This window comes from Mobula hypostoma, chromosome 18 (assembly GCF_963921235.1).
Source record: "Mobula hypostoma chromosome 18, sMobHyp1.1, whole genome shotgun sequence".
NCBI lineage: Eukaryota > Metazoa > Chordata > Chondrichthyes > Myliobatiformes > Myliobatidae > Mobula > Mobula hypostoma.
In genome coordinates this window covers 52,104,564-52,176,652 of record NC_086114.1, presented here as the reverse complement: position 1 = coordinate 52,176,652, position 72,089 = coordinate 52,104,564, and the positions used below count along the sequence as shown (strand labels likewise).

At 45.2% G+C, this 72,089-nt stretch overlaps 1 long non-coding RNA gene across 1 annotated transcript; it reads right to left on the bottom strand.

The window, feature by feature from the left end:
• Positions 1-42,696: 42,696 nt before the first annotated feature.
• Positions 42,697-55,971, bottom strand: LOC134358221 (uncharacterized). Its single transcript, XR_010020835.1, has 3 exons — positions 55,877-55,971; positions 43,928-44,244; positions 42,697-42,879 (listed from the first exon to the last, which is right to left on the bottom strand). It is a non-coding gene; the product is annotated as an uncharacterized LOC134358221 (long non-coding RNA).
• Between the last annotated feature and the right edge of the window lie 16,118 nt (positions 55,972-72,089).

Genomic DNA, 72,089 nt, shown 5'->3' with positions numbered 1-72,089 from the left:
CTTGCCAACAACTGGACAGGTTATTTATATTCAGGGTGAAGGAGGGAAAACAGTGAAAGCAGAAAGAAGCGAGTCACAAATACTCAAAATCGGGAGAGTGCAGCTTCCAGTGTATTTCTGGGTATATCCAAATAATGAGGGCACCATCCTTGGAACAGACATCCTAAGGGAAGCAGGAGCTGTTACAGATTCCGGAAAGGGAGATATAATATGGGGCAGCGAACATACACAACCTGGCTAGCGTAGTGGCAGCTGCCCCGATCATTAGAGACTGGAGCCAGCAGGTCCCAACTGTGTGGGGTAGACACAAGCAAGATTGTGGCCGAGTAAAGATAAACCCAGTTAAAATATAGGAGAGCCTGTTTAAATTCCATAAGCCATACCTTTATAAAAACTGACACACTGAACGCTGTTCAGGGTATAATAACAGAACTAAAACACCCAGGGATACCCAGAGAGACTGCGGCAACTACTAACTCACCTATATGGCCAGTAAAGCCCAGTGGATCATTCCATCAACAACAGATATGATGAGATTGCATCCCATACTGGTGGGCCCTGCAACAATCCTGAATGGCCTGTCTTCAGAACATAATGTTTCTCCAGTTGTGGACATTGCTGATGGATTTGGGGGCTCCCTTTAGCACCTGAGACCCATGACAAATTCGCCTTCACCTTGGGTAGGCAGCAATATACATAGGTCAGATTCCCCTCAGGGATTCCACAATCGTCCAGCCATTTTTCATAAAGTCGTGGTGCAGACTTTGGAAAAACTCAAGGTAATGCCCTCCTGGTCATCACGCTTACAACAATACGCAGATGATCTACTAATTGTTTTGGAAGATGAAGCAGGTAATTTAGGGGCCATAGCCAGTGTTTAAGAGATACTGCGAGATGAGATGGCAGTAATTAAGGTAAAAGCTTACCAGAAAGGGGAGAATAAGGAGCAGAAAGGAATGAGTGGGGGCAGATATTACTGCGCAGAAGGCAGCAGAGGAACAAGAGGCAATTGAAATTGCAAGTGTGCAGGAAGAAATGACTGAAGCCAGTTTAGTAAAATTATACGAAGGGGTGGGGGCAGAAGAGAAGCAGAAATAGCAAAGAAAGGAGGGACCAGATGGGAGCTGGACACACGGGGAGGAAGGAGTCGTGGCACCACTATGCATTAGGTAGATACTACTGAAGTTATATCATAGGGTGATGTATCAGGGGAGGCAGAACATATTCACAACCCTCCAGCAGGACTGGTGGCGGCCAGGTATGGGCGGGGATACTGAGAAATACTGCCGCCGTTGTATCATTTGTGCCAAGCATAATCCTGGTAAGGGCAGAGAGCTACAGCTGGCAGATCAGCCACGGTCGTGGGGATCCCGGGAAAATATCCGAATGGACTTCACGGGGCCCCTCCCCAAAAGCAGGGGGGAAAGCTACAGCCTAGTAATTGTGGATCATTTGACGGGGTGGGTAGAGGCTTTCCCAGCAAGGGACTGCACTGCCAGCACCGCTGAACAGATTCTCGTTCAGGAATTCCTCCCAGTGTGGGGAACCCCAGTTCAGGTGGACTCGAATCAGGGAGCACATTTCACAGGGAAAGCGATGAAGGAAATGTGCCGACTGTTAGGGATTCGACATCGGTTCCACGTACCCTCCCACCCCCAGAGTTCAGGAATGGTAGAAAGGATCAACCGAACAATCAAGAATAGCTTAGGCAAAACTATAGCTGAGACAGGAAAGACATGGGTTGATGTATTACCAGGAATCCTGAGATTGTGAGCAGCCCCAAACGCAGGTGCGGTTTCAGCCCCTACGAGTTATTGATGGAGTGAGCAATACAATTCCCTTATGGGGTAATTACGGGTTGTGGTGGGCCTGGGGCTTACAGGGATAGAATGATACAGTATGTGGAAGACGTTTGTGACCCACTTAAACTGTTGAAGAACCGAACAAAACCATAGCAGCACATTGCTGATCAGAGAGAGACGGAGGGAAAGGAGTTAGTCCTCCCACACCCGGGCGACCAAGTCATGGTGAGGGTGCTGCCTGAGGGGCTGAAGGACAGGGTTTGCTCCCTGATGGATAGGACCACAAGCGGTAATTTTACAAGTGACACTTGTGTCTGGGTGCAGACTTGATGAGGCAGCCAGTGGAAACACTGGACTCAGGTTAGACCACACCACTCACCTTCTTGTTGCTCCTACAGACAGAGCAGGAGATCAAGTGTCCCCAGTAACCGTGTAATTACAGAGAACCTAGAAGATGAACACCAGCCGGCCACGCCAGATCTGACCACAGCTGAGGGAAACACACCAGCAGGAAACGCAAAGGCAGAAGGCACTGAGAGTGTGACAGAAACCCGTGAATAACATACTAAAGTGTGATGGTGATGGTACTCTGTAGTGTAGGCTGGTTGCTGAAGCTAGAAGCAAGAGTCTCACATGCAACAACTCTCGTTGGGATATTAGTCTTCCTCCAGTTCAGGTGCAAACTGTCCCCTCTGTACAGTTTCCACCTTCCCGGGAAGAGAGCCCAGTGATCCAAAAATCTTATACCCTCCCTCCTACAAACATTGCAAATAAAAAAAATACCAAGAACATGAATTGTAGAGTCCTTGAAAGTGAGTCTGTAGGTTGTGGAATCAGTTTGGGGTTGTGGTGAGTGAAGTTACCCACACCAGTTCAGGAGCCTGATGGTTGTAGGGTAACTGTTACGAGATGCTCCCGACCATACCTGCTTCCAAGATTTAAATGGTCAAACTCTCTCGAGTATGGATAGCTGGCAAGGTTTCTTTAAGGGCTTAGGATGTTCCTGTTAATTGATAACCATGTTTTGGGCGACAAGAAATGAGTATTTAAGGAACATCTGATCATAGGTTCAGTACTCAATTGTAAGCCTGCCAGTGATATTGTCTAGCGTTTGTTTTGTGCTCTGATTCAGTTTGATACAATATCTTGAACCTTGCTTTGGATACCCTGTATTTGGGTCCAAACCGTCCTTGTCAAGGTCTTTCGTCACAGTACGATTGAGCCAACATAGAGTCGGTGGGGTGTCAGAGTCTTTTGTCTGCTGTGGCTGGCCACAGTGAGAGAATTTCCAGACAGAGCCTGGAGATACACAACCTCCAGGTCACCATGTGCCAACTATTGCAGGAGGGAAGCCAAAGTCGCTCAGCTGAGGCTGTTGGTCACTCTGCGTAGCCAGTCTATCTTCCAACCCCATGACTCGAGTTCTTGCCACGACTTCCTTGTCCAACGTTCATTAGTGTTTGAACTCCAGCTGTCGCGGTTCCCTACGGAACGTGGAAATTTGGCCTTCATTATCTCTCTTTTGACTGGAAAAGCCTAGCCTGGGCCATTGCGCTTTGGGAACATAGGTCAGAGATTTGCTTGGATTTGGAGGAGTTCAGGGCCACAATGAGAAAGATGCTCCATCAGCCTGCCAGAGCCAGCCAAGTCTCGGACGGTCTGATGAAGATTCCACAGGGGGGATGGAGAGTGGCCACTACGCAATCGAAATCCAGACCTTGGCCCAGTAGAGTGGATGGAACAGGAAGGCTTTGGCCATGCTATACCACAACGGACTCTGAGATGATCTAAAGGATGCCCTCACCTTGGGAGAACCGGCAGAAAACTTAGAGGTTCTGACTGACCATTCCATCCACCTTGATAACTGTCTGACAGAGCGAAAGTGGGACAGCTTCAGGAGGTCCAGTCCGAGCCCGGCCCCTATGCACTGCAGTTCCACTCCCCAGCCTTTGACCATAACCAGCCCATCGACTGTTCAAGATCCAGCTGAAACCGTGTAGGTTGATTGCACTGGGCTCTCCACCAGTGAGGGGTCCCGGCACTGGAGTCAAGGTTTCTGTTTTTACTGAGGGGAAGCAGGTCATCTGCAGGCCAAAGGTCCGAAGCTACAGCCTTCATCCAATATCAAACATGTCCAACAACTCCTGAGGTTTGCTTACTTCTACCAGAATTTCATTAGGAACTTTGGCTTGGTGGCATCTCCACTAACAGCCCCAACTAAGAAATCTTTTGTCTGGACTACTGAAGTGATGGCTGCTTTTGCAGAGGTTAAACACTAGTTTACTACAGCTCCCATCTTGGTTTCTCCTAACCCAGACTTTCCCTTCATCGTGGAGGTGGATGCCTCAGACATCGAAGTAGTTGCTGTCTTATCTCAATGATAACATTCGGACAGGAAACTGCTCCCGTGTGCATTCTTCTCCATGTGGCTACTCCCAACAGAGAGGAACTATCTGGAATTAGGAGCTTCTTGCAGTTAAGTTCGCTTTGGAGGAATGGAGTCACTGGCTGGAGGGGGTCAAGAAACCTTTTATCCTTTGGACTGACCATAAGAACCTGACTATATTCAGGAGGCCAAGATACTGAATTCCAGGCAGCTTTTGACAACCAAGTCCAGCTCTTGGCCTTCACTACATGGGCAGCAAAGTGGCTCGCTTCTGATTGACCTCAAGTTGTACCAAAGGCCCAGACATGCTCAGGATGGAGTTTCTTGGCATCTTCTGTGGTTAAAGGTTTGGGCAATCAGTTCCGTTCTTGTCCAGGATCTCCACTCCCCCGGCATAGGTCACAAAGGTACAGCAAGCTAGCCAGAAAGGAATTTCTCCTGGTGCTGAATGAGCCACAGACTGAGTCCTCTCTACAACGGGAATGCGAGCCGCTCAGACCAGCATTTCTTACAGCTGCCAGGCGCAGCTGTGGTGTGCTAGTTGTCCGCCCACCAATTAGCAGTGGGGCCTCAATCAGATGCAGCCCTTGACAGGCAATGCCCTTCGGCAGAGGGGCCTGAATTTTAACCTGTCCCACTGTTAGTTGTAGGATGGACCAGTGGTACAGCAGGTAGTACTGCTGCCTCACGGCTCCAGGGACTCGGGCTCAGTCCTGACTTCAGGTGCTGTCTGTGTGGAGTTTGCACGTTCTCCCTGTGGCTGTGTGGATTTCCTCTCACATCCTTGGGTTGCGCTGGGTCGTAGGACAATCAGCCAGCGTAAACCAGCCCATGTGCGGTTGCGCTGTGGGAGAGTTGATGGGAATATGAGAGACTGGAGTACAGGAAAATGAGAAGGGGAATGAGATTGATTGGAGCTTTACTCCCAGCATAGACTCAATGGCCCCAATGGCCTCTACTCTTTTTGATATTAGAGAATCCGAAACTTAATTGTAACAGGGTTTGCAGCTGAGGAATGGGGATTAGGCTGCCTTCTATTTATTCCAGCTGGGAGTGTGGTCATGACTGCGAAGGTCAGTTTATATTACCCATCTCTGAGGTGGCGGGGGTGGGGCGTGGTTCACCTTCTTGTACCTCTGCAGTTTATGCGGTGAAGGAGCCCCCACAGTGGGTGAAGGGTGGGATTCTGATCCCGTGTCCAGGCTGGAATGATGTGTGACTTTAATGCATTGTACACTGTGAAAATACACCTTTCAGCCCATCAGTCTACGCATCCATTGACACTTCTCCCATTTCAATTTCCTTCACTCTCTTCAACACCCCCAGATTCTATCACTCACCTATACACTGGGGCCAATCTACAGTGACCTGTTAATGTAGCACAATGCTGTTCCTATTCACTCTCCCCTTAACACTCAGTACTGTGAAGAGAGCAATCCAAGATTGGCTAATCTCACCATTCAGTTTGAACGTATCTAACTCTAACCACTATCCACAAAACCTCCATAGCACCCTTTCCGCAATGCTCCTGTTGCTGTGCCGGGAGCCTGACTCTGTTCTCCAGCACCATCACTGCATCAGTTGGTTGACTCAATGTCTTCTCCAGTGTGATGTGGGTCACACACTTTGAGAAGTAGCTTCGCTTCAATGAACCCTTGTGTTTGCCAAGTGAAGGTGCCTTGGCATCTGACATGCCCTGGTTGTGACACGTCAGAGAGGATGCCAAACCTGGGAAAAAGTCTTAGGGCCAGTAGCTCAGGAATCTCCACTTTCCAAAGAATCAATTAGTGCTAACTAAACTTTGAACCTCTGCAACTTGTGAATCAACACTGTACAGACTGTTATGGGTGAGGCAGCATTTTGACAAGGTTGTACTTAGCAAGATTAAAGGTTATTTGGTTGTCTCCTTGGCAGATCCCTAGTCAGCATTATGACAGTGAGCCTTGAACTCTGGTCAGTAAGGTATGTGGCAAATGTGAAAGAAAACAGCTGAGATTTACTGCTACAATTAATAGGCAGTCTAGGCAGAGAATACACATCATTCTTAAAGTTAGCAAGTGAAGGAAAGGCATTTCATAAACCAAAGTGTGATGGGAGTGGATGAAATGAGGCTAGAATCTCACAATGGATGGTGGGAGCTGGAATTGGAATTGATTTATTATGGAATTGGTTTTGATTGCCACATGTACTGAGTTACTATGAAAATTATTGATTTACAGCTATATACCTATACAGATTATTTTATTAAAGCAGTGCAGTCAGGTGGTAAAGGGAAAACAACAAAATGCAAAATAAAGTGTTACAGTTATTTACAAAAAATTGCAGTGCAGGTGGAATATAAGGTGCAAGACCAAAGCAAAGTAGATTATGAGGTGGAGAGTCTGTTTTATTGTACTAGACAACCATTCAATTGTCTTATTACAGCAGATTGACATCATGCATGAACCTGGTGATACATGTATCTTCTGCCTGAATGGAGGGGGGAGAAAGGGCATGTCTGGGATGGGAAGGATGTAGATAGAGTTATAGAGGAGAGGCTGCCTTCTGTGATGTGCTGAGTTGTGTCTGCAACTCTCTGCGTTTTTTTTGCGCTCAGGTAGAGCAGTTGCCGTGCCAAGCTGTCATGCGTCAAGCTTTCTATAATGCACCCATTAACACTGAAGACGGTCAAAGAGGACATGCCACCAGAGAATTATGAATCTGTGAGAAACAGAGGGGAATTTACTCCTATCCCAGCGTGCCATTCACTGTCTGTGGCGAAGTTTTGAAGCCAGCTGTAAGCTGCTTAAGCAATTCTGACAGTAATTTTTTCCTGCAAGGCTAACCGTTTCTTCTGCATGCCTGATCCGTGACATGGGAATAGCGCAGGATTATTGTAAATGGGTGGTTGATGGCTGTATCTGTCTTTCTGACTCTATGTCACCTCAGTATCAAGTCAACACCTAAATAACAAGATGGACTTTGAGCATCAGTCTCAGTCCTTAACATGCATTTAAGTATGTGAAGATTAGGAGCAATGATCATGATCTAATCTTAGACTGCAGAGAAATTCCTGCAGAATTTCAGGCATTGGAAGAATGAGACATACTGGGGCAACGTCTTGTCCAGTTCCGGGACTCGTCAAAACTGGCAGGGGAATGGAGTCACCTTTTTATGAGTTGTTAGGGAATAGCATTGACAGAGAGCAGAAAATGCATGTGGATTTGTAGTCATTAATACAAACAAGACCAGCCTCCAATTCTCTTTCAAATGCAGCTCACAGGCAGCCTGCTAACCAAATCATGTTGAAACCCCGGGCTCAATTCTTCTACAGATGAATGTCTGGGGAAAGGAATCACCTTCCGGTCAGCTTGAACCAGATTGCTCTTACATGGAAGGCCGGACCAGCAGGGGTGTGGGGGTGAGGAGACTTTCCTGGTGAGTTGTGAGGTTGGGGTGGATATGAGGGAAACACTCCTGTTCCGCAGAGCCGCACGTTATTACAGCCACATTGTGTCTTAGCAAGGAACAAGGTGCACAGAGTCCAGAGCTGTGGTGCAGTTTTTTGTTCAGAGATACAGTACAGAAAAAGGCCCTTCTGGCCCAATGACCCCGTGTCGCCCAATTACACCCAAGTGACCAATTAGACTACTAACCCATACGTCTTTGGAATGTGGGAGGAAACTGAAGCATGTGGAGGAAACTCACACAGTCATGTGGAGAACGTACAATCTCCTTACTGACAGTGGCAGAATTGAGAATTGGTCCGTGGTGCTGCCAAACAGTTGCGCTAACCGCTACACTATCTTGCCGGCCCCTGGAATGGGGTCCTGGAGGGAGATTCTTTGAGTAAATCACATTATTATACTTTGTAGGTACAAAATGCACAAGATTGTAAGAGGCTTCATGACAATAATAAACTAATTTACTAAATTATCAATTAATATACAAGTTTGCAATGGGAGATCAATAGCCAAAAGGACTAACTCCAAACATTCAACCACCTTTGTTGAGACAAGGCAGGTCACATCGATAATCTAAAAACTTTTGTGGACAAGGATCTCAGACTCTCAAAATATTCTCCTTTTACTATGGCATTGTGGCTGGTGGCTCTCGGGATACATATTCACAGAACAAAACACGACAATGGGCATGTTTGATGAGGTAAGTGGCAAATTAGTCAGTCTGGAACCTCCCCTGATCTGAGTCTGGGGATGGACAAACAGGGCCCTCTTTGTCCATGTGACAATGGGGCAAAATACTCAGGCATTTCACAATGTCTAATGCTTGATCCTAATACCTAGCCCTTCTTCTATTGTATAATCGAGGAGGGTGTTTTGATGTAGACGTTCCTATTCTGTACATGTTTAGAATAGAAGGATACTACGTGTCATGTCAGTTTCCAAAGCATACAGTACTGAGCAACTGTCTTAGGCACATAGACGTATATAGCTAGGGTGCCTAAGACTTTTGCACAGTACTGTACTTGTCAACGTGGAGAGGAGAGCGAGCTTGTAAATCTGGCCAGAGCAAAGGACGTTGAGAATGGCAAGGGTGCAGTGATGCAGAAAGGGTGTGGGACAGTTGGCAGAGAAGGAGTACCAGGGGCAGGGGTTTGTGTGAGTGCAGACACATCCAGCCCTGAGACACCATGCACGGTCATTTCTTTTAAACAATTGGTTTATTACAGAATGTCTCTCTGGTGTTCCCTGCTCCCTCCCCTCTCCCCATCCCCTTCCCACTCTCAGTTCATAGTAAAGACCCATATCAGAATCAGGTTTATCATTACTCATATATGTCATGAATTTTTTTTTTTGCTGCAGCAGCAGTACAGCGCAATAGATAAAATTACTCCAGTACTGTACAAAAGTCTGTGGCACCCTAGCTAGTGCTATATATATATATGTTTGTGTGTGTGTGTGTGTGTGTGTGCGCGCGCGCCTGACTTTTGCACAGTACTGAATCTCTTAAGTGCTCCCTGTTATGAACTATTAATTCATTTCCTACCTAGAGTGCTAAGTTTGTTTATGGTGTTGTCCTTGTATTTCGAAAACTGACTACAGGTTGTGAGTTAGGTTTGAAAAGGGTTTGGAGACTGTTTCTTGTTTGTATCAATGGCTACTATACCTTACATTTTAGTAACTGCAACTCTTGGTATCCTCAGTTCCATTCCCATTTTTCCTCCGGATCCCACTGGACCTCGACTTCCTATCTCTTCCCTCCGTCGCCACCCTCTCCATCTGCCCATCACCCACACCTTTCTCTCCCTGGTCCCTCCCCTTTGCCTCCTTCCTTTTGATTCCATGATCCACTGTCCTCTCCTATGATATTCCATCTTCGAAAGTCCCTTATCATTTCCACCGCCCAGTTGCATATATAATCCCACTCTCCTCCCTCCGTTATCTGCCTACTAAACCATCCACCCTTCACCTGGATACATCTTTGACCCATCCATCCTACTCTATCTCTTCCCCCCACTATTTCATCTCCCCTACCTCCCCTCTACCTTTCCTGTCTTTCTCACTCTCTTTCCCTCCCTCTCTATCCCTCACTCACTCTCACCCTCTCCAGGTGAAAAATTGGGTTTGCGGTTCCCTTGTAAGTGGTCTCTTAACTCTAGCTTTCACTTTTCCCTTAACTCCAGATGATTTTACATAGACCTCTTCCTGCAACCACTCAGAACATTTTGCCAATGACTCCTTTTGTTTTTAAGAGCTGCTGTCCCTGTCAAGATCGTGGCTGAGATTTAGTTGTTTTTTTAAATTAGTAGAGATGGTTTTTTGGGACAGAGAGGGGAGCTAGAGGTCAGGTTAGGGCTTAGGGACAGGGATGTGGAGGAGTTAGAGGTCAGGTTAGGGTTTCGGGACAGGGATGTGGAGGAGTTAGAGGTCAGGTTAGGGTTTCGGGACAGGGATGTGGAGGAGTTAGAGGTCAGGTTAGGGTTTAGGGACAGGGATGTGGAGGAGTTAGAGGACAGATTAGGGTTCAGGGACAGGGATGTGGCGGAGTTAGAGGAAAGGTTAGGGTTTAGGGACAGGGATGTGGAGGAGTTAGAGGTCATGTTAGGGTTTAGGGACAGGGTTTTGGAGGGTTAGGGTTTAGGGTCAGGGATGTGGAGGATACGAGTATGCGGGCATTGGCAAAATATCCCCCTAGTGTTTGTGGATCTCGGACTGGAGATGCAGTATCACTTCACCTTTCCACTTTGTTTTTGGCCCACGTTGTCATCATCTCGGTCCCCGACTTTCCTTTATTGGAATCTTCCTCCTCTTAACCTCCATTCCGGAGCTTAAGTTAAAATGGTGGAGTTATTGCCTATGGATAGTGTTTTGGATTTGGGGTCTTTTTTATAGGGACTGGGTGCTGTGATCTGGAGGTTGTGTGGTAGCTAATTGTGGGGTGTTGTGGGGAGGGACATGCCCGGGGGTAGAGTTAGGTAATGAGGGTTGAGGATTCACAGTGAAGGGAGGTGGGATGGGGTGGCAAATGGCATTGCGGGGGGGGGGTGTGTGTTTGGCCCTTGCAGTAGGAGGGAGGGCTGAAATAGGAGCCTAACTGCTGGTGATATTGGGTGCATTTGGCCCCTTGATGGGGTGAGGGCTTGGGTTTATGGGGGTGTGTAGCAGGGTTGGAAATGTTAGGTTTAGGGGTAGGAGAAAGGACTGTTACATAAGCCCTTTTGTGTGGAGTGGTTTGGGTTATTTGGGGTGCTGTTGGGGTGCGCGGTCCATTGAAAGTTGGGGTTAGGGTGAAGGGTAGGGTTGGGGATGTTTGTGGGATGGCGTGGTACTGGTGATGTGGGGTGAACTTGGCTCCCTGGTGGGGAGAGGGTTCTGGTTTATGGGGGAGTATAGGAGGGTTAGAGGTGTTAGGATTAGGGGTATGGCTGGGAGGTAGGGGGTAGTGAGGCCATGGGACCATGCAGTGGTGGGAGGGTTAGGGTTAGGGTTAGAGCACCCCAACTGATGGTGTATTGGGGTGAACTTGGCCCCCTGGTGGAGAGAGGGCTCAGGTTTATGGGGGTGCGTAGGATGGGTGAAGTCATTACGTTTAGGGACACGGCCGAGGAATGTGCACGCAGGCCTACCCACGGGGGGTTGGGAAGAAAAGGAGCATGGGGTCCAGCGTTAAGTAGGCCCCTTTGTGGGGGTGTGGCCAGGGTCCACCGGGGCGCCCTCTGGTTTAGTTGGGGTGTGTGGTCCTTTGGATGTTAGGATTAGGTTGAGGGGGGGTCCGCTGGGTGGCGGGAGGTATAACTGGTGGTGTGGGGTGAGTTTTGCCCTCTGGTGAGAAGAGGACCTGTGTTTATGGGGTGTGAAGATGTTAGGTTTCAGGGCAGGGCCATGTGCTGGGGATGCGTTCTTCCCCATGGGGGGAAGCTGGGAGGTTGGGGTGAGTGCTGTGTCTGGATCAAACTGTTCGTTATGAGTCTACTCTTCCTAGTGGTTATCCCTTGTAGAGTGAGAATTTCTAACTTTATCCTTCTCTATTTGGGGAATTAGGCTCTGTTCTGGGGCCTAGTTGTTAGGCTCTATTTCCAAAGTAAGACGTACCTTTCCTATTTAATGGTCACCTGTCTTAATTTTGTTTCAGGGTGGGTGACTGAAGAGGATCCTCCTCTTCCTCCCTACTTTAATTTTCTCAATTTTTTAAAATATTGGGTGCAGTGTTGGCCCTCTAGTGGGTATATTTTATTTTGCTGGCCTAGCTTTTTAGGCCTCGTTTAGGCCGTTAGGGGAATATGTCTGTAGTGTTTCAATCCATCTCCTCTCTGCTCTTTTTCTTTGGAGGTTTGTGGTAAACCATGTATATATGTTGTAACTCGGTTACCTGTCTGGACACACACCTCTGCTGACTGCCCCTGTGGCTCCTCCCACAGAATCCTGTATAAAGGTGTTCGCCTTGCCCCTCCCCCTCAGTCCGGGGGCAGACACTCACTGTGGAGGTCGTATTGTACAGCAAATAAAAGCCTTTCAGTATTTTACCAAACCTCAGTCTTTTGGAGTAATTGAAGGTGCTTCAAGGTTTGACCAGTTTATGTTAGTTTCCAGGCCCAGGATTGCTAAGGAGTAGATTCCATGCTCCAGGAAGTGCCTACTAACTGGTCTTTTTTGGTTTCCTCTTGTGATATTACTGAGGTGTCCTGTGAGTCTGGTTCTCAAGCTGTTGCCTGTCTCCCCTATGTATATAATATGGCATTGTTTACACTGGATTGCATATACCACATTCTTTTGTTCCCAAGTTATCTTCTGCTCTATCTTGGCCCACTTTCCTGTAGCTCTGTTGTGTATGCTTTTTGAAATTCTTAGGTATATGCATGCCCTGCAGTTTCCCACCTCGCAGATTGGCGCTGCTTGTACTTTGGTACTGACTAGTATGTCTTTTAAGTTTCTACCCCTTTTGAAGGCTGAAACTATGGTGTATTGTCCCAGTGGTGCCCCTTCTGCTTTTAGTTCTTCAAAGTGTGTTTTGACCACCCTGTGGATATTCACTGCCATCCCACTGTATCCTGTTATCAAGGGTAGTTTTCATGTTGTCTTGTCCTGTGGTCGGGGATTTGTAATACTTTTTGAAAGGTCAGATTTGATGTGTCTGAGTCTCCGTCTGCTGTAGCCCCTGTGTCTAAGTGCAGAGAAGAGGATAGTAGTGGCCTGGTGGAAGTCCTCCGCCCTGGTGCAAATGCGGTGAAACCGGGTCAGCTGTCCTTTGACAATGCCTCTGAAGGTGTGTTTGGGATGGTGGTTCCCTGCGTGTAGGAGGGTGTGTGTGTCTGTGGTTTTAAAGAATACTTTGGTGGCTAGTTTCTGGCTGCCGTTTTCTGGTGCCAGTTTAAATACCGTAGTGTCCTGGAAGTCAATTTTCTCCCTATTTATTGTGGCCTTAACCTTAATGGATGGATGATGAGTGTTTAGGATTTGCATAAATTCCTTTAATTCTACCTCCGAGTGTGTCCACACTCCCTAGATGTCATCCAGGTATCTATAGAGACCCATGGGTTTTTTGGGGCACTTTGAATAAACTGTTTCCTCCCACTTTGCCATGTATATATTGGCATAGGCTGGAGCAAACTTCTTTCCCATCGCTGTGCCCTTGACTTGTAAGTAGAATTCATTATTGAATTCAAAGTCATTTTAGTCAGGCTGAGGTGAAGGAGTTCTATCAAGGCCTCGTCTGGTCTCTCTAGCTGGGGGTTCTTCTGTAGGATATCCCTCACTGCTTCTATACCCTTGTCTATTTCTGTATTGGTGTACAGGCTTTCAAAGTCCATGGTGAAGAGTATGGCCGCAGGGGGCACTGACATGGAATTGACTATCCGGACGAAGTGGTACGTGTCCTTGATGTAGCTGGAATGTTTCTGCGATAGTGGGTTAAGGAAGGCATCAATGTACTCTGCTATCCTGTATGACTCACTGCTGCAGTCTGACACGATGGGCCTGCCGGGTGATATTTCTCCCGGAGCAGTCCATGAGTCTGGGTTCTTGTGTATTTTGGGGAGGGTATAGTACTTTCTTGCTCGTGCTGTATCCTTGTCAGGTACTCCACCTGCTTCTTCTCAAGGTATCAAGTCATTTCTAGCTCTCGCAAAATATTCCTAATTTCTGTGTGTGTTTCCCAATATATGGGTTCCTTTAGCTTAGTGCAGTGTTCCGTGTTGTTTAATTATCTGTGTGCCTCAAATAGATATTGCAGTTTATCCATGATAACTATGCTGCTCCCTTTATCTGCTGGTTTGATAACAATAACTATATTTTCCCTCGGCTCTTTCAGGGCTGCTCTCTCCTTCCTCGTTAGATTGGGCTTATCCTGTACTTCTCTCTCCCTCTCTATTATCTCATCCAGTGTGCTCTCAAATTGTAGGACCGCTTCTGGCCTGTACCTCCTCTTGGGCATCCAGTCTGAGGAAGGGGTGAAAGGGGTCTTTCTACGTTCTTACTCCCCCAAAAAGTCGCCGAGTACCAATCTCCTATAGAACTTATCCATGTCTCCCTCAATCTGCTCCTTATGGAGCTTTGCAGTCAGTACAAAAGTGAGGCCCCTGTTCAGAACTTTTGCTGGGTTTCTGTGGGGATGAATGTACAGGAGAGGTTCACGATGGTCTCTCCCAGTCATGGACCCTGCCTCTCTCGGCTTTGTCTCCACTCTAGTTTAAAGACTGCATCCTCCTCTTGACTTTGGTCAGGGCTGTGTTCTCTGTCCAATGGATGTGGTCTGTGTCTACCTTAAACTGCCTCGCCGGGATTGCAGGGATATAATTCTTAGTTTTAATAACCTCATTTAATTGGCCCAGGGTTGCTTGTTCTGCCTCTGTCAAACTGTTGCTAAAGTTTAACTCTGGCACCCAGATACTGGCATGGGGAAATTTAATACTGGTCATTCTTAGTAGTGGCTGAAGCTGTTTAGTCGCTGTTGCTGGTTTATGTGACCTGTTGTTTATTCCAAAGGAAAGGATAACCTTCTTAGTTTCTAGCTGTGGCTCTAACTTTTCCAGGATAACAGTGGCATGGATGAATTTGGCTCCCGGAAAGCTGTCCAATTGAACATCCTTATTAGGGCATCTTTTGACCCCGGAATTGTTAGTCTCTTGTAATTAGTATAGGTTTAAGGGGCCTTAGTTCTCAAGTTACATTTTTCTGTTTAGAGTTAGGATGCCTGGTTATTTGACCCTCCTGACAGTTGCAAATGGGGGTTACCTGTCCTCTTGTTTGTCCCCTGTCCTGCGACTCTTGGGCTGCGTGGTTTCCTGGGGTGGAAGATTGGCTTGGTCCTTGTGTACTGGCTCCCCTTGCCTGTCTGCCCATCCACACTGATGTGGGGTGGGGTGCTGATTCCCCGGAGTCCTGGGTCGGGGAAGCCGTGGGGGTGGCGGGCTGGGGCTCCCCTGCTTCTAGGTTGGATTGCGTCTTCTCCGAGGGGCTCGTGGGTGGGGAGGGGCACACCCAGCGTCTTCTCTGTCCCTGTGGCAGGGGGCAATGGGGCCGCATCGGTGTCGAGAGGGTTAACGAGCTCCAGCGCCCTCTCGTGGACGGTGCCGGAACTCCCACTGCACGTGTTGGTCTCGGGGCCTGCTGGTCTGAGACAGTCTCGCAGCGCAATTACCGGACACTGGTTCATTTCACTCGGTGCCAACGGACGAGGTGCAGCGTAGGCGGTCTTTTTCCGGGGCTTGGGTTAGGGTTAGGGTTGTGGAGATGTAGATGTGGAGGAGTTAGAGGTCAGGCCTCCGCTCTACACTCACGAAGTCCAGCGATGAGGATGGCTGATGAAGGCCTCTGCTCCACGTTAGAAGGCCAGTGACCAATAAGAAGGCATGAGGCCCGGTCAGCTTATGTGTCCATAACTTGAGCGTAAGACTTTGGGGTCCCTTCATCGGCTGATAGTAAAGATCGGAGCCTGAGGGTCAATCAGTAGTGCGGAATTCAAAACTCAGTGGATGAGGCCTGGATACTGAAGGCTGAAGGCCTGCCCTGGAGTTGGGGGACTGTGTGGGTGGGTGGGGTGGGGGAAAATGGGGTTTATTGTGTTTTATTTATGTGTTCTTCTGTGTTGCTCTGCTGAGCACCGTGGGCATGCTATGTTTGGTGCCAGAATGCATAGGGACACAAGCGGCCTGCCCAGCACATCCTTCAGATGTTGGTTCCTTACACAAATGGCACCTTTTGCTGCATATTTCAGTAAATAAATCTGAATCTTGCAAGTCCTCCTCTCCTCTCCTCTCCTCTCCTCTCCTCTCCTCTCCTCTCCTCTCCTCTCCTCTCCTCTCCTCTCCTCTCCTCTCCTCTCCTCTCCTCTCCTCTCCTCTCCTCTCCTCTCCTCCCCTCCCCTCCCCTCCCCTCCCCTCCCCTCCCCAACCTTTACTAAAACTTCAAGTGACATGCCCTTCCCTTCAGTTTGCAGCAGCTCCTGTTTGTTTGGTACAAGGACATTTGATGTCCCACCATTACGACCACAGAGTGGCAGAGGGAGGTACAGAGTTTGGTGATTGGTGCCGAGGGGACGATGGCATTGAACGCTGAGCTGTAATCAATAAGCAGCAGACTGATGTATGATTTGCGTTTGTCTTGGTGCTCCAGAGGAGAGTGGAGAGACAATGAGACTGCGTTCACTGTAGACCTGTTGTGGAGGCAGGAGGACGTCGGAGTCCAGGTCCTTGCTGAGGCAGGAGTTCAGTCTAACCATATCATAAAAATGCAACACCCTGAGAAAGGTTTCACTGCTAGAGAGAGTGGACAGCCAGCATCTTAACCCTGGGGAAGCAAAGACTAATTCAAGAGGACGTAGTCTGATGGTGATGGGAGGAAGGTATAGGGGGAATGTCAGAGATAGGTTCATTACAGAGAGAGTTGTAAGTGCATTGAACGCACTCAAGGATGGTGGTACAAGCAAATATATTCGGGACATTTAAGAGGCTCTTACATAGGCATATGGATAAGAATGAAGGGCTATTTAGGAGGGAGAACCGGCTGGTGGCGTAGTGGCATCAGTGCTGGACTTCGGGATGTAAAGCTCCTGAGTTCGAATCCAGCTGGCTCCCCTGCATGCTTTCCATCCGTGCTGGGTTACGAACTGGTGATCTCTTTGGAAACTCACCCGGCAGAAGGCAATGGCAAACCACTGCTGTAACTTGCCTCGTACGCGGTTCCCCACTACGTCAGAGAGGCGTGGAGGGAAATCGTCCGCTAACTGGAGAAACTCCAGATGCAACGTATCTTTCCTTTTCTATTTAGGAGGGGGAAGGGTCAGGTTGATCTTGGTCTAGGTTAAAAGGTCTGCACAGCCTTGTGGGCCAAAGGGCCTGTACTATGTTGTACTATCTTATGATAAAAATCAGCCGGGATACTGGACGTACTCCCTTCTCCTCCTTCTGTTCTGTGGAATTGCCGGAGTATTCTGTCCAATGTCTAATCAGACAGACTCATAGGAAGGTAAAATCCTTCCAAAACAGAGGGGACTCTTGAAAAATAACACAGTTCATTGAACAATAACTATTCAATTGACCCAGTGAAAGGTCGGTGGCATGAAATGGTAGTCCTCTTCCTTTCCATTCTGACCTGTTGACTCTTCCTAAAATTATCCGTATTTATTTTCACACATCCAAAGTATTTTCCATTTGTTTCTCATGGATTGGTAAATCTCCCATTATAACCCACATTAGTTTCTAGTCTCGTTTCCTCTGCATTTGCTTTATCTGGGGGAGAGTTGCCTCTACGAGCTGTTTTGGAAAATGACGGAGTCTCTGACAAGACTGCCTGCTAATGGAAAATCGAAAATAGTAATTACTTCTGTATCTTTATCAACACAACAACAGTATCTTGGCTCTTACCCTTCCTGTTTTTCATGTAAACAACTCATCGTCATATTGCTGACATTTGTGGCAATTGCTCTTGGCTGATGAGGGAACCGAATAACCTTTAACCTTGATTAATGTGTCCTTTTCATCTGAAACCGTCTGCACACTGTTGATTCACATGTTACAGGGGTACAAAGTGCAGTTAACGCCTGCACTGATTGAACCTTTAGAAAGAGGAGGTGCCTGGGCTACTGACCTTGAAAGAACATTGGGCCAAATTTGGTCAGTCATCTCACCCACATGCAGCCAGTTGGAGACATTATTATTTGAGTTATTGAAGAGAATATACTTCCTAATGTGTGTGTCCCAGGTCCGGCTGGAGAAGGGATTGAATTGACCAAATGATGGTGCTGGAGAGCTGTGTCCTGCTCCCGGCACAGTTACAGGAACACCTTGGAGAGGATGCATGGGAGGTTTTATGGACTGGTGTCCAGGACTAGTTATTCAGGCTGAATAGTGAGTTTAGCCAAACTGGGATTGTTCTCCTCGCAGTAAAGAAAGCTAAAGGGAGAGTGAATGGGAACAACATTGTTAATTGGTCACTGTATGTAGATGATTGGTAGAATCTGGGAGGAGTTGATGAGACTGTTAAAAAATGAAATGGGTGGTTAATTTGGATCAGTGGGCATAAGGGACGGTTTCCATACTGTTAAAGTCACGCATCATGCCAACTTGGACACAGTGACAGAGTCCCACCCTACATCCACTATGGGGGTTCCTTCACCACATATTCTGCAGTGGTACAAGAAGGTGACTCCAGATCTCAGGACAGTTAGAGACAGGCAATGTAAACTGACCTTCACAGCAATGCCCACAGCTCTAGCTGGAGTAAGGAGAAGATAGAAAGAATAGTTAAAGCAGGGGTTCCCAACCATTTTAATCCCATGGACCTCTACTATTCACTGAGGGGTCTGTGGACCCCAGATTGAGACTAAACCTGCCCCATAGAGTTACCCACAAATAGCACAAGGGGACACTTCTCATTCATCAGCCTGTCCAAATCCCCATCCTGTGTCTGTCTCTGATGAAGTGGAAGGAGACAAAGGTTAACCCTGTACACATGTAGGCTATATATTCCCAGTCATGATATTCTTGTTAAATCTATCTATAGGAGATATCAATTTCATTGGGTTAGGTAAAGCAGAGGTTGATAGGTTCTTGATTAGTAAGGGCTTCAAAGGTTACAGGGAGAAGGCAAGGTAATAGCGTTGAGAGGGTTAAAAATAAACTGGGATGGAATGGCAGAGCAGGCTCGATGGTTCAACTGGCCAAATTCTGCTCCTATGTCCTATTGTCTTATGGTCTTTATGGTCAATTACTTTTGATATTGGTTGCACCTATATGTAGGGGATATGGCCTTACTCAGGGGCAACACAGAGTGGAAGTGTGAACACAACTACTCTTTCCTGGCCATTCTAGCAGTAAGGCACTTGACAAGGTCCCATTTGGAAGGCAAGTCTAAAAGATTAGAGTCCATAGGATCCAAAATAAATTGGCAAATTGGATCTAAAGTTAGCTTGGTCATAGAAGATAGCGGGTGATGGTGTATAGTTACATCTGTAATTAGAAGTCTATGACCAGGAGATACAGTACTGTGCAAAAGTCTTAGGTACATATATATATATAGTTAAGGTATATCAATGTGGACCGGTTGGCAAATGTGGCAGGAGCAAAGGATGTTGTGAATGGCGAGGGTGGAGCACTGCAGAAGGGGTGTGGGTCAGGGGGGCAGAGAAAGTGTCTTGGGGCAGTGGGTGGTGCGGGTGCAGACACACCCAGCCCTGAGACACCAGGCAAGGAGTACCTGGTAAGGCTCTGAAAACTTTTTGCCAACCAACTGGTGAGAGTATTCAAGGATATTTTCAATGCCTCACTCCGACAGGCAGAAGTTCCCACTTGCTTCAAAAGACAACAACTATTATCAGCACCTAAGAAGAATAATGTGAGCTGCCTTAATGACTGTCATCCAGTAGCACTCATGTCGACAGTGATGAAATGCTTTGAGAGGTTGGTCATGACTAGACTGAACTCCTGCCTCAGCAAGGACCTGGACCATTTGCAATTTGCCTGTTGTCACAATAGTCAATAGCAGACCCAACCTCAATGGCTCTTCACATGGCTTTAGACCACCTGGACAACACAAATACCTATGTCAGGATGCTGTTCATCAACTTTAGCTCACTATTTGACACCATTATTTCCACAATCCTGATTGGGAAGTTACAGAACCTGGGCCTCTAAATCTCTCTCTGGAATTGGATCCTCAACTTCCTAACTGGAAGACCACAATCGGTGAGGATTGGTGATAATATCTCTTCCTGACGATCAACACTGGTGCACCTCGGGGGTGTGTGCTTAGCCCACTGCTCTACTCTCTCTATACCCATGACTGTGTGGCTACGCACAGATCAAATGCCATCTATAAATTTGCTGATGATACAACCGTTGTTGGTAGAATCTCAGATGGATATGAGAGGGTGTACAGGAGTGAGGTATGTCAACTCAGTGGTGTTGCAGTAACAACCTGGCACTCAACATCAGTAAGAGAAAAGAGCTGATTGTGGACTTCAGGAAGGGTAAGATGAAAGAACACATAGCAATCCTCATAGAGAGATCAGAAGTGGAGAAAGTAAACAGTTTCAAGTTCCTGGGTGTCAATATCTCTAAGAATCTAACCTGGTCCCAACAAATTGAAGCAGTTATAAAGAAGGCAAGACAGCAACTATACAGGTGGCCTCCATTTTCTGAACGTTCGTTTTACGACCCCTCACTGTTACGAAAGAACTACATTAGTTACTTGTTTTCGCTAAGAGAAGGTGTTTTCACTGTTACAAAAAAAGGCAGCGCATGACCGAACAGCCAAGCTCCTCCCTGGGAACTGCGTTCTAGCCGCCATTGCTTAAAAACATGCTCTATCTCGATTTATTTTGTGCATCCGTTAGCAAGATGAGTTCTAAGGTATTGGAAAAGCCTAAAAGAGCTCATAAGGGTAGCGTAAAACTGGACATAATTAAGTGTTTTGATCGTGATAAACGAAGTAAGGACATTGTCCGCGCATTGAACTTGCCTGCGTCCACCATTTGCACTATTTAAACGCAGAGAGAAAGAACTTTGAGAGCTGCCGATGTTACTGTTGGTTCTGCTCGTAGCAAAGTGGTCTCTCTTAGTCTGCATCCAATAATGGATAAAATGGAAAGTCTATTGCTTGAGTGGATTGATGGGTGCACAAAGCGTGGTGTTTCATTAAGTTTTCTTAAGGAGAAATCAGTCAGTCTTTTTAATAAGCTGTAACAGAAATCACCGGACAATGGTGATGAAAGTGTTGTGAAAGTAGTCATGGGTGGTTTGATGGGTTTCTGAGGCGAGGGCAGCTTCATAGTTTAACGTTTACCGGAGAGAGTGCTTCCGCTGATACTGAAGCTGTCAAAAAGTTCCCAGCGGAACTGAAGAAAACGATTACAGATTTCAGGTTATTCATATAAGCAAGTGTTTAACTGTGACGAAACTGCAATTTATTGGAGTCTTCCCGATTCCGGTAAGTGAAACTACACTGTACATACATTATTTCTACTTTATATAGGCTGTGTATTTTTATGTGTTATTTGGTATGATTTGGCAGCTTCAGAGCTTAAAGGTTACTGGACAGAGTGTTTCTGCTGAGAGCGCTTGCTCCGTGTTTCTGCCGAGCTCTTCCGCGAGATTTTCGCTGCGCTAGACAGTGCTGCAGAAAAGTAATTCTACTTTATATAGGCTGCGTATTTATCATATCATTCCTGCTTTAACTATATGTTACTGTTATTTTAGGTTTTATGTGTTAGTTGGCATGATTTGGTAGGTTATTTTTTGGATCTGGGAACACAAAAATTTTTCCCATATTAATAAATGGTAATTGCTTATTCACTTTACGACATTCTGGCTTACGAACCGTTTCATAGGCACGCTCTATACTTCATTAGGAGTTTGAAGAGATTTGGTATGTCAACAAAGCACTCAAAAACTTCTATAGATGTACTGTGGAGAGCATTCTGACAGGCTGCATCACTGTCTGGTATGGAGGGTCTACTGCAGAGGACAGAGAGAAGCTGCAGATGGTTATAAATTTAGTCGGCTCCATTTTGGGTACTACTCTACAAAGTACCCAAGACATCTTCAAGGAGTTGTGTCTCAGAAAGGAAGCGTCCATTATTTAGGACCTCCAGCACCCAGGGTATGCCCTTTTCTCACTGTTACCATCAGGTAGGAGGTACAGAAGCCTGAAGGCACACACTCAGTGTTTCAGGAACAGTCATCTCCTCTGCCATCTGATTCCTAATTGAACATTGAACTTCTGAACACCACCTCACTTTTTAAATATATATTTTGTAGCCTGGGGAAAAGTACACACTCAGGACAATAAATACTTTTTCGGGTTTTAATTCCTTTATCTGTTTCAGATGCTTAAGTGCCAGAAGAGGGTTGCAAAACAAAACGAACAAATTTACAACCACTTCTTGCTGTTACAATCTCAGTTTAACTTTCGATCCACATCCTCGTGTATGGACAAAATTGTGTATGCAGCATAAAAAATACCAGAACTAATACGGTACTAATACGGTAGTGGCAATTCTGAAGGAACACAATACAAACAACATTAGAATCCCACCCACCCTGCATCTTATACATAACAGCAAAAAATGTAAGCCAATACATCTCATCGAAGACATACACATGTGCTGAACTTCCGAACAGAGACTAAACATTCACGTTATGCAGTTACATGCACAATCAATCCTGATACAATAAAGTTAGGCAAAAGGTACACCTTGGCACAGCTCTTACAAGGTATTGCCTGGTAGTTAAATTACAGAAAGACTGACGTTCTTGGATGGTGAGGACCTTTGCATAAACTGTGCAATCCAGCGTTGATGCCTTTACTCGTGAAAATCTAAATCATCCACATGTAAAGCATGTCAAATTACTGATATTCTCGATTCGCCAACAAGAATAAACAAATTCACATGGATATCGTCAATTAATGCTCACCTTTCCTCACCATGCCCAGTCTCGGGTAGGAACTCAATTCCAATGCCCCACCAGCGTCTTCAGCAGAAAACAAAATAGTCTTCCACTATCCCGCGTGTGCATAATGATGTCACCATCTCCTTTAAAGGCACAGACAACTATTCTAGCATTACCTGGATGGATGCCTAAGTACACTTTTAACAATACTGAATAAGATCCGATGGTCACCCGGTTACATTCTCCCCTGCATTCAAGCGTCCTCGATTACTCGCTCACTACAAGGGTACTTTTAATCTCCTTAACTGCTTCTCTAAAGAGAACTGAACTGAGACTAGCCAGTATCTCAGACACTGCTGCCGGACTTATGGAGACCTCATCAAGGACTGACCTTGGTTCGCGATGTGGGTTGGGGTGCTGTCCAGCATTTACTCGTTTACTCCTGCGGGGTGCGGCTACGAGAGGGCTACCGACCTCTGCCCCTGCATTAGCCGTCGTCGGCTCCCCTGTCTCAGTTCCAGAAGGTGTCATATTTTTGGAAGATATGCTGTCTAGGCTAGGGTCAAGACTCTGTACCCCCTGTTCTGACATGTCTTCTACCAACAACGCACCATCCTCTGAATCCTCAGAATCTGATTCATGCCCCAGGGGTGAGCTGGCCTGAGTTACTGGAGTTTGCAGTCTCCTTCGGTTAGCTGGAGTGGGATGGTTCTCACAGGGCCTGATGTCTACCCTGTTCACCCTCTTGCTAGGCCCACCCTCCCAAAGTTCCACCGTGTGGGTGTTGCCCAGTACCTCCACCACCCTGTAGACAGTTGAGTTCCAAGCATCCTGGATCTTATTACGGCCTAATGGTCTGTTCCTCAGGTAAATGAGCGCATTCACATCAACTTTGGGACAGTACACTTCGTCCTCCTGCCAGGCAATGCGTTCTGCTGCCTTCTGTTCAGAGTATTCTTTTGCTTTGGCATGCGCATCCCTCAGTCGGCTCTGGTGTACAGGTAGCCTGTCATGTTTCCGGTCCACCGTCTGTTCGTGCCCCAGCAGAGCATCCACGGGCAAGTGGGGATCCACCCCAAACAACAGATAGTAAGGTGAATACCCAGTGGTGGCGTGAGGTGTCGCATTATATGCAAACACCAACTTGGGTAGATGTTCTGGCCATCTGCGCTTCTTTTCTGGAGGCAATGTATGCAACAAGTCATGCATCATCCTGTTGAAACACTCGCACTGCACGTTTCCAGTAGGATGATGAGGTGTGGTATAGCTTTTCTTTACCCCGTATAGTTTGCAAAGCTCCACTATGACCTCACTTTCGAAGTTATGGCCCTGGTCAGAATGCAATCTCTCAGGAACACCGTAATTCATGAATCATTCCCTCAAGAGCACCCTTGCTGTGGTATCCGCCTTTTGATCCCGAGTCGGAAACGCTTGGGTAAATTTAGTGAAAACATCCGTGACCACTAAGACATTCTCACGCCCGTCACTTGCCGGCTCCAACACAGTGAAATCTACCGCAGCAATTTCAAGTGGCCTAGAAGCCAGAGATGACTTCATGGGGGGGGGGAGGGGGGCGCGGATCCTAGTCTGCGGCATCTTAGTTAGTACACAACGTGGACAATTTTTGATCCACCGTGCCGCATCCTCGTGTATGCCCACCCAAAAACATCGGCTTCTCAATAACTGCAGAGTACGTTCTATGCCTTGATGGCCCATAGAGTCATGTACATACTCTAACACTTTGCTCCTCAAGCTGTTAGGTATCAGAAGCTGGTAACACTCCCCAAGCTTCTCATCCTCAACTACTCTATACAGTAACCCTTTATGCTCCCTGATACTGTCCCAGTGCTTTAATAGAGCCAAAACAGGTTTCGGCAGGGTTTTACACTCCTGGCCACTCAGCTTTCTTTTCTGATCCCATAAGTCTCTTAGGACACCTAACACAGGGTCTTGCTGCTGAAACGTACGCAAGTCCCCATTAGAGTAACCTGGGAGGGTTGGAGTGTTCCCTTGCGTCGGACCACTTACATCACTAGTACCAGCTTCCCAGGCTTGAATTTGCTTAACCCTACAGCTGTTAAGACTAGCGGTAACCAGTGCCAGGTCAAGAGCAGTGCCGCGATTGATCAAACTACAGACTGCCACAGACCCATCAAACTCTGCATCCTGTGAGACAGGCTCAGGCTCCCCTGCAAATGGCTGCCTAGAGAGTGCATCAGCCACGGTATCACTCCGACCCGGATGATACTAGACATCGAAGTCAAACTCTGACAGCTGTGACATCCATCTCTGCTCCCCTGCTCCCAACTTGGCAGTTTTCAAGTGGGATAGGGGGTTATTGTCAGTGATTACAGTGAATTTGGAACCCCACAAGTATCCACGAAACTTCTCTACTACAGCCCACTTAAGTGCAAGCAGCTCCAATTTCATGCTGCTTAATTCCTATCATTCTTTTCGGCATTCCTTAATCGTCGGCTTGCATATGCAATAACCCTCTTTGCCTCTTCCTGCTGTTGGTATAACACAGCTCCTAGCCCATGATTGCTGGCATCCACCTCCACTATAAAGGGCTGGGAGAAATCGGCAAAGCCAAGGATGGGGGAACTGGTCAGTTTCTCTGTGAGCAAGTCAAAGGCAGTCTGACGTTCTTCCATCCAAGACTGTTGTAACCGCCAGTTTGTTTTACTGGGACTCCCTACATTAGTACACAAATTCACTACATCATGCAGTGGACCTGCGATCTTTGAGAATCCCTGAATGAATCGTTGATAATAACTGCAAAAGCCAAAAAATGATCTTAAGTCCTTAACTGTAGATGGTACTGGCCACTGCTGAATAGCTGAGACCTCAGGATCGGTGCCTATCCCCTTGGCTGATATCTGGTGTCCTAAGGACTCGACCTCTGACTGCAGAAAGTGACACTTCTCCAATTTTACCTTCAGGCCAGTCCCCTGAAGGGCCTTAAGCACAGCGTCGAGCCTCTCCAAGTGTTCCTGGAAAGTCTGTGAATTCACCACAATATTATCCAAGTACACAAGCATGATTTGGAAGACTAAGTCATTCAAGGTTGCCTGCACGAGCCCTTGAAAAGTCGTTGGCCCATTGCAGACCCCAAACGGCATGCGACGGTATTCATACAGACCAAACGGGGTCGAAAAAGCAGTCTTATGCCTATCACGCTCCTCTACCGCTACTTGGTGGTAACCACTCACGAGGTCTATTGTCGAGAAAAATTGGGCTCCCCGCAGGGCATCAAAACTCTCATCAATATGTGGGAACAGGAACGCATCCTTTCTGATCTTAAGATTCAGTCTCCGATAATCTACACACAGTCTTATGCTACCATCCGCCTTCCGGATCAACACCACAGGCGAGGCATACGCACCATTGCTCTCCTGAATCACACCCTTCCTCAACAACTTTGAGATGTGCTCTTTCACTTCATTGTACTGATTCGGCGGAACGCGACGGTATGACTGTGAAACAGGCTCGTCATCAATTAACTGAATTTCATGCTTGCCCTTGTCAGTGTACCCAAGGTCTTCCTCTTCAACTGCGAAGATATCCAGGTACTTAATCAGTAAAGATCTTAGCTGAGCTCGTTGTCCTTCACTACCCCCAATATCGAGCTTGTCTAGAATTGACTTTCACTTGTGATTACTACACTCCTCCCTTACACCCACTGTCACGTGATCAATGCCAGCTGAAATCCGCTGAAACCTTACTGCACATTGTTGATCACTATCTACGCACTCCACCTTTGATAGGATACCCAGCCGGGTCCTAGGTGCGAGCCATACATCCTCTCGAGAGAGGTTTAAAATTTGCACTGGCACTATAGGATTACCAGAGTCAATGAGCATAGGAACGACTACGATACCTCCTGGTGAAGGGGAGTTAAGTGGCTCAAGTAACATTTTATGGTCACTACCAGCATCGCCAGTGGCCTTGCTAGCCACAATGGTGACTACAGATCCAGCAGGTTTGTGCTCAGTATCTTTTCCCAATACTCGGACTACTGCTTTCTTTTCGGTAGTGTGCATCTTCAGTTTCTGGAAAGCATCTCTCCAGTCAGAATCCAGCTTCTCTTCTAGGGTTGTGTCAAACTCTGCGTAGACAAGTTGCCTACCCTGGCGGATAATGTTCATGCCTACAATACATGGGATAGGTGGTTCAGTGCTAATAGGATCCCTGACTACTAGAAAGCCACAATTTGGTACCTTCATGCCCATTGCTTGAACCTCTAGCTCTGGATCCCACATAAGGAATATCCAGACCGTTTGCAGCTGTTAGCTTAAGTCAGCCAGCAGCAGACAACATATCCTAGTCCTCTCCATTCAAGTATTCTTGAAAGAACAGCTCGGTCAGGGTGCTTATCTGACTACCTGTGTACAAAATACAATGGACAGCGACACCTGATATTTCAAGCTCACCAACTGGACATATTCCTATGGCACATTGCAGCAACTGGTCACGGGATCACTGTACATTATCTGTATCTATGAGGTTCCGCCGAATTGCCTAACTCCTAACCTCTTGAGGGCAGGAGGATGCAGACTCCACTTCCCTTGCACCCCGCTTCTGTGGGCAATTCTTGGCCAAATGCCCTCCCACCTGACACTTGAAACATACTGGTCGCCCATCTTCTGTGAACCTAGGCTGTAAATTACATCTGCCATTAGTAGCGCATGTAAAATCCCTCTGCACAGTGAGATCTTTCACTGCTTGAGTCGATTCACAAAGGGCTTTGCCCTGCTATGCGACCACTTTAAGGACGTCATCTAGTGTGACAGATTCCCAAGCTTTAAGTATCGAGCACTGTGCTTGGCCACTGCTACGCTTTGACTTTCCAGGCCTTGTATCCCCCAGGGGCTCCTCTACGAGCCACAGACGAGCCTCCTCTCTCACTTCTATCATTAAGGACTCAGGGTGGTCCCACACGAATCTGTGGAGCTCCCTTCTGAGGGAAGGATCCCAGATACCCTCTATAAATTGATCTCTTAGCACCACCATCTTATTGGTCATGGCATCGAGGAAGTGCTTCAGTATCAAGTTAAGAGCTTGGGCTAGGGCATGTGAAAACTCTCTTACATCTTCACCCTCACGCTGTTTGCGACTGTAGAAGCCATGCCACAGCTGGGGTGCACCACGCTTGTCGCTAAAAGCTTCCCTGAGATAGGTGAACAAGTCATCAGCACGGTCTTCCCCAGCATCACTGCGCATGCGTGCTTCCTCTAAGGATGAGCCCCCGAGCAGGGACATAACAAAGTCGTACTGATCCTGGTCAGACTGATTTCTGCTATGAAGTGTACGTTGTACTTCTTCAATAAAGTCATCAACAGCCCTCCCATCTTTCTCAACATCCCCTGTAAATGGAACAATGTGTCTTTCCCTTGGGACATATACTTAGGACATTTTGCTTAATTTATCTATGGTTGCCATGGCTTCATCATACCTACTACGCAATTCCCTAATTTGTTCATTCAAATCAAGTTCAACTGGTGTGTCCTCTGAGCCTGACATAGTAAAAGCTCAAGTCTTTAAAGTTTTCACAAGCCTGCAAAAAGGAGTTGCTGCCGTCCTTTGCTGCAAATGCGATGGCTTCACGACCCGCAGTTCCCTGGGTCCACGTCTCCGCTCTGCGTCCTGACGTCAGTCGATGATGTCCTGGCCCAGTCCTGAGGCTCCACCGCGCTCTCTCCTGCCCGACGGGAACACGTTCCTGCCTTCACCACTACCGTATTAGGTATTGTGTATTATACTGCATACAACAATCAGAGACCCTCTCAACTGGCTTGGAATTAACCCCACTCCTGGTACCAGATTTTGTAGCCTGGGGAAAAGTACACGCTCAGGACAACAAGTACTTTTTTGGATTTTAATTCCTTTATCTGTTTTAGATGTTTAAGTGCTAGAAGAGGGTCGCAAAACAAAATGAATGAATTTAAAACCAGTTCTTGCCGTTACAATCTCAGTTTAACTTTCGATCCACACCCTTGTGGATGGACAGAATTGCGTATGCAGTATAAAAAATACTAGAACTAATACGGTAGTGGCAATTCCGAAGGAAAACAATACAAACAACATTAGAATCCCACCCACCCTGCATCTTATACATAATAGCGAAAAAGTAAGCGAATACATCTCATCTAAAACGTACACACGTGCTGAACTTCCGAACAGAGACTAAACAGCGGTTACATGCACAATCAGTCCCCATACCATAAAGTTAGACAAAACGTACACTTTGGCACAACTTTTACAAGGTATTGTCTGGTAGTTAAATTAGAGGAAGACTGACCTACTTGGATGGTGAGGAATTTTGCATAAGCCACGCGATCCAGCATCGATGACTTCACTCATGAAAATCTAAAGCATCCACATGTAAAACATGTCAAATTACTGATATTCTCGATTCACCAACAAGAAAAAACAAATTCACATAGATATTGTCAATTAATGCTCACCTTTCCTCACCATGCCCAGTCTCGGGGAGGAACTCAATTCCAATGCCCCACCAGCGTCTTCAGCAGAAAACAAAATGGTCTCCCACTATCCCGTGCATGCGTAATAATGTCACCGCCTCCCTTAAAGGCACAGACAACTATTCTAGCATCACCTGGATGGATGCCTAAGTACACTTTTAACGATACTGAATAAGATCTGACGGTCACCCGGTCACATGTATTATTTCTGTTTTTGCACGATTTTTAATCTATTCAATATACATATACCGTAATTTATGTATTTATTTATATATTTTTTCTTCTATATTATGTATTGCATTGAACTGCTGCTGCTAAGTTAACAAATTTCACATGTTGATGATAATAAACCTGATTCTGATTCTAATTCTAATGTGGTCATCCCTTTCTTATTCCTCAATTCCACCCAAATTGCCTCAGTAGACAAGCCCCTCTAGTACGTCCTTACTGATAAATGCTTGACATTCTCACTAATGAGTAATGCTACACCTTCCCTTTTATCTCGTCTAAAACAACAGAACCAAGAAACATTGAGCTGCCAGTCCTTCCCTTCCTGCAGATCAGTCTCATTAATGGCTACAACATTATCGTTCCATGTATGGATTCATGCTCTAAGTTCATCCGCCTTACCTACAATATTCCTTGTACTGAAATATTTCATCTCAGAAAATTAATCCCAGCATTCTCTATCTTTTGGTTTCCATTTTTGCTTGTAGGCTTAACATTTACCTTCCCCACAGTTACTACTCTTGCTGTCCTGCCACATTGTTTCCTGTTTCCTTGCAAATCTGGTTTAAACTACCTCCCAGCCCCGGAGCAGCACTAGCAAATCCTCCCTCAACGATATTTGTTACCCCTCAGATCAGGTGCAAACCATCTCCTTCGTACAGATCCCACCTACCCTGGAAAAGAGTCCAATGATCCAAAAATCTGAAGCCCACCATCTTGCGCCACCTCCTTAGCCACATGTCAAATTGTGCTGTCTTTCTATTTCTTGACTTAATAGCAAATGGCATGGGTAGCAATTCTGAGATCACCACCCCAGAGGTCCTGTCACTTAACTTAGCACCAACCTCCCTGAACTCTATTTGCAGGACCTTGTCACCCTTCCTGCCAATGTGATGTGTACCAAGGTGGGCCATGACTTATGACTGCCAACCCTCCCTTTAGAATGTAATGGACTCAATTTGAGACCTCTCTGACCCTGGCACTAGGGACGTAACGTACTATCCGAGATTCTTATTCTTGTCCACAGACCTCGTGTATGTTCTTCTAAAAATCCCCCACGACTACTTCTCACCTCTTAACTCAACTTCCTTCGGAGCCAAAGAACTACATGTAGTGCCTAGAGCTGACTGCTGCGGCTTTCCCTTGGCAGGTTGGGTTCCCCAATGCTATCTAAAATGATTATACTTGTAACTGAAGTTAATGGCCACTGGGGTACCTTGCATTAATTGGCTATTTCCTTCCTCTCTCCTGATGGCCATCCAGCTCCAGCTCCAGTTCAGAAGGAGGAAGCCCGATGCCCAGGAGTCGGTCCTCACCGGGGGATCTGAGGTGGAGACAGTCAGCAACTAAGTTCCTTGGTGTTATAATTTGAGAGGACTTGTCCTGGGCCCAGCATGTTATGGAGAAAGCATGGCAGTGCCTCTACTTCCTTAGGAGTTTGCCAAGATTCAGCATGACATCTAAAACCTTGTCAGACTTCTACAGATGTGTGGTGAAGTGTATATTGACTGGCTGCATCACAGCCTGGTATGGAAACAACAATACCTATCAAAAAGTAGTAGATACAGCCCAGTCCACCACAGGTAAAGCCCTCTGCACTATTGAGCCCATCTGCATGGAGCGTTGTCACAGGAAAGCAGCATCCATCATCAGGGTCCCCCCCCCCCATCCAGGTCATGCTCTCTTCTCGCTGCTGCCATCAACGTAGGAGCAGAATTAGGCCATTTGGCCCATTGAGTCTTCTGCCATTTCATCAGGGCTGATTTTTATCCCTCTTAACCCCATTTTCCTGCCTTCTCCCCGTAATCTTTGACGCACTTATTAATCAACCTCCGCTTTCAATATACCCAAATACTTGGCCTCCACAGCCATCTCTGGCATTGAATTCCGTATATTCACCACCCACTACTGATAGAAATTCCTCCTCATTTTTGTTCTAAAGGATGTCTTGTATTCTGAGGCTGTGCCCTCTGGTCCTAGACTCCCCCACATCCTCTCTACATCCACTCTATCCAGGCCTTTCAGTAATCAATAGGTTTCAATGAGATCCCCCCCCTCATTCTTCTAAACCCCAGTGAGCACAGGCCCAGAACCCTCAAACACTCCAAACCCTTTCATTCCTGGAATTATTGTCGTGAACCTCCTCTGGACCCTCTCCATTGCCAGCAAATCCTTTGTGGGACCCATTCAAGAACATAGTTAGAATATATAAAAGACAAAGTCCATTTTAGCTCAGAGTGATGAAGGTGATCAATGTATTGCCAAACTCTCATGATTAGGTTAGTAATGGGTGACAAGAGTGTCCATGTCTGATGAAGAGTCTTCACCCTGAAACACTGACTCTGTTTCTCTCTCCACAATAGTTGCCTTCGTTGATATAAGACGATTAAATGGTTCCCTAGTACAATAAGGACCTTTGACTTTACAGTCTACCTTTTGCACCTGATTGTTTGCCTGCACTTCACTTTCTCCGTAGCTGTTGCACCTTTTCTGAATTGTTATTGTTTTACCTTGTGCTACCTTCATGCACGGTGTAATATGAATAGTATGCAAAACAAGCTTTCTCAGTAACTCATCTTTTCTTCCACCGTCTCCGTCTCCGAGCCTACTTCTTTGGCAAGGACTCTTCCACCCCCACCGATGACCCCTTCTCCCGTCTTCAACCCTCCTCTTCTTCATGGACACCCCGCTCTGGTCTTCTGCCTGCTCTGGATCTCTTTATTGCTAACTGCCGACGGGACATCAACCGTCTCGACTTCACCGCACCTTGACCCCATTCCAACTTCACTCCTTCGGAACGCTCTGCTCTCCACTCCCTCCGCACTAATCCTAACCTTATTATTAAACCCGCTGATAAGGGGGCTGCTGTTGTAGTCTGGCGTACTGACCTCTACCTTGCCGAGGCACAGCGACAACTCGCGGATACCTCCTCTTATTTACCCCTTGATCGTGACCCCACTAAGGAGCACCAGGCCATTGTCTCCCACACTATCACCGACTTTATCCGCTCAGGGGATCTCCCATCCACTGCTACCAACCTTATAGTTCCCACTCCCCGCACTTCCTGTTTCTACCTCCTACACAAGATCCACAAACCTGCCTGTCCTGGCTGACCTATTGTCTCAGCTTGCTCCTGCCCCACCGAACTCGTTTCTGCATACCTCGACACGGTTTTATCACCCCTTGTTCAATCCCTTCCGACCTATGTTCGTGACACTTCTCACGCTCTTAAACTTTTCGATGATTTTAAGTTCCCTGGCCCCCACCGCTTTATTTTCACCATGGATGTCCAGTCCTTATATACTTCCATCCCCCATCAGGAAGGTCTCAAAGCTCTACGCTTCTTTTTGGATTCCAGACCTAATCAGTTCCCCTCTACCACCACTCTGCTCCGTCTAGCGGAATTAGTCCTTACTCTTAATAATTTCTCCTTTTGCTCCTCCCATTTCCTCCAAACTAAAGGTGTAGCTATGGGCACCCGTATGGGTCCTAGCTATGCCTGCCTTTTTGTTGGGTTTGTGGAACAATCTATGTTCCGTGCCTATTCTGGTATCTGTCCCCCACTTTTCCTTCGCTACATCGACGACTGCCATTGGCGCTGCTTCCTGCACGCATGCAGAACTCGTTGACTTTATTAACTTTGCCTCCAACTTTCACCCTGCCCTCAAGTTTACCTGGTCCATTTCCGACACCTCCCTCCCTTTTCTAGATCTTTCTGTCTCTGTCTCTGGAGACAGCTTATCCACTGATGTCTACTATAAGCCTACTGACTCTCACAGCTATCTGGACTATTCCTCTTCTCACCCTGTCTCTTGCAAAAACGCCATCCCCTTCTCGCAATTCCTCCGTCTCCGCCGCATCTGTTCTCAGGATGAGGCTTTTCATTCTAGGACGAGGGAGATGTCTTCCTTTTTTAAAGAAAGGGGCTTCCCTTCCTCCACTATCAACTCTGCTCTTAAACGCATCTCCCCCATTTCACGTACATCTGCTCTCACTCCATCCTCCCGCCACCCAACTAGGAATAGGGTTCCCCTGGTCCTCACCTACCACCCCACCAGCCTCCGGGTCCAACATATTATTCTCCGTAACTTCCGCCACCTCCAACGGGATCCCACCACTAAGCACATCTTTCCCTCCCCCACTCTCTCTGCATTCCGCAGGGATCGCTCCCTTGTCCATTCGTCCCCCCCATCCCTCCCCACTGATCTCCCTCCTGGCACTTATCCGTGTACGTGGAACAAGTGCTACACATGCCCTTACACTTCCTCCCTTACCACCATTCAGGGCCCCAAACAGTCCTTCCAGGTGAGGCAACACTTCACCTGTGAGTCGGCTGGGGTGATATATTGTGTCCGGTGCTCCCGATGTGGCCTTTTATATATTGGCGAGACCCGACGCAGACTGGGAGACCGCTTTGCTGAACATCTACGCTCTGTCCGCCAGAGAAAGCAGGATCTCCCAGTGGCCACACATTTTAATTCCACATCCCATTCCCATTCTGACATGTCTATCCACGGCCTCCTCTACTGTAAAGATGAAGCCACACTCAGGTTGGAGGAACAACACCTTATATTCCGTCTGGGTAGCCTCCAACCTGATGGCATGAACATCGACTTCTCTAACTTCCGCTAATGCCCCACCTCCCCCTCGTACCCCATCTGTTACTCATTTTTATGCACACATTCTTTCTCTCACTCTCCTTTTTCTCCCTCTGTCCCTCTGAATATACCTCTTGCCCATCCTCCGGGTCACACCCCCCCCCCGTCTTTCTTCCTGGACCTCCTGTCCCATGATCCTCTCATATCCCCTTTGCCAATCACCTGTCCAGCTCTTGGCTCTATCCCTCCCCCTCCTGTCTTCTCCTATCATTTTGCATCTCCCCCTCCCCCTCCAGCTTTCAAATCCCTTACTCACTCTTCCTTCAGTTAGTCCTGAGGAAGGGTCTCGGCCTGAAACGTCGACTGTACCTCTTCCTAGAGATGCTGCCTGGCCTGCTGCGTTCACCAGCAACTTTGATGTGTGTTGCTTGAATTTTCAGCATCTGCACAATTCCTGTTGTTTTTCTCAGTAACTCTGTTGTTATGTCAGTTTACCAGAAGATGGCGCTGTTTTGCCACTCAATAAAATTCTGTGCCCCGTGCACAAAATGATGGATGAGTTCCGCAGGTCAGGCAGCATTTATAGATAAGAATAAGTAATCTACGTTTCCTTACCTGCTGAGTTCCTACTGCAGTGTGTATTGCTCTGGATTTCCAGCATCTGCAGAATCTCTTGTGCTTAAAATTTTCCTGAGGTTGCCTTTGCTAACTGACTATGAAAATATTGGCCACTGGTGTGTTTGCCTCCAGCTGTGGGTCCACAGTTGACAGCTAATACCCTTGCCCCCATCCCAATTATCAACAGCCCATTCCTCCCTAAAGCATTTCTACATTGCTTTCACGCAGCAGGCCAGGCAGCATCTATTGGAAGAGTTTCAGTCGACGTTTCAGGCCGAGACCCTTCGTCAGGACCAACGAAGGCCTAGTCCTGACGAAGGGTCTCGGCCTGAAACGTCGACTGAAACTCTTCCAATAGATGCTGCCTGGCCTGCTGCGTTTACCAGCAACTTTGATGTGTGTTGCTTGAATTTCCAGCATCTGCAGAATTCCTGTTGTTTCTACATTGCTTTGGTCTGCAGAGATGAACCTGAGCTCCCCATTGCCTGCTACCTTAATTTACCTTCCCACTCCCACTCTGAGCTGTCAGTCTGTGGTCCCCTGCACTGTTAGAGTGAGGGCCACAGCAGGTCCTCTTCTATTGGGGCATGTTTCAGTCTTCTGGACTGGCTGCAGCCTGGAGTATTGCGAGCAGTTTTGGGCCCTTTATCTAAGAAAAAAAAAGTGCTCACATTGAAAAGGGTTCAGAGGAGGTTTATATTTAAAGCTGAGGTTGATAGGTTCTTGATTAGTAAGGGTATCAAAGGTTATGGGGGGAAGGCAGGAAAATGGGGTTGAAGGGATAATAAATCAGCCATGATGCAATGGCAGAGCAGACTCAATGGGTGAATGACCTAATTCTGCTCCTGCATCTCATGATCTTATGGTCTTCTGCAACCTCAGGTCTTTTGATTTCATGGTCTGTTATGATTGTCCATATCTGTGATATTGGCTCAGCCTGTTTATCCTCCTTTTTCCACCTTGGGAAATTGACCTGACCCGACAGGCTTGTTGCCTGCCCTGCTTTTCACATCTCCTACATCCTCTTGTCTATGTTCTCACCCTCCTGATGCTCCCATTTGCTCACTCACCAGATTACTTTGTTTACGACTTATCCCCATAGTTACCCCAGTTCTACTCTGTCTGAGACATTTCCTTCTCCTCTCTAGAACATAAAAACATAAGAACATAAGAAATAAGAGCAGGAGTAGGCCATCTGGCCTGTCGAGCCTGCTCTGCCATTCAATAAGATCATGCCTTTTTCTCTTTTTCCTCGGCGGGAGGAGAGAGAGCAGCGCGCTGCGCGTGCGCAGCCCTCCGGTGAAAAATGATAACGTATCTGTTAAATAGGGACCGTGGACAATTCTAATTTGATGGAGACAGACGTGAAAGCACAGAGGAACATCTGGAGAAATTTCTGAAATGTCCGTTCGCTGCTTTCGTTACTGCAAGGTCGGGAATCTTCTGGAGGGAAGGCCTCAAAATCCCCGGCTTTGCCTGCTGTTGGCAACCGAGATTGAGGTTGAATTGCTCGGATAGAGATGGTGCTCGGTACTTGGTGTCGGAGAGCTGATTGGAGGCTCGAAGTTTTCGGACGACTCAGAGTCGGACTGTGGTCGGGCATGGCAGGGAGAGTTTTTCTTCCTTCTGCCGTCTGCGTGAGATGTGGGACCTTTGAGAGACTTTGAACTTTTACTGTGCTCATGGACTTCTTCATCAAGTTATGGTATTGTTACACTGTTGTAACTATAAGTTATAATTATGTGGTTTTGTTAGTTTTTTCAGTCTTGGTCTGTCCTGTGTTTTGTGATATCACACCAGAGGAAATATAGTATCATTTCTTAATGCATGCATTACTAAATGACAATAAAAGAGGACTGCGTGTCTTCATAATCTAAAACTATGCAAAAATCTATCCAACCTTGTCTTAAATATATTTACTGAGGTAGCCTCCACTGCTTCATTGGCAGAGAATTCCACAGATTCACCACTCTCTGGGAAAAGCAGTTTCCATACTAAATCTCCATACTAAATCAACTCCACCAAATTTTGAGGCTATGTCCCCTAGTTCTGGACTCACCTACTAGTGGAAACAACTTTCCTGCCTCTATCTTATCCATCCCCTTCATAATTTGATATGTTTCAATAAGATCTCCTCCCAATCTTCTGAATTCCAGTGAGTACAGTCCCAGGTGACTCAATCTCTCCTCATACTCTATCCCCCTCATCTCTGAAATCAACTTGGTGAACCTCCTCTGCACTACCTCCAAAGCCAGTATATCCCTCCTCAAGTAAGGAGACAAGAACTGTATGCGGTACTCCAGGTGCAGCCTCATCAGTACCCTGTACAGTTGCAGCATGACCTCCCAGATCTTAAATTCAATCCCTCCAGCAATGAAGGCCAATATTCCATTTGCCTTTTTGATAGCCTGCTGTACCTGCAAACTAACCTTTTGTGATTCATGCACAAGCACTCCCAAGTCCCTCTGTACAGCAGCATGCTGTATTTTTTACCATTTAAATAATAATTTGCTCTTTTTTATTTTTCCTTCCAAAGTAGATGACCTCGCATTTACCAACATTGTACTCCATCTGTCAGAGCCTTGCCCACTCACTTACCCTTTCTATATCTCTCTGTAGACCCTCCACATCTTCTGCACAATTTGCTTTTCTACTCAATTTAGTATCATCAGCAAACTTAGATACACTACACTTGGCCCCCTCTGCCAGATCTTTAGTGTATATCATGAACGGTTGTGGGCCCAGTACTGATCCCTGCAACACACCGCTCACCACTGATCGCCAACCAGAGAAACACCCATGTATCCCAACTCTCTGCTTTCTATTAGTTAACCAATTCTCTGTCCATGCTAATACATTACCCACAACTCTATGCATCCTTATCTTATGGGTAAGTCTTTTATGCGGCACCTTATCCAATGCCTTCTGGAAATCCAAGTAAATAACATCCATCTATTCCCCTCTATCCACTGTGCTGGTTATATCCTCAAAGAACTCCAGTAAGTTTGTCAAACAGGACCTGCCTTTGCTGAATCCATGCTGTGTCTGCCTGATGGATCCATTTGTTTCCAGATGCCTTGCTATTTCTTCTTTAATGATAGCTTCAAGCATTTTCCCAACTACAGATGTTAAATTAACCGGGTTATAGTTACCTGCCTTTTGCTTCCATCATTTTTTGAACAGTGACATGAGATTCACCATCTTCCAATCTGCCAGGACTGGCACAGATTCCAGAAAAGTTTGGTAAATTATCACCAAAGCCTCAACTATAACCTCTGCCTTTTCTTTCGGTACCCTGGGATGCATTCCATCAGGACCAGGAGACTTATCTATCTTCAGGCCCACAAGTTTGCTCAGCACTACCTCTTTAGTGATAGCTATTGTATCGAGGTCCTCACCTCTCATCACATCCATAACATCTCTCTTTGGCATGTTAGATGTGTCTTCCACCATGAAAACTGAGACAAAATAGTCATTCAAAGCCTCTGCCATTTCCTCATTACCCAATATCAATTCCCCCTTCTCATTCTCCAAAGGACCTACATTCACTTTAGTCACCCATTTCTGCTTTATATAATTATAAAATCTTTTACTACCTGTTTTTATATTTTGTGCTAGTTTATTTTAATAACCTAGCTTCACTTCCTTTATAGCTCACTTAGTGATTCTTTGTTGCTTCTTAAAGTTTTCCGAATCTTCCAGTTTCCCACTACCCTTGACGACTTTGTATGCACAAGCTTTTAGTTTGATGCCTTCTTTTATTTCCCTAGTTATCCAAGGCTAGCTCTCGCCATCCTTACTGTCCTTGCTTTTATCTGGAATATACTTCTGTTGAGCACCGTGAAATATCTCTTTGAAAGTCTTCCACCGTTCCTCAACCATCCCACCATATAGCCTGTGTTCCCAATCTACACTAGCCAAATCCTCCCTCATCCCATTGTAGTCTCCATTGTTTAGGCATAATACACTGGTTTTAGATCGAATTATTGCACCCTCCATTTGTATGAAAAACTCAGTCATACTGTGATCACTCTTTCCAACAGGATCCCTAATTACAAGATCACTAATCTTACCTGTCCCGTTGCACAGGACCAGATCTAAGATAACACGTTCCCTTGTAGGTTCAGTAACATGCTGTTCAAGAAAGCCATCACAGATGCCTTCTATGAAGTCCTCCTCAAGACTGCCTCGACCAACTTGATTCATCCAATCTATATGCAAGTTAAAGACCCCCATGATAACTACTGTTACATTCTTACATGCCTCAGATATTTCTCTGCTTATTGCCTGTGCCACTGTAATGTTATCATTCAGTGGCCGATAGACAACTCCCACCAGTGATTTTTCCTTTACTATTCCTAATCTCTGCCCAGGCAGATTCAACATTCTTCTCCTTAGATCTTGTATCGTCTCTCACTATTGCCTTGATCTCATACTTAATTCAGAGATTTACCCCACCTCCCTTACCTTCCTGCCTATCCTTCTATATTACCTGATACCCTTGGATATTTAGTTCCCAATCTTCTTCACCCTACAACTACATCTCTGTAGTGGCCACTAAATCAGACCCCTTTATACTGATTTGTGCCACAAGTTCACTGACCTTGTTTTGAATACTATGGGCATTCGGATAAAGTGTCCTTACACTCATCTTCATCACTTCATCAAATGGAGGAGGAGAAGGTGGCAGCGCGATGCAGTGCACGCGGCCTCTCCGGTGAATGATATCTGCAATCTGTCAAGTAGGGTACCGTGCACAATTCTGATTTGATGGAGACAGACGTGAGAGTACGGAGGAACATCTGGAGAAACTTCTGAAATGCCCGCTTCGCTGCCACTGTTACTATGTGGTCTGGAATCTCCGGAGGAGAAGGCCCCGAATCCTCGGCTTTGCTTGTTTTGGCAGCCGGGGCGAGGTTGAAGGCGCTCGGCAGAAGGGCTGGTTGGAGGCTCGAATTTTTCGGACGGATGGACTCAGTGTCGGCTGTGGTCGGGTGCTTCCAATGCATCGGCATTTGTCGGTGACTGGAGGAGTATGGCAGGGAGTTTCTCCCTTTTGCCGCCTGCTATAGGGGACTCGGGAATTGATCGGGACTTTGAACTTTTTTTTTTACCGTGCCCATGGTCTGCTCTTCATCAAATTATGGTATTGCTTTGCACTACTGTAACTATATGTTATAATAATTATGTGGCTCTGTCAGTGTTAGTCTTTGGTTTGTCCTGTTTTTCTGTGATATCACTCTGGAGGAATATTGTATCATTTTTTAATGCATGCATTTTTAAATGACAATAAACGAGGACTGAGTGTTCTCATAATCTAATCTTGCTTTTAAAATCTTGTAATCGTTTACTCTTTTGCACTTGACTTTTCTTCACTCCACTCTTACTTTTCTCTTTTTTATCTGTTGCTTTTACTTTATCTTTATCCACACTTTTCTTTATTACTTTACTTCTCCAATCTGTTCAACCCACCCCTTTACTATTTAGCTTAAAGTCCTATCCACAGCCCCAGTTATGTGATTCACTAGGATCCAGCTCCCATCACGGTTCAGGTGGAGATCATCCCATTGGTTCAGCTCCCTCCTTCCCCAATACTGGTGCCAACTTCCCATGAATTCCAACCCACTTCTCCCGCACCAATCATTTGAGCCACGCATTTAACCCTCTAATCTCCTTGACCTTATGTCAATCTGCACGTAGCTCAGCTAGTAATTCAGAGGTTACCATCTTTTTGGTTCTGCTTTTTTAATTTAGTCCTTAGCTGCTCAAATTCACTTAGCAGAACCTCTTTCCTCATTCTGTCTATGTTATTGGTGCCTACATAGAACATAGAACATAAAACATAGAATAGTACAGCACAGTACAGGCCCTTCGGCCCACAATGTTGCGCCGACCCTCAGACCCTGCCTCCCATATAACTCCCCATCTTAAATTCCTCCATATACCTGTCTAGTAGTCTCTTAAACTTCACTAGTGTATCTGCCTCCACCACTGACTCAAGCAGTGCATTCCACGCACCAACCACTCTCTGAGTAAAAAACCTTCCTCTAATATTCCCCTTGAACATGGACCACAACTGGATCTTTCCCCTCCCACTGCAAATTCCTTTGTGGTCCAGAGAAGATGTACTGAACCCCAGCACCAGGCAGGCAACACAGCCTTTGGGATATTCCATCCTTGTGACAGAGAACTCTGTCTAATCTCCTGACTATACTATCCCCAATTACCACTACATTTCTCTTCTCTCCCCCCTCTTAAATGTATAAACAGTATTTGATTCTATCAGCTCCTCAGGGAATGAGATATCAATCATTCTGTAAAAACCCTATCGCTCAGTTCTGCTTTGAAACCTCTTCCCAGTTCTGACAAAGGGACTTTGACCCAACGCATTCACTCTGCTTCTCTTCCCACAGATGCTGCCCGACCTGCTGAGATTTTCCAGAAGTTCCCGTCTTTTAGGTTTCTGGCATCGACAGTTTGTTTTTAGTTTCACTCCCTACAGCACTGTCGGGCCTTCCTAGTCAATGAGTCACTTCTGCAGTGTGGTCACTGGTCAGCAACCGAAGGACAGGGAGAACCCTTGAAAATTTCTCAAGATCATTAGCAGGTGGTTGCAGCCACGCAGATCGGAAGGGCTCTCGCAACAGAGATCTGTTGACATGAGTAGGTCATGCAGTGGGAGCACTGGTTAAGGCTGGGCACATCGACAAGATGAGGCGTGGAGGTGAAGAGGCAAAGGATGCTCACAGTTGCTGGCCATTGTAAACACATCGGCTTGTGGGGTAAAGGTGCACAAACTGTGCACTGGAAAATCAACTCTTGAAACAGAGGACAATGACCAGGAGTTGGAAAGTCCGGGGAGTGGACGTGATAAGAGCTCAGAAATGGCTCTGCAGCGCATCATACCCAGGCTGATCTTTTGTGCACATCTGTACTGAGACAGTGCGGAGAATATATTGATTGTCTCTGATTCCACTACCTCCTCTGGCAGTGAGAAATCAACTACTTTCTGTGTTTAAAAAAAATACCCATCAGGGCATCTTAAAAACTCCTTCCTCTCACTTTAATCTTGTACCCTTTTATTTTTGACACTAACATGAGAGAAAAACACTGACCCTATATGTCTCTCATATTGCACTTCTATCAGGTCACCTCTCAGCCTCCTTTGCTCCTGGGAAGACAAGCCCAGCTTGTCTGATCTCTCCCTCATAATTGAATTCTTGCAACCTGGACAGCTTCCTGGTGGTTGTGCAGAGTTCGGACTGGTCTAGCCACTGGGACATGATTCCCACACTTCCCCACCATGACCCCACCTCCTGCTTCTAGTAGAGTCAATAATTCAGGTTCAGGTTTATCACATGTACTTTGAAACACAGAGTGAAATGTGTTGTTTGCATTAATAACCAACACACACATGGATGTGCTGGGGGCAGCCGGCAAGATAAGGCTCTAATGCTCCACATTTGTCCAGAACGTCTTGCAGTTTCCACTCTACTCGCCTCATGGTCTGAGTTTCTTTATGTTGGAACTCCCCATGATTTCCTGATCTACTGATCCATAAACTCCCCATGTCAGGATCATAACATTCATGAAATTCTGCTCTATTTCCCAGTTCCTTAATTTCTCAAACAAATAGAGTGATGGAGTCATAGAGCACAACAGCTCAAAAACAGGCTCTTCAGCCCATCTATCTGTGCTGAACTATAATTCTATGTTTCCAACAACCCACTTCTGGACCATAGACCTCCACACCCCTTTCATCCTCTCCCATCTATGTACCAAACTTCAATGTTGCAATCAAACCCACTTCCACCACGTCTACCGCTTCTAGTTGTGTGTGTGTGAGAACGATGATGGCATTTAAATTATTAATGATGATATTAGGGAATGAAGAGACGGCGCAGTGATGGTGGTCAGCATTTGCAGAAAGAACCCGACCCACTCCAGCCTTCAGCTATAGAATCAGCTGGGTGTAGTTTACATTATTGACCTGCTGAAGGGGATACTGCAATAGTACAGGGAAAAGTCAGAGGGGTTAAACTGGCAGGGAGCTGACACTTCCCTGCGTTTCTCCCTGCAGTTTTCAGCCCTTATTGGTTTCTGAAAACCCACTGTAAACAATTGCCTTCTTTATTGCCATATCATCCTACTGACATGCTGAAAACGAAACATTGCATACTTAGAAAGCAAATACACAGTAGGGACAACTCCTTCCTTCGAGGAGCCATGTTGCTCCATTGATAGTGCACAGAGCCACAGGAAAGGTCCATGATCAGTTCGCGTCTGCCCTCCTTCAACCTTACTGGTCCATTTTCAGGCAACGCCAGTTCCATGACATCTTTAGGGAAATTGGCAAGAGAATGAAGATGCAAGAGACTGTAGATGCTGGAATCTGGAGCAACAATCTGCTGGAAGAACCCAGAGGGCCGAGCAGCATCTGTGGGAGGAAATTAAATTTGGGTTGAAACCTGGGTCCTAATGCAGGATTTCAAGTGGAGAGGGAAATTGAAATGGAGTGAGAGGTGTTGATGATGATGATGAGAGAGAGATAGATAGAGATGGAGGGGGGGGGAGGGAGACAGGGAGGAAGGGAGAGAGGGAGAAAGAGGGAGAGGGAGAGAAGGAGAGAGATAGGGAGGGAGAGAGAGGGGGAGAGAGGGAGGGAGAAAGAGAAGAAGAGGAGGGAGAGGGGGAGAGGGAGAGAGGGGAGAGGGGGGAGAGGAGGAGAGGGAGTGGGAGAGAGGGAGGGAGAGGGGGAGGGAGAGAGGGGAGGGGGAGAGGGAGCGAGGAGGAGAGGGAGTGGAGAGAGGGATGGAGAGGGGAGGGGGAGGGGAGAGGAGGAGAGGGAGGGAGAGAGGGGAGGGGAGAGGGAGCGAGGAGGAGAGGGGTTGGAGAGAGGGATAGAGAGGGGGAGGGGGAGTGGAGGAGGGGAGAGGGGAGAGAGAGAGAGAGAGAGAGAAGGAGCTGTGTTGAAGAGTTAAAGCTGTGAATTTTATAGGATACCAAAATCCTACTAGAGCAGGGGTTCCCTCCCAACCTTGGGGTCCATGGACCCCTTGCTTAATGGTGTTGCTCCATGGGATAAAGAAGGTTGAAAACCCCTGTACCAGAGAGTGAAAGTTTGTCAAATTTTACAGCATAGCCTGCTAATTTTATGTAAAGTCCAAAATGTCATATTCTTTGCAGCAGTTATATTTATGCTTGTTTTATTCCTGACATTTGTTCTGATTTTAATCAACTTTCCCAAAGAGCTCTGAACCATGCTATTCAGTGACCCACGGCTGGTTTTCCCCACTCAGCCATACTCTGTCTGAACTCATTGAGCAAAAGGGAAGTTATTGGTGGAACCACCTACATATGACGATTGTTCAGGTGACTAGTGGGCAGAATCATTCTTTGTTTCCTTTTTCAATCTTTTTATCATTCTTTGTTTGATGGCTCCTCTGCAGTGGGTGTTTCACTGTAGAACAATTGTTTAGTTTTACCTCATTTTCCATGCATGAGCCATTTCGTAACTGCCTGGTGGTTGGTGTGGGCTGTGGCCTGAATAGACAATTTCCACATTTTGTGACTCCATGACATTATCCAGGAGAAACTGCCTCACGATTCTCACTCCACCTTCAAGCCTGGGCAATCATTCCCTCCTTCAGTGTTAACTAGCTGGAGTTTCCACTGTCTACAATTTGCACTGCGGCAGTTTGCCTTGGTTTCTTCAAATGGCACCCTGTCCAAGTAGCATCTCATCCCATTATGGGAACGCCCACAGTTTTCCGATGTTTTAGAATCAGGAGGCGTGAACACCCTGTTGAACATAAGAGCGTAAAACATAGGAGCAGAATTAGCCATTTGGCCTGTCGAGAAGCTTCACCAGTTGATCATGGCTGATTTATTTTCCCTCTCAACTCCATTTTTCTGGTTTCACTCTGGCTAGAGAAATCCCTCCTCATTGCTGTGAAAAAGGGGCATCTTCTATTCTGAAGCTGTGGCCTCAGGTGCTAACTCCTCCCAATTACTGTCAATTGATTCTTCCTGGCTTTTAACTCTGTGTGTGCTAGTGATAATAAACAAGAGAAAATCTGCAGATGTTCGAAATCAAAGTGATAAACACAAAACGCTAGTGGAATCAGCAGGCCAGGCAGCAAAACCCTTCATCAGGATACATCAGTGGGAGACTGCGCCTGTCTGTAAATGGAGTAGCAGCAGTTTTTGTGCTGCTCCCAGTTTTGTTCCTTTCCCCCTAGTTTAATCTTCCAATTTAAAATTTTTATTTGCTGATTCTTGAGGGGGAACAATATGTCTATGTCTACGAGGAGTGGGAAGAACTTGTCTGAATCTAGTGATAAAGGTAATAGGAAAGGAAAGATGCAAAAGGAAAGATCTGATGAAATGCCACCATGGGCTGAAGATATGGTTCGGACACTGAATTCAATTAAAGATCAGAATGGGTCAATTAAAGACCAACTGGAAAAGAATAGCAATGAAATGAAGTAATTTCTGGGAAAGCTTAAAGACCTGGAAACTCAAGTTATTACACACGAAGAGGAATTGAAGGTAACTAAGCAAAATGGTTTGAAACTACAACTCACTTGGAAAGATATCAAAATAAGATTATAGACCTGGAAACTAGGTCTCACCGAAGGAATATACAAATTGTTGGGCTGCAAGAAGGAGCCGAAGATGGAGATTTAACTGCTTACTTTGGTAAGCTTTTTCATACCTGATTTCCTACCATATTATCACGGCTGCCTACTATAGAGAGAGCACACCGAGCTTTTACTTCGAAATCTAAAGATCCAAATAAACAAAGGGCTGTATTGGTTTGTTTTCATCACTTTAAAATTAAAAATCAAATAATGCGACAGGCAAGAGAACAGGGAGTTTTTAGATTTAAGGAATCAGAGCTCCGTTTTTATGAGGATTATCCAAAGGAGGTAATGGAACAAAGATCAAAATTTGCTCTGGTAATGAAACAGGCATATGATAAGAAACTGATTCCTTCCTTGCGTTACCCAACAAGAATTAAAGTTTATCCTCCTAATTCTCCTTCTCGTACATTTTTTGGTCCTAAAGTTGCACTGGTGTTCGTTCAAACTATGTTTACCGGCTGCAGCTGCTGAATGAACTGTCTTGTAAGGCTGCTTGGTTATCTGTATATTATTGGCATTTCAGAAAGAAGATTTATGAAGATTATTTGGACATTTCATTGAGACACCATTAAAAGAAGATAAGGGGATTTGTTCATTATTGCATATCATTGGTTTTTTGGAAAGAAGATCTATGGTTTAAGTATGACTGTTTAAATGGTTATTTGGACTTTCGACTGAGAAAAAGAAGATAAAGGGACTTGTTCCTTTAACCTAATATCTGGTTTGATGCTTTTTTGTTTTTTGCTTAATTAACTAATTGGTAGTTTTTCCTACTAATGGGGCTATTTTTATATATATATATATATATATTTAGAGGAGGGTTCAATTACTTATACAATATTACTAGTTGGTATTTTTGAAAATTTAGTTGGGTTAAATATGCTATTAACTTTTTTTGCTTTATTATAGCATCTTATAACCAAATTTAAAGCTTTTTTTAATAGGGATTTAATGTTAAATTTAAAATGTCACTGGTTTTTCTTTTTAAGAGATAACATTATTTTGGTTCTTTTTGTTTAAAAAAAGATCAAATATAAACATGGAGTAGTTTGTAGATGCTGAAATGTAAACACTTTCCTTTGCTGGGACTTTGTTGCTCCTCTTACAAGGTCAGTGGATTTCATTTTTTTACATAGTGGGAGGGAGAGAGAATCTTTTAAAATTTTTTTGTACAGACAGAGCAGTCCCTGGCTTCGTATTCTGTCATAGGGTGCCTGCTTTTTTTCGGGCTATGGGGGGAGGGGTTGGGGTTAGAGTTAGGGGTTTTTCCCCATTGGGTGATTCCGGAGCATGTGTGTTTTCTATGTGGTTGTATTCTTCATCGCCATCATTTTTGATCATCCCGTATTGGTCTGTGCTCTGCGCACGTGTAAAATAGAATAAAATTATAGCATAGTATTTAAACGGATTAATGTAATAACTTGGAATGTACGTGGTTGGAATCATCCTATCAAACAAAAAAAGACCTTTAAAATCATTAACTGATTCCAACCTGATAAAATTTTTGCCCAAGAGACACATATCAGGATGGGAGATCAAAATATATTTTTTGGATGGTGGAGTGGTTTGCAATTCCACTCCACTTCTCAGAGTAAAACTAAGGGAGTGTCCATCTTTATTAAATCCAATATATTTACTCAAGAGGATAATGGTAGAATTTTAATTGTTAAAGGAGTAATCTGTAACAGAAAAGTTGATTTGGTCAATTTGTACGGTCCTAACTTAGATGATCCTTTTTTAAAAAGGTATTTGCTTTACTGCCTGATTTAAATGAATATATGTTGATAATGGGTGGGGATTTTAACTGTTGTTTAAATTCTTTGATTGACAAGAGCTCAACCAATCGGCGACTTCCAAATCACTCCACACCACTTATTAACTCCTTTTTGACCGATTTTGGATTGATTGAATTATGGAGATATTTACATCCTGATAACAGAGAATATTCTTTTTTTTCACGTTTATAAAAAATAGTCGAGGATTGATTATAATATAATCGATCCTCGCTTCTTGCCTAGTGTTAAGAATTGTGAATATGACGCTATTGCTATATCTGATCATGCGCCTCTGAGTTTGTCTTTTGAATTTGATGATGTCATTCTTGCCCACCCACCTTGGCGCATGTCTCAGACATTATTGCAGAACTCTGACTTTGTCAGCTTCATTGAAACCCAGATAAAAGATTTTTTTTGTTTTTAATGATATAGGGGGTACGTCTAAATTAATTATATGGGATACATTTAAAGCATTTTTATGTGGTCAGATCATTTCTTATTCAGCTAAGCTTAAGAAACAGACTAAAGTAGAATTAGATAAGATTTCAAAACAAATTAAAGACTTCGATAATATTTATGCAATCTCCCCTAATATTGATATATTCAAACAAAGGGTGGAACTTCAATCATAATATAATTTATTATTAACTCATCCTATTGAAGGCTACTTGCTTAAGCTAAAGAGCCAATTTTATATGTTTGGAGATAAAACTAACAAACTGCTTGCATCTCAATTAAAAACGGCCAGAGCCAAAAGGCAAATTTTGAAAATCCGTAGGAAAGATGGTACCCTGGCTTGGGAATATGAAGAAATAAATAAGATTTTTATACTGAACTTCATAAATCTCAATGTCCAGTAGATCTTTCTAAAATGAATGCTTTCTTACGGAAGATTGTTTTTCCTCAAATTTCTGTTCAGAATCAAAAAACTCTTGATGCTCAAATTACTGAAGCCAAAATTCATAAAGCTATTTTTTCAATGCAATCTGGTAAGGTCCCTGGATTTGACGGCTATCCTGTAGACTTTTATAAAAAATTTGGAAAATTGCTTTCTCCGTATATGTTGGAAATGCTTAAGGATTCTTTTGTGAAAGGTGATTTACCCTCTACTTTTTATGAGCCTTCTCTTTCTTTAATTCTTAAAAAAGATAAATATCCTACTGTTTGTGCCTCATATAGACCTATTTCATTATTGAATGTTGATGCTAAGATTCTGTCAAAGATAATGGCCAATCGGTTGGAGAATATTTTGGGTAAAATTATTTTTAAAGATCAAACAGGCTTTATAAAGGGTTGTTATTCTTTTTCAAATGTTTGGAGTCTATTTAACATTATATATTTGCCCTCTTTTAAAACTCCACAATGCGTCGTCTCTTTGGATGCTGAAAAAGTGTTCGATCGAGTCGAATGGATATATTTATTTAATGTCTTAGAGAAATTTGACTTTGGTGTTTATTTTAATAATTGGATTAGAATGATATGTAAAACCCCTATTGTTACTGTTGTTACTAATTACTGTAGATCCCCTTTTTTTTCAGCTTTCACTGAGGACAAGACAAGGTTGTCCGTTAAGTCCTTTGTTATTTAATTTAGTACTAGATCCGCTTGCTATTGCTCTTCGTGTAGCTAAAGATATTTATGGGGTTTTTGTGAATGAGACCATTCATAAGATTTCTCTTTATGCTGATGATTTACTGGTTTATATATCCAATCTTGAGGAATCTACTCCTGCCTTGCTAAAATTATTTAATGAATTTGGAGATTTTTCAGGATATAAAATAAATTTTAGTAAAAGTGAACTGTTTCCTTTAAATGAATCTGTTTCTATATATGATAATACCCCTTTCAAAGTCACGGATTCCTTTAGATATTTAGGTGTTGTAATCACTAAAAAATATAAGGATCTTTATAAAGCTAATTTTGTTCCCTTGGTAGTTTCTATGAAGTATTTATTTAGTAGATGGAACCCCCTTACATTTTCACTTGTTGGTCGCAACCATATAGTCAAAATGATGATTTTACCAACATTTTTACATTTATTTCAGGATGCATCAGTGATAACAAACCTGATTTTGAATTCTTGCTGCACCTACTACTTTTCGCCACTAGATGGGAGTGCAGAGCCCTTCTCTCACCACATCTTTTGTTTGCCACAATCAGGACGTGGGCATTGCTGATACTCCCTGGGCAGCCCCAGCTAACCTGGGGCGGAGAGGGGACGGTGAGCTGCTCTTTGAACGACTTAGGTCCTTCTGGTGAAGGTATCTTTGTGGTAATGTGTGAGTGCATGGGGAAGGCCCAGGATCAGCCATTGAAGGAATGTTAGCAACACACACACAAAATGCTTAAGGAACTCAGCAGACCAGGCAGCATCTATGGAAAAAAGTACAGTCGATGTTTCAGGCCAAGACCCTTTGGCAGGACTGGAGAGAAAAAAGATGAGGAGTAGATTTAAAATGTGGAGGGAGGGGAGAGAGATACCCAAAGTGGATAGGTGAAACTGGGAGGGGGAGAGGCGAAGTAAAGAGCTGGGAAGTTGATTGGTGAAAGAGATACAGGAGAAGGGGGAATCTGATAGGAGAGGACCAAGAAAGAAAGAAAAGGGGGAGCAGCACCAGAGGGAGGTGATACGCAGGCAAGGAGATAAGGCGAGAGAGAGAAAAAAGGGGATGAGGAATGGTGAAGTGGGGGCATTATTGGAGGTTCGAGAAATCGATGTTCATGTCATCAGGTTGGAGGCTACTCAGACGGAATATAAGGTGCAGTTCTTCCAACCTGAGTGTGGCCTCATTGTGACAGTAGAGGTGGCCATGGACTGACATATCAGAATGGGAATGGGAAGTGAAATTAAAATGGGTGGCCACTGGGAGATCCCGCTTCTTCTGGCAGGCGGAGCATAGGTGCTTGGCGAAGTGGTCTACCAATCTACATTGGGTCTCACCATATACAGGAGACCACGCTGGGAGAACTGGACACAGTATATGATCCCAACAGACTCACAGCTGAAGTGTCGCCTCACCTGGAAGGACTGTTTGGGGCCCTGAGTGGTAGTGAGGGAGGAGGCATAGGGGCAGGTGTGGTGTTTGTTCAGCTTGCAAGGATAAGTACCAGGAGGGAGATCAGTGGAGAGGGACGAATGGATAAGTGAGTCACGGAGGGAGCGATCCCTAAATTATATCTTGGGCAGAACTGGAATCAGAGATGAGCACGAGAGTTTGGTTAGATGTCAAGAAGGAAACAGATGGTCTGTTAGAAAACAAGAGGCCATGCATGACTTGGAATGTTTCAGAATGTGCTGTGATAGATAAGTTAACTACAAGTATGCGAAGGCATTGTACAAGTCTCTGAAGAGCAAGAGGTTCAGTCGTGTGGGAACAGGACCAATCAAGTGCGACAGTAGAAAAGTGTGTATGGAGTCAGAGGAGGTAGCGGAGGAACTTAATGAATGCTTTGCTTTGGAACTCACCAGGTAAAAAATACCTTGGCAATTGTGGGGATGAATTACAGCAGACTGAAACGCTTGAGCATATAGACATTAAGAAAGAGGATGTGCTGGAGCTTTTGAAAAGCATTAAGTTAGATAAGTCACCGGGACTGGATGAGATATTCTCCAGGCTACTGTGGGAGGCGAGGGAGGAAATTGCTGAGCCTCTTGCGATGATCTTTGCATTAGCAATAGAGACGGGAGAAGTACTGAAGGATTGGAGGGTTGCAAATGTTGTTTCCTTGTTCAAGAAGGGGAGTAGGGATAACCCAGGAAATTATAAATCAGTGCGTCTGACTTCAGCGGTGAGCAAGTTGTTGGAGATGATCCTGAGAGGCAGGATTTATGAGCACTTGGAGAGACGTAATCTGATTTGGGATAGTCAGCATGCCTTTGACAAGGGCAGGTCGTGCCTTACAAGCCTGATCGAATTCTTTGAAGATGTAACAAGACACATAGATGAAGGTAGAGCAGTGGATGCAGTGTATATGGATTTCAGTAAGGCATTTGATAAGGTTTCCCATGCGAGGCTCCTTCAGAAAGTAAGGAGGCATGGGATCCAAGGAGACCTTGCTTTGTGGATCCAGAATTGGCTTGTCCACAGAAGGCAAAGGGTGGGTTTAGATGATTTGTATTGTACATGGAGGTCGGTGACCAGTGGTGTTCTGCAGGGATCTGTTCTGGAACCCCTCCTCTTTGTGATGTTTATAAATGACCTGGATGAAGAAGTGGAGGGATGGGTTAGTAAGTCTGCTGATGACACAAAGGTTAGGGTGTTGTAGATAGTGTGGAGGGGTTGTCAGAGGTTACAGCGGGACATTGATAGGATGCAAAACTGGGCTGAGAAGTGGCAAATGGAGTTCAACCCAGATAACTGTGAAGTGGTTCATTTTGGTAGGTCAAATTTGAAGACAGAATATAATATTAATGGTAAGACTCTTGGCAGCATGGAGGATCTGAGAGATCTTGGGGTCCGTGTCGATAGTACACTCAAAGCTGCAGTGGAGGTTGACAGTGTTGTTGAGAAGGCTTATAGTGTGCTGTCATTCATCAACTATGGGATTGAGTTCAAGAGCCGTAAGGTAACGTTACAGCTTGGTCAGACTCCACTTGGAGTACTGTGTTCAGTTCTGGTCACCTCACTACAGGAAGGATGTGGATACTATAGAGAGAGTGCAGAGGAGATTGACAAGGATGTTGCCTGGATTGGAGGGTGTAACTTATGAGAATAAGTTGAGCGAACTTGGCCTTTATTCCTTGGAGCGACGGAGGATGAGAGGTGACCTGATAGAGGTGTATAAGATGATGAGGGGCATTGAACATGTGGATAGCCAGAGGTTTTTTCCCAGCGCTGAAATGGCTAACACGAGGGGGAATAGTTCTAAGGTGCCTGGAAACAGGTACAAGGGAGAAGTCAGAGGTAAGTTTTTCACACAGAGAATGGTGCGTGCATGGAATGCACTGCCGGTGGTGGTGGTGGAAGCAGATACAATAGGGTCTTTTAAGCCTCTTGGTGAGGTACATGGAGCTTAGAAAAATAGAGGGCAATGTGCTAGGAAATTCTAGGCAGTTTCTAGAGTAGGTTACATGGTCGGCACAACGTTGTGGACCAAAGGGCCTGTAATGTGCTGTAGGTTTCTATGTTCTATGGTGACATGTGAACATGGCGTGTAGTCATTCTGACACTGCCTGTGCCAGGGTCAAAAACCTCACTTCTCCTCTCCGCAATACTGAGCTTTGAGAATCAGTGTGCGTTTCCGCTCAGCGAAGATGTCGAAAGTGGAAGCAGGAGGCTGGCCATTCTTGAAAGCGGTGTCACGGGTAGACAGGGTGGTGAAGCTGATCTTCCCCACTGAAGACTGGACTTGGGACATCACATGACTGTTTGTTGTATAAGATGTCGGTCAGTCCACATCTGGAGTGTTGTCTAGTTTTAATACCGTTACAGGAAAAGAACATCGTTAAGCTTTTTTATGCCATGGACCTTTACCATTAACCAAGAGGTCCAGGGATCCCAGGTTGGGAGCCCCTGTTTCAGAGGGATATGGGTCCCACACCGGCAAATGGGACTAGCTTAGACGTGCATCTTGGTCAGCATGGACTGTTTGGGCAGAAGGGCCTGTTTCCATGCTGTACGACCCTATGGCCCCATTTGGCCCTTTGAACCTGGTAAGATCATGTCTGATCCATCGCCATGTCCACTTTCTTATCCAGTCACAACCTGTCTGGGATTTTAAAGCTGTGAAATCCGTGATAGGCAACTTACTTACTTGCTGCCCGTTACCCTGTTGGCGTTTAGGAAACAATGAAGGTCCCCCATCTCTGTCTGTCTGTACTGTCGCACACAGATAAAGAAGGACTCTTCATTGCTGTTTCTGTAACAGGTTTTGTTTTATCCGTTAGGGTTGTTAGCCCTGAGCTGATCCCCTGAACCTGGAGAACCAGTGGACCACTCTAAGTCTGGCCTCTTCCCTTTGACCTGTTTGGTATGGGTGACCCTACCAAGAGGCAAAGCACAAGGCCCTGACTCCAGCCAACATAGCTCTGTGGGTCACTGAGGCATGCAAGCCTCCAAACCTTACAACAATATTGTGGTCCTCTTGGGGAACTACAGACCACTACAACAATGATAATGCAACGTTGTGTCCTGGAGATGACCAATGTTGCTCACACACCTCCTGAAGAATTGCAACTTGATGCGGGCTCCCGGGGACCTGTGGTGCATGATGACTCAAGTTGGAGAGGTGACATTTAATCTCATGCATCATGAGCACATTGAGGCCTCCTGTAAATGATGGCAAGAAACACATCAACTCACAGAAAACCCACACCCCAGCCCACTGCCAGTAAACCTCCTACTGCCTGTGGTTTCCACACTGGCTTCAGGCTACTTCTGAACCCGTAGAACTGAGTCATCTGTAAGCCTAAGGGGCTGCACAAGAAGAGAGAACGGGCACATCCCCACACACCACCACCATCTTCCTAATTGATGATGGTCAATTGCTGAGAAAGATACTGCAGTGTCCTGGCAAAAGACTTGCTGATCACCCAAAAAGTCTCAGCAGTCGATATTTCCTTTTACTTGCAGAATTACTGCAACACTTCTGCCTTGAAACCTTGCAGATATTTGAAACCCACTCAGGCGGAGAGAGTGCTCTCCCTGTCGATATTTAATGAGGGTGAGGGGAGACCCCACTCATGAAATGATTAACTTTCATGCCTCAATCCACATCAGGAGAAACTCCAGAAGATTCGATCACATGGGCAAAGATTTCTCGCTTAATGGTCTGGGGGAAGATTTAGACCAGGAAAAGTGAAATTGATTCTATTAAACGAAAGGGTTTTTTTTTGCAATTGCTATTCTTATTTACTCATGAAGAATGAAATAATCTTTCTAAAATTTCCAAAACAGGCCAAGCATAAAAGAGCGGCGTGAAAACCATCAGAGCTAAATGTGTGCCTTATGAGGTTAGGAAGCTAATTAAGGTATATTATGTTCTATAATTTATGAATTAGTGAGAGAAAATATTCCAGATCAAAGATATTACGAGAATGGATCAAAGTAAGTTGGGAAATAAGCATGCCTTCATTTAAGTATTTTTTATTTTAGAAAGGAGGTGATTTACTTGGTCAGGCTTTTATTTCCACCCAAGCAGTTTACCACAAGCATCCAGAATTCATGGTCTCCCTGTTTCGTCAATCTACAAGGGCTGTGGGCAAAAATAACCTCACTTGTTGATGCTCCACTTCGTCCTGATGAAGGGTCTCAGCCCGAAACGTCGACTGTACTTCTTCCTATAGATGCTGCCTGGCCTGCTGTGTTCCACTAGTATTTTGTGTGAAAACATTTTCCTCATCTTTTCTATAATGCTTCTACCAATTATTTTAAATTAACTTCCCTGGTTTTTGACACTTCCACTGAGATCAAAAGGTCCTTTACATGATGAATATTTAAATATCATGGAGTCAGAGAGCAACAGAGCTTGGGCACAGGCCTTTTGGCCCATCTAGCCTATGCTGACAATGTTGCTTACCCAGATGGTTCCACCTTTCCTGCACTCTGCCCATATCCACCCCTCCATGTATCTATCCAAGTGCTTCTTAAATGCTACTATCATTTGTTTGTTTATTATTTGCCATGTCGTATGACATGAGTGATCGTGGTCTTTCCATGACCGTGATTGTTCTTGGGAAATTTTCTTATGGAAGTGGTTTGCCATTTCCTTCTTCTGGGCAGTGTCTTTACAAGACGGGTGACCCCAAACATTATCAATACTGTTCAGAGATTGTCTGTCTGGTGTCAGTGGTCGCATAACCAGGTCTTGTGGTCTGTACTAGCTGCACATACGACCATCCACCACCTGCTCGCATGGCTTCATGTGACCCTGATCGAAGGGCTAAGCAGGTGCTACACCCTGCCAATTTGAAACCTTCCTGAGCTGATTAATCTTCCTATCCCCACATATAGTCCTGCCACCACCCCTTGCCTTGTTACCCTCGTTCCTGGCAACAACAGTGCTCCCTGATGGCTGTGAAAGGTGTCACTTTGTTGACCTCAGTCTTCCACTTTTAGCTTCTACATTGACAATAAGGAACAAGTATCATTTATGGAACTCAAAAATCAAGCTGCTGTTCAAAAGAAATCATTACCAAACATTTCCTTTGAATAAAGTATTGCCATTTGGGTTCCAAAGTGCTTCCATCTTGTTAACACGAACTTCAGAATTTCACATATTGGATTATCATAGTCATAGTCATAGTCATACTTTATTGATCCCGGGGGAAATTATATCACTGAAGCTACAAAACATCTGTGAGAAAATTTACCAAACATTTCCAAAGTTTGTTGTTTTATTTCAGGAGTTTGATTTGTTTACTTAATTCAATTAAAGAAGGATGTTTGGATCTCAGGGAATTCCAATTTAATTTTGGTTCAAAATTAAAAAAGCACCTTAGTTTACTCTGAAGTTTTCTTTTCTTGAGCTAAGTGTCCCATCTATATTTTTTGAATTGGATTTGGTTTATTAGTGTCACCTGTATGGAGAAACAGTAAAAAAACTTGGTTTTACAAGCCATCCATTAGGATAATTTCAAAAGGTAAATATATTGAAGTAGTACCAGGAGAGAACAATAATCAAAAGCAGAATATAGTCTAAAGCAGGCAGTCAATAACTTGCAGGGCCATGAGTTGAAAAGTTCACCTTTAATATACAAGATGTCCATTCAGTAGTCTTATACTAGTGGTTCCTGAACTTGGTGGTGTCTGTTCTCAAGCTTTTATCATCTTCTGCCTAGTAGAATGGGGAGAAGAGAGCATGTCTGAGAGGAAAGGGATTTTGAGTATGCTGGCTGAGGCAGCATGAAGTGCAGACAGAGTCCATAATGGGGCAGCTGGCTTCCGTGGTGAACTGAGCTGTGACAACAACTCTCTGGCAATTTCTGATGGCATCAGGCAGAACATTTGCCATCCTCAGAGGATGCTTTCTATTGTGCAACTATAAAAACTGATGAAGGTTAAAAAGGACTTACCACATTTCCTTATTATTCTGAGAAAATAGAGACCAAGGTGCCTTTCTTGGCCAAGATGCCTTCTGGGATTAGTTCAACGCAAACATTTTTGATCTGGAAAGAAAACGGGACAGACAATTTTCTCTTCAGCTGTTGATCTAAATTGACATGTGGGTCTTATTATTGAAATTCAAAGTATCACTTGTACCATTTAAAGAATATATTACAGAAGATAATTTTACAGACAATCATTACCAATAATTGCATAATAACCTGTCTGTCCTCAACCTTCTCCACTGCCAAGGTGAGGCCAAGTGTGAACTAGAAGAACAGCATCTCATATTCAGCTCCCTGACATGAACATTGAATTCTCCAATTTCACATAAACCTGTCCTCCTTCTGCCCCTCTCTCTCTCCTCCTGATCTATGCACTTCCTCCTCGGCATATGCAATGCCCAAGATCCTCATCCTAGTCTCCAGCCTCCTATCAATCTGTTTCATTCCCTTCCTCTATCTACTCCATCTGTCCATCACCCACATACTCCTCCCACTGGGTCCCCTCCCCCACTGTTCTCACTTCCCTTATTTGGTTCCTTCCTCCCTCATCAACTGCAGTACCTGTATGCCATCATATACTACCCTAAGATTCATTTTCTTGTGGGCATTCACAGCAGAACAAAGAAATACAATCAAATCAATGGAAAACTACTCATAAATAATTCACATCGTTTTTTAAATTAGCTGAAATAATCACTTTTTTAATTAGTTGAAATTAAGTTCTTCAGCTGCTTATTAGGAACTTGATCTCCAGTCTCTAGAATGAAGCCTGGAGGTCCCTGAGCAGGACCATGGCTGATGAGAAACCAGGGGATAAAACACAAGAGCATATTTAGTCATCAGGATAGGAGAACAGCAAGGAGAGAGGGAAGACAACCGATTTAAACTTCATTTATTTCAGTGCAGATGAATTCAGGGCATGGATTGGCGTGGTTCTTGGATATCAGAGCCATGGCTGAGGTAAGGGCAGGACTGGGAGCTCACTATTTCAGGATGTAGATACTCAGGGGCAGGTAAGAAGGGAGGGGGAGCTGTCTTCATAAAAAAGAAATTACTTGGGGATCGTCCACTGAGGTCATAAGTGTAGAACATAGAAATAAGAAGGGAATGGTCGCTCTGATGGGAATGCATTATAGTCCCTCAACAGTTAGCAAGAAATAGAGAGCAGATATGTGGAGATATCACAGCTAGTTGAAAACAGAATAAGGTACTTTTGGTGGGAGATTTCCACTACCTGCCTCCTGCCTGCACAACTTTGTCAATTCATGCCCAGAATTCAACTGCATGACCTGTCACTAAAATAAATGAAGTTTAAATTGGTGGTCTTCCCTCTCTCGTTGCTGTTCTCCTATCCTGATGACTAAATGTGCTCTTGTGTTTTATCCCCTGGTTTCTCATCAGGTTCGCCCATGCTCCACTCTAGAGACTGGAGATCAAATTCCTAATAACCAGCTGAAGAATTTAATGTCAATGAATAAAAGAAGTGATTATTTCAGCTCTTTTAAAAATCAATATAAGTTATTTCCATGAACACTGAATGCCAAGACGCCTAACAATTGCAGCAAGGTCTGCAGGTTGAATTCTCCGCATCGACGAAGCAACAGGTAAGCAGATTCTATATAGTTTATTGATGGTTGTAGTTCCAGAGAGATACGTTGTACTTTTTCAGGGATCGTTAGCTTGCTGTGGTGGAGAGGCCAGTGAGTTCCTGAGATCCTCAGAGTGATGCCGTCTGGAGCTCAGCTCCAGGTAGGGTCACCCATGGCGGTAAGGTCAAGGGGCGGGTTCCAGACAGAGAAAGATCCAACGAAGACCTCACTGGTGGGGCTAGCGGAAAATGATGAAACATCACAACAGCAGAGAAGTTGGAGGAAGGCTGCTGCAGTGAAGTGTCCCCTGTGGTCTTACATCCAGGGGCGTATCTACGGAAAATAGCGTCTATGGCAAGCACTGAAATTGCGCCCCTGTCCAAATATCTGACACCCATCTTTTAAACAACTTTACCATAATATCAGCTCAAAGATACAAGTCAAACTCGTTAATCTTTTAATTAACAAATTATGGCACTACATGAAAATTATAACTGCACCTTCCTTGCTTTCACTGATGTAAATTGGTCTATGATGTGATCAAAGTCAGTTTTTTCAGTTTCTTCTCTTTCTACACTCAACAGAGCAAAGTCACAGAGTCTGCCTTGACCCATGGAGGCTCTCAAATACGAAAGTATTAGTTTTAACTTGCTGAATGGTCTCTCACAGCTGGCGATGGAAACTGCGATGGTTAGCATTATCTGAATAGCAATGCGAAGTTTGGGGAAGATGCTCCCATCTCCATACTGAACAATAAATTCAAGAAGCTCTTTGGGTCTTGATATTTTCATGTTGACCCACCTTGATAGGGCAGCATCGTGGAAGTTCATGCTAGGATCCTGCAGCTTCTTTTGAATACGGTCAATGCAAATGAGTACTTTGTTCCAAAATCCTAGCAAGATCAGAAAATCGTAACTCAACATGCAGTTGTACAGCTGCCTTGCATCACTTCTTGTTTCACTGGTCTCATTTTCATTGTCTATCATGTCCTGGAGAACTTGAAGTATCTCCTCAAGGTGCTTGTTGACGGGCTTCACCGCTTCTGTCCTTGCACTCCACCTGGTTTCGGACTCTGACTTAACAACCACAGGCACGGCGTTTTTGAGCTTTCCCAGTGCTGTGTTGAATGAGAGAAAAGCACATAAAGAGTTTCGATAGTTCCAAAAAACATGACCATCATTGTATCCTGCTTGGCTGCATGTACACCCACAAAGTTGAGTGAGTGATTGTTGCAATTCACAAACACTGCCAGGTTGTTTTCCTCACTTGTTCTTTGATGAACACCACTTCTGTGTCCAGCCATCACAGCAACATTGTCATAGCACTGTGATTGACAATCTTGTAGCTCCATTTCATCCTTCTCTAGCTGTTTCAAGATGTCTTCAACCAAGCTCTCAGCATCCTTCTGGCTTATCTGGATAAAACCAAAGAAGGACTCTCTAACACGGACTGTTTTCCTCTCAAAATCAACTTCCATGTACCTCACTACTTCTGACATCTGCTCACGGTGTGCCTGATCAGGAGTCGAGTTGAACATGAGACCATAGTACTTGGCTTTATGAATGCTTCTCAGTAAACTCTGGCGAACAGTGGATGCCATCATGTGGATGAATTTGTTCTGGACACCCAGTGAAAGATAAAACGTGGATCCAGGACTTTCCAAATGAGTGAGGTGTTCTTTTATGACAGGGTCAAAGATGGTCAGTAGTTTCAGTAAGCCAAGGAAATTTCCCATATTGGAGTCATCGTCTAGCTGAAGTGACTCCCTGTGTCCTTGCAAAGCCAGGTTCTGAGTCACAAGGAATTTTATGCAGTGAAGGATTCTCGTCAAGATATCACACCACTTCTGCTTTTCCTTCTCAATCTGTGATTGAAATACCGCATCAATAACTCCTCTGTTTCCAGCTAAATTTCTTTCCATTTCCTTCCTCTGTGTGAAGCATTCCCGATGATTCTTGGCATTTTCATGAACACTAATCCTTTCAGGTGCTTTCCACTGGTTGAATCCACTTTCCTGCTCCAATGAGGATTGATGGTCTGACCGGGAATAGAGAAGACAACAGACGCAAAATGCAGACTTTTTAAAAGGGGAATAGACCAGCCATGAGCGAGTCACTTCCTCACCACGACCATTTCCCGATTTTCTCTTGAACCAAATTTTCTTCACTGAGTGGTTATTTGTTGGTAGGAAAGACCCCTCACTGTTCTGGAAATACTTCAAACCCAGCTTTATTATTTCTGTTCTCAACGCATCAGGCAGAATTGGTTGTCGAACTTCAGAAGTCCAAAGTCATGCTGTTCAATCACTTCTGGTATGACCGTTCCAGGCTCTTTGACACCATCCAGTTCACTAGGTTCAGTGTCGTCAGGTTCAATCTCATCAGGTAAAATCTCGTCAATAAACTCAACATCACCACCATAACCATCGTCTTCCCCTCCTGTCATGTTCACGTTCTCTGTGGCAGCCTCACTCTTAATCTCGTCATACCCGGATTTATCTGACTTGACTTCCTCCTCGGCTTGTGACGCATTTGTACTTGATCCAACTTGCAGGTGTAGGCGACTCCATGGAACGCGTTGAATTACTTGTTCCGGGCTTTACAAAGAAGGGCATGAAGAACTTGCTCCACTTCTTGGCTTCCTCTGCCTCCAACTTTCGTCTCTTCCATCCTTCAGCTCCACTTCTTCGTGAAGAAACGTTTCATGGTCTTCTTACACAATGCCCTGAAATAAGGCCATCCTAGTGCTTCTCACCCATGATAATCAAAGACAGATCATACATCTGAAGAAAGTTTTTTCACTTTCTGAGGATGGCTTGTCTGATTTTAAAAGAAACTGCTGAGTGGCACCCTCTGCCTTCAAGTGGCGCCCAGGGCACGTGCCATACCTGCCATAGAGGGTCTCGTGAGATGGAGGAACTGAGGGAAATACATGTTAGTAGGGAAGTGGTGTTAGGTAAATTGAAGGGATTAAAGGCAGATAAATCCCCAGGGCTAGATGGTCTGCATCCCAGAGTGCTTAAGGAAGTAGCCCAAGAAACAGTGGATGCATTAGTGATAATTTTTCAAAACTCTTTAGGTTCTGGACTAGTTCCTGAGGATTGGAGGGTGGCTAATGTAACCCCGCTTTTGAAAAAAGGAGGGAGAGAGAAACTGGGGAATTATAGACCGGTTAGCCTAACATCAGTGGTAGGGAAAATGCTAGAGTCAGTTATCAAAGATGTGATAACAGCACGTTTGGAAAGCGGTGAAATCATCGGACAAAGTCAGCATGGATTTGTGAAAGGAAAATCATGTCTGACGAATCTCATAGAATTTTTTGAGGATGTAACTAGTAGAGTGGATAGGGGAGAACCAGTGGATGTGGTATATTTGGATTTTCAAAAGGCTTTTGACAAGGTCCCACACAGGAGATTGGTGTGCAAACTTAAAGCACACGGTATTGGGGGTATGGTATTGATGTGGATAGAGAATTGGTTGGCAGACAGGAAGCAAAGAATGGGAATAAACGGGACCTTTTCAGAATGGCAGGCAGTGACTAGTGGGGTACCGCAAGGCTCAGTGCTGGGACCCCAGTTGTTTACAATATATATTAATGACTTAGATGAGGGGATTAAATGCAGCATCTCCGAGTTTGCAGATGACACGAAGCTGGGCGGCAGTGTTAGCTGTGAGGAGAATGCTAAGAGGATGCAGGGTGACTTGGATAGGTTAGGTGAGTGGGCGAATTCATGGCAGATGCAACTTAATGTGGATAAATGTGAGGTGGGGGAGTAGTATTGCTTGTTAGGGAAAATATTATAGCAGTGCTCAGGCAGGACAGATTAGAGGGCTCGTCTACTGAGTCCTTGTGGGTGGAGCTGAGAAACAGGAAAAGTATGGCCACATTAGTGGGATTGTATTACAGACCACCCAATAGTCAACGAGAATTGGAAGAGCAAATCTGCAGAGAGATAGCAGGCAACTGCAGGAAACATAAAGTTGTGGTGGTAGGGGATTTTAATTTTCCATATATTGATTGGGTCTCCCATACTGTTAGGGGTCTAGATGGTTTAGAGTCTGTAAAATGTGTTCAGGAAAGTTTTCTAAATCAATATATAGAGGGACCAACTAGAGGGGATGCAATATTGGATCTCCTATTAGGAAACGAGTTAGGACAAGTGATGGAAGTCTGTGTAGGGGAGCACTTTGGTTCCAGTGATCATAACACCATTAGTTTCAACTTGATCATGGACAAGGATAGATCTGGTTTTAGGGTTGAGGTTCTTAACTGGAAGAAGGCCAAATTTGAAGAAATGAGAAAGGATCTAAAAAGCATGGATTGGGACAGGTTGTTCTCTGGCAAGGATGTGATCGGTAGGTGGGAAGCCTTCAAAGGAGAAATTTTGAGGTGCAGAATTTGTATGTTCCTGTCAGGATTAAAGGCAAAATGAATAGGAATAAGGAACCTTGGTTCTCAAGGGATATTGCAACTCTGATAAAGAAGAAGAGGGAGTCGCATGACATGTATAGGAAGCAGGGAGTAAATAAGGTGCTTGAGGAGTATAAGAAGTGCAAGAAAATACTTAAGAAAGAAATCAGGAGGGCTAAAAGAAGACATGAGGTTGCCTTGGCGGTCAAAGTGAAGGATAATCCAAAGAGCTTTTACAGGTATATTAAGAGCAAAAGGATTGTAAGGGATAAAATTGGTCCTCTTGAAGATCAGAGTGGTCGGCTATATGCGGAACCAAAGGAAATGGGGGAGATCTTAAATAGGTTTTTTGCGTCTGTATTTACTAAGGAAACTGGCATGAAATCTATGGAATTAAGGGAAACAAGTAGTGAGATCATGGAAACTGTACAGATCGAAAAGGAGAAAGTCCTTGCTGTCTTGAGGAAAATTAAAGTGGATAAATCCCCGGGGCCTGACAGGGTGTTCCCTTGAACCTTGAAGGAGACTAGTGTTGAAATTGCGGGGGCCCTGGCAGAAATATTTAAAATGTCGCTGTCTACAGGTGAGGTGCCGGAGGATTGGAGAGTGGCTCATGTTGTTCCGTTGTTTAAAAAAGGATCAAAAAGTAATCCGGGAAATTATAGGCCAGTAAGTTTAACGTCGGTAGTAGGTAAGTTATTGGAGGGAGTACTAAGAGACAGGATCTACAAGCATTTGGATAGACAGGGACTTATTAGGGAGAGTCAACATAGCTTTGTGCGTGGTAGGTCATGTTTGACCAATCTATTGGAGTTTTTCGAGGAGGTTACCAGGGAAGTGGATGAAGGGAAGGCAGTGGATATTGTCTACATGGACTTCAGTAAGGCCTTTGACAAGGTCCGCATGGGAGGTTAGTTAGGAAAATTCAGTCGCTAGGTATACATGGAGAGGTCGTAAATTGGATTAGACATTGGCTCAATGGAAGAAGCCAAAGAGTGGTAGTAGAGAATTGCTTCTCCAAGTGGAGGCCTGTGACTGGTGGTGTGCCACAGGGATCAGTGCTGGGTCCATTGTTATTTGTCATCTATATCAATGATCTGGATGATAATGTGGTAAACTGGATCAGCAAATTTGCTGATGATACAAAGACTGGAGGTGTAGTAGACAGTGAGGAAGGTTTTCAGAGCCTGCAGAGGGACTTGGACCAGCTGGAAAAATGGGCTGAAAAATGGCAGATGGAGTTTAATACAGACAAGTGTGAGGTATTGCACGTTGGTAGGACAAACCAAGGTAGAACATACAGGGTTAATGGTAAGGCACTGAGGAGTGCAGTGGAACAGAGGGATCTGGGAATACAGATACAAAATTCCCTAAAAGTGGCATCACAGGTAGATAGGGTCGTAAAGAAAGCTTTTGGTACATTGGCCTTTATTAATCAAAGTATTGAGTATAAGAGCTGGAATGTTATGATGAGGTTGTATAAGGCATTGGTGAGGCTGAATCTGGAGTATTGTGTTCAGTTTTGGTCACCAAATTACAGGAAGGATATAAATAAGGTTGAAAGAGTGCAGAGAAGGTTTACAAGGATGTTGCCGGGACTTGAGAAACTCAGTTACAGAGAAAGGTTGAATAGGTTAGGACTTAATTCCCTGGAGCATAGAAGAATGAGGGGAGAGGTATATAAAATTATGATGGGTATTGATAGAGTGAATGCAAGCAGGCTTTTTCCACTGAGGCAAGGGGAGAAAAAAACCAGAGGACATGGGTTAAGGGTGAGGGGGGAAAAGTTTAAAGGGAACATTAAGGGGGGCTTCTTCACACGGAGAGTGGTGGGAGTATGGAATGAGCTGCCAGACGAGGTGGTAAATGCGGGTTCTTTTTTAACATTTAAGAATAAATTGGACAGATACATGGATGGGAGGTGTATGGAGGGATATGGTCCGTGTGCAGGTCAGAAGGACTAGGCAGAAAATGGTTCGGCACAGCCAAGAAGGGCCAAAAGTCCTGTTTCTGTGCTGTAGTTTCTATGGTTTCTATAAAAATTTGAGGTTATCCACTTTGGTGGCAAAAACAGGAAAACAGATTATTATCTGAATGGTTTCTGATTAGGAAAAGGGGAGGTGCAACGAGACCTGGGTGTCATTATACACCAGTCATTGAAAGTGAGCATGCAGGTACAGCAAGCGGTGAAAAAGGCGAATGGTATGCTGGCATTTATAGCGAGAGGATTCGAGTACAGGAGCAGGGAGGTACTACTGCAGTTGTACAAGGCCTTGGTGAGACCACACCTGGAGTATTGTGTGCAGTTTTGGTCCCCTAATCTGAGGAAAGATACTCCTGCCATAGAGGGAGTACAGAGAAGGTTCACCAGATTGATTCCTGGGATGGCAGGACTTTCATATGAAGAAAGACTGGATCGACTAGGCTTATACTTGTTGGAGTTTAGAAGATTGCGGGGGGGGGGCGGGATCTTATTGAAACGTATAAAATCCTAAAGGGATTGGACAGGCTAGATGCAGGAAGATTGTTCCCGATGTTGGGGAAGTCCAGAACGAGGGGTCACAGTTTGAGGATAAAGGGGAAGCCTTTTAGGACAGAGATGAGGAAAAACTTCTTCACACAGAGAGTGGTGAATCTGTGGAATTCTCTGCCACAGGAAACAGTTGAGGCCAGTTCATTGGCTATATTTAAGAGGGAGTTAGATATGGCCCTTGTGGCTAAAGGGATCAGGGGGTATGGAGGGAAGGCAGGTACAGGGTTCTGAGTTGGATGATCAGCCATGATCATACTGAATAGCGGTGCAGGCTCGAAGGGCCGAATGGCCTACTCCTGCACCTATTTTCTATGTTTCTATCCCTTAGATACACCACTGCTTACATCCCATGCCATTGGACACTGACCCTGATATGCCATGGATAATGTGGTGACTGCTCTTGTATCAGCCTCCCCATGTTAAATAAAACCATGCACAGGTGTTCTCCATTAAGGGAATAATCCTTTATGAGACATAGCAAAGGGTAAATACATAGATATTAGATAAGATTCGATTAGCTTATGAGGACACTCAGTCCTCATTTTTTGTCATTTAGAAATGCATGCATTACAAAATGATACAATGTTCCTCCAGTGTGATATCACAGAAACACAGGACAAACCAAGACTAAAACTGACAAAAACCATATAATTATAACATATAGTTACAACAGTGCAAAGCAATACAGTAATTTGATAAGAACAGACCATGGGCACAGTAAAAAAAAGTCTCAAAGTCCCGATAGCTCCAACATCTCACGCAGACGGTAGAAGGGAGAAACTCTCCCTGCCATGAGCTTCCAGCGCCGCAAACTTGCTGATGCAGCATCCTGGAAGCACCCGACCACAGTCCGACTCTGAGTCAGTCGGAAAACTTTGAGCCTCCGACCAGCTCTCCGACACCGAGCACCGAGCACCATCCCTGCCGAGCGCTTCGACCCCGGCCCGGCCGCTGAGCAACAAGCAAAGCCGAGGATTCGGGGCCTTCCCCTCCGGAGATTCTGGATCACACAGTAGCGGCAGCAACAAAACAGGCATTTCAGAAGTTTCACCAGATGTTCCTCTGTGCTCTCACGTCTGTCTCCATCAAATCAGAATTGTGCACGGCCTCCTACTTGACAGATTACAGATATTCATCACCAGAGAGGCCGCGCACGCCTCAGCTGTGGGTAGATCTTTTCCCATGGCGGAGGTTTAAGTGCAGAGGCAAGAGATTTTACAAGGTTCCAGGGGCAGGTTCTTTACACAAATAAGCAGTTAGATATAATGGTTGAGGCAGGCACATGAAAAGCTGTCTAGATAAGTACATGGATCAGGTGAGTCTGGGGCAAATGTGGATAGATGGGATTAACTCACGGGGTCAGACTGTTGTCAGTGTGTGTTCCAGGAGCTTGAAAAAAAATTGAAGATCAATGCTGTGCGATTCTATTCCCCAAATCAGCAGAGCAAGGCAGCAGTGGTCAGCAGGAAATGGGAAATGTTACTGGCTGTAGTGTCTACCATCGCCACAGGACCTGCACGTGTCCAAGACAAAGAAACCAGCAGAAAAAATGATTGCGGCACTTCTCACCCTGCGAACTTCCTTTTCCAAAAGCTCCCGTTTCGGAAAGTGGTATCGGGCTACTAGAACTAAAACTTCACGGCATCTTAAAAGTTTCTTCCCCCAGGAAGTTAATCAGAATGAGAATCAGGTTTATTATCAGCGGCACGTGTCGTGAAATTTGTTAACTTAGCAGCAGCAGTTCAATGCAATACATAATGAAGAAGAAGAAGAAGAAGAAGAAGAAATAAATAAATAAATAAATCACAGTATATGTATATTAACTAGATTAAAAATCGTGCAAAAAAACAGAAATAATATATATTTAAAAAGTCACGTAGGGTTCACAGATTCAGTGTCCATTTAGGAATCGGATGGCAGAGGGGAAGAAACTGTTTCTGAGTCACTGAGTGCGTGCCTTCAGGCTTCTGTACCTGCTACCTGATTGTAACAGTGAGAAAAGGGCATGTCTTGGGTGCTAGAGGTCCTTAATAATAGACGCCGCCTTTCTGAGATCCGTTTCTGGAAGATGTCCTGGGTACTTTGTAGACTAGTGCCCAAGATGGAGCTGACTAGATTTACAACCTTCTGCAGCTTCTTTTGGTCCTGTGCAGTTGCCCCTCCATACCAGACAGTGATGCAGCCTGTCAGAATGCTCTGCAAGGTACAACTATAGAAGTTTTTGAGTGTATTTGTTGACACGTCAAATCTCTTCAGACTCCTAATGAAGTATAGTCGCTGTCTTGCCTTCTTTATAACTGCATTGATATGTTGGGACCAGGTTAGGTCCTCAGAGATCTTGACACTCAGGAACTTGAAACTGCTCACTCTCTCCACTTCTGATCCATCTATGAGGATTGGTATGTGTTCCTTCGTCTTACGCTTTCTGAAGTCCACAATCAGCTTTTCTGTCTTACTGATGTTGATGCGACACCACTCCACTAGTTGGCATATCTTGCTCCTGTAGATGTGAGTGCTACCGGCTGATAGTCATTTAGGCAGTTCACATTATTCTTCTTAGGCACTGGTATAATTGTTGCCTTTTAGAAGCAAGTGGCAACTTCTACCCGTAGTAGTGAGAGGTTGAAATTGTCATTGAATACTCCCGCTAGTTGGTTGGCACATGTTTTCAGAGCCTTACCAGGTAATCCTTTGGGATCTTCCTCCTTGCGAGGGCTCATCCTCTTTAAAGACAGCCTAACATCAGCCGCTGAGACAGAGATCACAAAGTCACTGGGTGCAGCAGGGATCTTCACAGCCCGACTGGATTAAACAAAACGGGTACAGAGACAGCAATGAAGAATCCTCCTACATCTGAGTGCGACGGTATTCCTGAGTCTCCACCCGGGTTTTGCATGGCTGACACTACTGAAAACCGAGAGAAAGCTACTGACACGATGAAGGAAGCCCTGAACACCACCACAGGTGGAGGAACCTCATTGCTGCCCTAAGTACCAGTGGGGCAATGGGCAGTAAGTAAATAAGAAGCTATAGGCATAGTGCTGATCTCACAGAATGATGAAGGTGATGGGCTCGTTCTACAATATTATTATTATAACCAACTATCCAACTACCACTAAGTGTATGCGTGTGCATGTCTGGATCTGTGAATGGACTTGTGCAAGTCTAAGGTTTTGGGTGGAATTGGTGCATCATGCATTCCAGCTGATACGATGAATGTAAAGGAATGTGCAGGATAGGATAGGATATTGTGCAATCCCATCTTTATCAGAGACAGCAAAATGACGCAATGAATGAGATCACAGAGGGATCAGAAGTGGAGAGAGTGAGTAGTCAAGGTGTGCTGCTGGCACTAGGTGCCAATGGAAATGTTACTGGGAATTCACTGAGGTGAACCTTCGACCTTCACTAACGGAGGATTTACATTTAGGCGGAGTCAACCAATGATCACAGTAGAACAAAAATCAGACGGGTTCCGAGGCAGACTGGCCACCATCTCTGCTAGATCACCAGCATTACAGGGGGCCTTTACACCGCCCTTCCACCCTACAGCACCAGTGTCTTCAGTTTGCAGGGTGAAGTGTGATAGGAGGAGAGGGGAAGGGCAGGGAGTCCATTCTGGTCAACATGCTGGAGGAACTCAGCAAGTCAGACAGCACTAGTGAGGGGAGTAAACAGTTGATGCTCTGGACTGAGACTCTTCATCGGCTTCTGAATGCACAGGATGAAAGAAGTCTGCAGAGGGGTGAAGTGTCAGCAGGCTCCATCATGGGCACAACCCTCCCTGCCACTGTACATACGTTCAAAAGGCAGTGCCGCAAGAAGGTGGCATTCATCTTTAAGAAACTTCAGCACCTGGGCATGCTCTCCTCTCAATACTACTATCAGGGGGGAGGAACAGGAGCATCAAGACCCACATTCAGTGTTTTAGAAACAGCTTCTTCCCCTCCGCTACCATATTTCTGAATGGACGGTGAACTCACGAACACTACCTCACTATCCCTCTTTTGAACTATTTACTTATCTTAATTTTTTATTGTAACTTGTACTAATCATTTCATGTCTTGTGCTGTACTGTTGCCACAGAACAATAAATGTCAGTGATAATAAGCCTGATTCTGATTCAGTATCCAGCTTAACTCATTGCACAGATCACTGGAGTGTGGGAGGAAGGCAGAACACTCAGAGGAAATGCACACAGTCACAGTGAGAGCCTTCCAGTTACTCGCTGACTACATCCAGAGTCAGGATTGACGCCAGCTGCATGTGTGAGGTGGCATCACTCCCTCCGGCATCGCTGTGGATGAAGCTGAACGAGTGGGGTCCGCTGAACACAACCATTGCTTTGGGTTGAGTACTCTGACATTGTACTACAGACCCAGAATAAAAGAATATGCTCCCTTACCTGTTTCAGAGCAGAAATAGACTGTGGTCAAAACTGTCCATCAACTCTAGGGGTTTAAATCTGCCCCATCTGAGCTCCTTTCAAACTCAAGAGGCTTTGGATCTGTAATGGTGTGGGTGTGTTTGTTCTGGCCATTGGGTGTATTTAAGATGGAGGTTGACAGGTTTTTGATTAGTTCTGCTTGAAAGGTTACAGAGAGAGGCAGGAGAATGGGGTTGAGAGGGAGATGGATCCGCTATGGGGAAATGGAAGAGCAGACTCGATGGGCCGACTGGTCTGAGTATTGTTCATGGATTGTGGACATTGTAAGCAATGCCACCATTTATTACGCATCCCTAAAGACCCCTGAAATGAAGAAGTAACTGAGAGTCACCCACATTGTTAGGTCTGGAGTCACATACAGGCCCGAACACTTTGCCCGTTAACCTTTGCCCTGCTGGCTCCCATTGGCTGTGCTCGATACCTGCACTGGTGGGCTTGAGTCTTCACATCCGGCGACGACTAGTCATTGACCATTTTATCCTGCGCATTTGAAGTGAGCAATCTTGCTTTGCGTCCTTGCGTGTAGTGTCAGGATTGGTCTCCTTTCGGATTAACCAGGTCACGATATGAACGCTCCTGACTTGACCCTTTTTTTGTTTTTACGGGGCCGGGTTGCTAGCTCGACGCTCAACCCGGCACAGATGGAAAGCGTGCTTGGGGGGTGGACCGACTTGGATTTGAACTCGGGAACCTTTGCTCCGAAGTCCGGCGCTGATGTCACTGTGCCACCAGCCGGCCATGCTTTGGGTGTGAGAGAAGGGTACACTAAGTGGTGTAGTACTGCGAGATGAGTAACCGCTCAACAGGAACACGGACTGTATGACTTAGTCTCCGTCTGATATCGAGCTTGCAAGGACAAAGTACCTGGGACTGTCTGTTCAGCTTCCTGTGACAAACAAACACTTAGAGGATCCAAATGCCAGAGATGACTTTTCAGGTCAAAGACTGTACATGTATGTTTCTGTGAATCCACATGATTCATATCCTAACCATTTTGTTTCATTTATTTTGGTAAATTTAATGACAATGATCTGGAAATGCTGAAATTAAAAAGGACGGTGGTTAGAATATTTCCTTTGCAAAATGTATGTGTGTTCGTTCCATCATTGACGTCGAGGAGGACCTCAACATCATTATGATGGTGTCGAGACTAGAGCTTGATTTGGATTTAAGTGAGGGAGAGTTGCACAGCGTCAGCCTCACTCTCTCTTCCCAATTCCCATCTGGATCCAGTGGCAAGACAGAGTCGAGATGGGACTAGGCGCAGTGGATGTCCAGGATGTCTTCTGTGTCTTGTCCTGCTCTACATGTTCCACGACGCTTGCAGAGACCGCCTTCTTGACCGTTGGACCTTCCATTGATCTCATCCGTTCAATCCGCCGAAGTCTGCCTTCACATGCTGGGATAAACAACTCCTTATCTCACTGAGGGTTTCAGACCCATCGGCTACCGTCACCTGGTTTAGCCGGCTAGTCGAAGCTGTTGCCCGGGGTGTGGCCGCTGTCGCATGCAAACTGTTACGGGGAGCCACAGGTGAGAGCTGAGTGCCAGGTGGGAACCAAAGGTGGACTAACCATCTTGAAAAGGACGCGACATGTTCCCCCACCAGAGGTGCTACCCCTCCCTGACACCCCATACACCCCTGCGAAATATATCATTCATATCTGACACCTAATTCGACATGACCATCTTCATTTAACCTTTCCTTCCTCTAATAATTGCCTTTATTGATGGAATACATATCTCAAAGTGCTCTCCATTGTTGTCTTGAGGGAGTGGTGATCTTCTCAGAATCATATGACGTTGGCAGGAAATGAACACTCCTGAGGGTTTTGGAAGGGACTTTGAAGATAATACAAAATTTATGGCTTCTTGTGTGTTTCTGACATATGGGCGACCTTTAGCAGACATTTCAAAGCACTGGAGAGGTATTATCAGCAATAACGCCATAGAATCCTCCATATAAGACCATGAGACATAAGAGCAGAATTAGGCCAGTCGGCCCATCGAGTCTGCTCTTCCATTTCACCAAAGTGGATCCATCTCCCTCTCAACCCCATTCTCCTGCCTCTCTCTGTAACCTTTCAAGCAGAACTAATCAAGAACCTGTCAACCTCCGTCTTAAATGCATCCAATGACGTGGCCTCCACAGCCTCCTGTAGAAACAAATTCCACAGATTCACCACCTTCTGGCTAAAGGAATTCCTCCTCATCTCCATTCTAAATGGACGCCTCTCTATTCTGAGGCGGTGCCCTCTGGTCCCAGACCCCCCCATTATAGGCAACATTCCCTCCACATCCACTCTATCTATTAGCAGATTAAGTGAATTAATGTCAGTATCCCAAGCCAATATCCCCTGTACTCATATACACAGCCTGTTCCACTGGGCAGGCCACCTTGTTTGGCATACTTAATATCAGACGCCTGGAATGAGTATTTTTTTCCAAACTACAGATGGGGGTGGCATGGTAGCTTAGTGGTTAGCACAATGCTTTACAATACTGGAGACCTGGGTTCAATTCCCACTGCTGCCTTTAAGGAGTTTGTTTGTTCTCACTGTGACTGCATGGGTTTCCTTTGGGTACTCCAGTTTCCTCCCACAGTCCAAATACGTGCCGGTTAGTAGGTTAATTGGTCATTGTAAATTGTCCTGTGATTAGGCTAGGATTAAATTGGGGGGGCTGCTGACTTAGTGCGGCTTGAAGGGCCTGAAGGGCCTATTCAAAGGTTCATTTATTATCAAAGTATACAACTCTGAAATTCTCCTTCTCCAGATAGCCACGAAATCAAGGCTCATCAATCCCCAAATCCATCTTCCCTGCACACAAAAAAACTGAGAAAGATTGGGAGTTAGAGAAATTGATGTTCATGCCATCAGATGGAAGCTACTCAGATGGAATATGAAGTGCTCCTACCTGAGAATGGCCTCATTGTAGCAGTAGGGGACGCCATAACCAACATGTTGGAATGGAATTAAAATGGTTGGTCAGCAGGAAATACTGCTTTTTTTTGGATGGAGTGAAGATGGTTGACAAAGTGCCCCCCCCAATCTATGTTGGGTCTCACCAATGTAGGTAGCATGGTGATTATTGCGACACTATTATAGCTCAGGGAGTTCTGGAGAATGGAGTTCAATTCTGGCACCATCTACAAGGAGATCAAAGATCCCAAGTACACTTATTATCAATATACTGTAC